General features: G+C 41.4%; 2 protein-coding genes across 2 annotated transcripts in view; one reads left to right on the forward strand and one right to left on the reverse strand.

Annotated features, from left to right (window-relative positions):
* Positions 1-15,818: 15,818 nt before the first annotated feature.
* On the forward strand, positions 15,819-55,263 carry LOC139452437 (exocyst complex component 4-like). The gene is made up of 30 exons (XM_071233911.1): positions 15,819-15,867; positions 16,148-16,188; positions 16,566-16,654; positions 17,387-17,449; positions 18,633-18,771; positions 19,473-19,561; positions 20,385-20,461; positions 21,099-21,231; positions 22,884-23,032; positions 23,679-23,749; positions 24,254-24,383; positions 26,268-26,291; positions 33,131-33,202; positions 34,651-34,788; positions 35,167-35,247; positions 36,471-36,555; positions 36,950-37,019; positions 37,932-38,023; positions 40,796-40,858; positions 43,898-43,971; positions 45,057-45,195; positions 46,699-46,780; positions 47,098-47,308; positions 48,404-48,493; positions 49,054-49,085; positions 50,339-50,453; positions 50,995-51,113; positions 51,799-51,894; positions 52,061-52,172; positions 53,034-55,263. Exons 1-30 carry the CDS (start codon positions 15,835-15,837, stop codon positions 53,208-53,210), a joined length of 2,886 nt encoding a protein of 961 aa, XP_071090012.1. The 5' UTR covers positions 15,819-15,834; the 3' UTR covers positions 53,211-55,263.
* A 10,076-nt stretch (positions 55,264-65,339) lies between these two features.
* The window catches only part of LOC139452627 (uncharacterized), a 21,613-nt gene continuing 14,863 nt past the window's right edge, over positions 65,340-72,089 (reverse strand). The window contains exons 2-4 of the mRNA XM_071234164.1: positions 70,426-70,637; positions 67,888-69,394; positions 65,340-66,687 (exon numbers count right to left, since the gene is read on the reverse strand). Of these exons, the coding sequence (XP_071090265.1) occupies positions 66,434-66,687; positions 67,888-69,394; positions 70,426-70,637 (1,973 nt within the window). The 3' untranslated portion in view covers positions 65,340-66,433. The remainder of the gene's footprint in view (positions 66,688-67,887; positions 69,395-70,425; positions 70,638-72,089) is intronic.

Below are 72,089 nucleotides of genomic sequence, written 5' to 3' on the forward strand. Positions count from 1 at the left end.
AACCTTGGGGCAATCGTTTGAATTGATAAAGGCCTTGATGGGTGACGAAAGCAGTTTTATGCTTTGAATCTTCATGTAATGGCACTTGGAAGAAGCCATTAGCAAGGTCTAAAGTTGAGAAGATCTTAGCTTGTGCATTGGCGATGTTATCAACAACATCATCAAAAACAGGAAGAGGCCAAGACATTGGTAAAGTGAGAGAATTCAACTTTCTGTAGTCACAAACAAATCCATATGAGCCATCACGTTTCTTGACTAGGATAATGGGAGCTGAATACATAGAAGTATACTCCTCGATCAAATCATACTTCAGAAAATCATCTATAAGTTCTTCAGTGACTTTTTGGAGATAAGGAGATTGGCGATACGGTCTACACTTAACGGGTGGGTGGTTGCCAGTGTCAATGATATGTTGGTGCATGTCAGTCTTTCCTAAATCTGCAAGACTCATTGAAAACATGTCTCTATTTTGTCCCAAAAATCTAAGTAGTCTGTGTTGTTGGTCTGGAGTCAGTTGTGTATTTGTCAAATCAAATCCTAATTCTTATGTAATTTTAACATAGTCCCTGGTGTCATTGTCTCTCTTCTCATTGTCGGTGTTAACGGTACTTATGAATGGTTGGTCAGAGTTGATTTAAAAAACAGAGTCTTTGTCAATGTAACTAAATTTGCCTACAACTGTACCCTTGTCAAGAACCTTTTCTTCTTGGGAGGGATTCATAAGCCTAAATGTAGCAGTTTTGCTTTTCACTTTGGAAAGAGTTCTACCACCTGCTACTTCAGAATAAGCAGTGAGGAAAGCAATGGGTTCAATGAGGATGAGGGAATCCTATTTGACCTCTGACAGTCTAACCTTGAAATGAATTTCACTCTGAGGGGGGATGTAAATCTGATCTATTGTTTTTGCTAATCCACTAATCTCTTGCACTGAATTGGCTACGAAATTGATATATTGCCTATCTGAGGTGCTGTTGTTAAGTATCAAGGAATGACAGCTATAATCTAAGACTGCATCATTGTCATCAAGGAAGTTCTCACCTAGTATCACTGCCTCTGGAAGTGTAGGCAGAATATGGAATCTTTGAGAAAATTCCTGATCCTCAATGACAAAATCTAACACAACTGAACCTAACACTTTATGCAATTCGCCGCCAACACCTTTAACCTGTGGAAAGGGTGAGTTTCCAAGAGTAAGGTTTTCAAAAGCTTTGCTAAGAAAAGCAGACAAAATGCAACAAATGGATGCCCCTGTATCTACTAAACAATTTGTTGTTTTTGTATCAAATTGTGCCTGAATTACACTTTTGGCAAGGGGTATAACTATAACTATAAGACACTGTTGGAATTTCACTTTCAAAGTTACTCCATATTTGCCATGACACCTATTAGTATGTACCGTACTAAATTAAAGAAAGACAAGTAATCAACAATGTAATGCTGTACTTACAATATTTGAAGACTTTTTCTTCCTTGGTTGGTGTCTTTGGAGGAGTTGGTTGTCTTTAATCCAGTGTTGAGGTCAGAGGTGGATGCAGCTTGCTTGTTATTCCATCAGATGATCATGGTTGAACATGTCCTCCAATGGGTTCTTGTAGCTGGTCGTAGTTAGTTCCTGGGCTCCGTGGTTCCGAAAACGATGATTCTCCGCCAAATTATCATGGAACTGTTCTGGGTGAACAAAACCGTCCAAATGGCGTGCTGGATTTATGGGGGAATTAGTCAGCAAAGAGCCGGAAACACAGGAGACTAATCACAATTTTATTTACAAGAACAATTAACAATGAGCAATTTACAATTAGCCGTCGTCGTTCAGTGTCATTGCATTATGTGTTAGAGAATTAGCGACCCAACTACTTCATTCTCTTGTGATCTAATGGCACACTCTCCGGGGTAGAATAGGTCTTCAGCAACCCATGCTTGCTGTGAAAGGTGACTGTGCTTGTCGTAAGAGTGACTGACGGGATCGAGTGATCAGGCTCGCTGTGTGGATCGATGATCATGATGTCAATCACTGGATTGTCTGGTCCAGACTCGATTATTTACAGACCATCATCTGAGTGCAGCAAACAAACTAATGGCACACTCATACCATGTATTGACTTGATGTTTGTTATCTCCTATATGTTCACTACCATTGTGATAGCTAATGTTCAATGCTTTATTTTGATACTTACATCATCAGTATGGACATGGTAGTTTGTTCTTCGTGTTTTCCTGGTGTTTAGAAACACACGTTGGTTAAGCGCCTCAGACTATTGTATTCCCCAGCAGTCCAGGAGAGACTGACCTCTACATTAGTGGGTTAAATCGGACTCCAATCACCATCACCACATAGCAACCAAACTCCGCTTAAGAAAATGCATCTTCCATGTTGTGTTACGGTCTACTCCAAAACCAAGGGGCTTGTGGGATAGCCTGGTGGTTAAAGTGTTGGCTTGTCACACCGAAGATGAAGGTTCAAATCCCCTCATGGGTACAATGTGTGAAGCCCATTTCTGGTGTCCCCCGCTAAAAATTGCTGAAAATTGCTAAAAAGCAGCGTAAAATACAACTCACTTACTACTTCTAAACTGACATGAGAAGTTTATTTAAATATATATAAAGCGTACATAGATCAAGTGTTAATGTTTTGGAATTTTAGTATAGTTTGGGGATTCAAAGCCACACTGATAAAAGTTTAGTGTTTATAGCTGTGAGGGTACACATAGATTTCTGCCATGTTTCAAATTCAGTCTGCATTTGTCATATTAATTTTGAAAATCTATTTCGGCCTGTCACGAGAATGGATACATACAGATGTGGTTGAGCCATGCTGCTCTGGATGTATTCATTTGATACCTTCTAAACAAGCCTAGGGTTCTTCAAAGTAGGAGTATAGACAGTATTTTGTTAATTTAAGAATTTATTCAATAACTTCCATTAAATGCCGATCAATTCACATGTGTGTGTAACCCTCTTTGAAGTTTTGTTGGGTAGTGGACGGACGAATAACAATGAAATGTAGGCACCAACATGACAGCTGTTCAAGTGAGATATAGAGTAGAAACAATACATATTATACATAAAAATGTATTCCTATAGTGTTAATGATTCCTTTATATCATCAGTTGTACTTACTGCATGTGGAGAGGTAACACCAGGTTGACGTGGTCCCCAACGGTGAAGCAGGAAGTTCTCTTTCTCTGCTGGACTGTTGACGGTGAGACCAATGGCCTGTTAACTGTGTGGCGACTGGTTACTGAGACTTGTGTTGTGTTAATAAATCGGACTACTTTGATAACCGAGTCTGACATGTTTAGGCTGATGTTCTCGGTTACTTGTGTTTGGAGAACGTCTCTTGTCAGGAATTAATTGAATGATTTTGAAACAAGAACTTCTCACTCGTTGAAATAAGTGTGTCAGATCTCACTGGTATGTCTGAAGAAATATATCACATTCGGTTGAATGGTCAACTTATGGTCAAAATATTTCAGTTACTTTTCTTGATACTCAGAGTTAAAGATGGATTTTCCTAATCACGTGTGGTGCTGTGGTAGGATGTTGGCAGTATCAGGCAACCACTGAGATGGATGTTGAACAGAACTAAGTGACAAGGTGAGTTTCGGACTGCACTTATTTGATGGTTGAAAGGTATGAGACTCATTTGTAGACAGACTCTTCCAAACAACTTGAGAACTACAAGACCTATCTGTCTTTTCCTTTAGAGAACACTCCTTCAGTCAATTCAATTCTAGTTATTTGTTCAACCGCCTCCATGGTCGAGTGGATAGAGCGTCTCCCTGGAGAGCGGATGGTTGGGGTTTCGAACCCCAGCTGTGTCATACCAAATGATGTTAAAAGATTGTATTTGTTGTTACCCTGCCTGCAACTCGTCATTAAGGGGCTAAAACAAGAACTGGTGGGCTCGAAGTCAGTATACTGTGTCTGAAAGTGGGGTATTCATGTTAAAAACCTGTGGCATGGTATGTCAGTGCCTAGCACTTCAAAATCAGCATTAGTCCAGACTTGTACAAGCAGGCACACACACGTGCATGCATGTCGCTACATAAGTGCAAAAGTCTTGAACGCGACATTAAACCCCATTTCACCACACCTAATTAATTGTTCCTGTGTACATGCAATGCCATTTGGTCACAATCTGTATGTTTACAGGTACCCTTGCTGGGATGCACACTGCACCTGTCTCCGCGCTTGTCAGGGTGAGTGTCTGCCCACTCAGCCAGGGCAGCAGCAGACACGATGAAGATTACAGACCTCTAGGAAGCTGCTATGGTGCACGGCACCATCATATATCTGTAGGCAAGTAATTATATCAACATTGTAATATAGCAAATTAACCATTGGGGCAAGGATATTGGTACAAACATTTACATTAATTCTCACTGAGCCAGTCAGCATGGATAAGCAATTATGATGTTTTGTAATTCCATTATCCCAATGTTTTTATTATTTGTGAAGCGTCCCATAGCAATGCCACGTCATATCAAAGTATTGTTTGCATATAATTAATGACGTCATCCATTGTTTATGACAAGTAGGGTCTCCTGTATGTAATTCGTCATTTTTCACAGAAAATATTGAAAAACATGTATTCAATCCTGCTCCACTAATCTGTTAAATGTTTTGGTGAAGATAATAAAGACATGACTATATACATGTACGTTTAACCAGCCCATCTCTGGATTAATATAGAACAAATGTATCTTTCTCTCCAACAGGCATTTCCTCCGAATATCCATGGACAAGTTTTGGACTCCGATTCTTTCATCCACGATGGACTGAAGTGTCCCAATAGCCATGCTGCTCCCACCTCTGTGTGATTGTCACACAGAAGACTACAACATGACAATCAGTATAATTATAGTCAGCATGTTGTAGTTAACTGTATTACTTAATATCAATGTCGTCATTGTCCTTCATAACTAAGTCTCAAATTCAAATCCCTCTTCCTTGATCAGTTGTAATGTTCTTGCAAATTCAGCTCCTGTATGTTTGCTACCTTAGCCATATATTGAAAATGTTTTTGTAACTATGATTTTCAAACATTAGGGGAATTTATATGTACATTCAGATATTTCTCATGTATTTATGATCATTGTTGCCTCCCCAATAATTGTACACAGCTTGTTGTAATCTTTAATGATACCGCTGAACAGCTTGTGTTAAGTGCTTTATTTTGATACTTTCATCATCAGTATAAATATGGTAGTTTCTGATTCGTGTTTTCCCCAGGTTTTGAAACACGCTTTGGTTAAGTTTTTGGTTTTGGTTTGTTGTTTAATGCCGCACTCAGCAATATTCCAGCTATATGACGGTGGACTGTAAAATAATCAAGTCTGGACCAGACAATCCAGTGATTGACATCATGAGCATCGATCCACACAATTGGGATCGATGACATGTATCAACCAAGTCATCGAGTCTGACCACCCGATCCCGTTTGTCGCCTTTTACGACAAGCATAGTCGCTTTTTACAGCAAGTATGGGTTGCTGAAGACCTATTCTACCCCGGAATCTTCACGGGTCCATTGGTTAAGTGCCTCAGACTATTGTATTCCCCGCGGCTGGCAGTCCAGGAGAGACTGACCTCTACATGAGTGGGTTAAATGGGCCTCCAATTACCATCACCACATAGCAACCCAACTCTGCTTTGGAAAATGCATCTCCCATGTTGTGTTACGGTATACTCCAAGACCGAGGTGCCTGTGGGATAGCCTGGACGTTAAAGCATTCGCTTGTCACGCCGAAGACGCTGGTTCGATTTCCCACATCGGTACAATGTGTGAAGCCCATTTCTGGTGTCCCCCGCCGTGATATTGCTGAAAATTGCTAAAAAGCGGCGTAAAATACAACTCACTTACTACTTCTCAACTATTTTTATAAAGCGTACATAGATCAAGTGTTAATGTTTTGGAATTTTAGTATAATTTGGGAATTCAAAACCACAATGATAAAAGTTTGGTGTTTCTAGCTGTGAGGGTACACATAGATGTCTGCCATGTTTCAAATTCAGTCTGCATTTGTCATATTAAATTTGAAAATCTATTTCGGCCTGTCACGAGAATGGATATATACAGATGTGGTTGAGCCATGCTGCTCTGGATGTATTCATTTGATACTTCTAAAACAAGCCTAGCATTCTTCAAAGTATGAGTATAGACAGTTTAAATCGTTCGACATATCTGGGTCACATTTTGCCTCTGTCATTGCAAATTCCAGTGACAGTAATGACAATACCAATGTATTTCATATCGATAGCCATACATTCACACATGCATTAAGTAGTCAATAAGTATAACAGTTTTTACCTTGAGGTTACCCCAATTGCGTGGATCGATGCTCATGATATCAATCACTGGATTGTCTGGTCTAGACTCGATTATTTACAGACCGCCATCATTTAGCTGGAATATTGGTGTGTGCGGCGTTTAACAACAAACAAACCAACCAACCTGGGTTTCCTAGGTTGGGTTCCATTCCACATGTCCCTGCCTCTGTGGTTTAGTGGACAGAGTGTCTCTCTCCGCAGAGCGGATGGTCGGGGTTCGATCCCTGGTTGCGACACACCAAAAGACCAAAAAGGGGCTAAAACAAGGACTGGTCGGCTCGGAGTCAGTATACTGTGTCTGAGTGGGATATTCATGTTAAACTGCAGCATGGTATCTCAGTGAGCTAGCACTATAAATGGGCATCAGTCCGAACTAGTACAAGCAGCCACACAAACACACACACGTACATGCACGTCGCTATATAAGTGTAATAATCTTGGTCACGACGTTAAACACCATTTCACTTCACCATTTGTTACCGGGATATTAAATCTACCCTTGTCAAGGCCTAGTGACTGCACCGCTCCCTCGGCTATATTTCAGACACCGCTCAGAAACATTCATTGCATACTGTGTTAGAGAATTAGTGACCCAACTATTTCATTCTCTTGTGATCTAATGGCACAGGGTAGAATAGGTCTTCAGCAACCTATGTTTGCCGTAAAAGGTGACTATGCTTGTCGTAAGAGCGGCTAATGGGATCGGTTGATCAGGCTTGCTGTTTGGATCGATGATCATGATGTCAATCGCTGGATTGTCTGGTCCAGACTCGATTATTTACAGACCATCGTCATTTTGCTGGAATATTGCTGATTGCAACAAACAAACAAACTAGTGGCACACTCATACCGTGTATTGACTTGATGTTTGTGTGAAGATCCGGGGTAGAATAGGTCTTCAGCAACCCATGCTTGCTGTAAAAGGCGACTATGCTTGTCGTAAGAGGCGACTAACGGGATCGAGTGGTCAGGCTCGCTGACTTGGTTGAGGCATGTCATCGATCCCAGTTGCATGGATCGATGCTTATGATATCAATCACTGGATTGTCTGATCCAGACTCGATTATTTACAGACCACCGTCATATAGCTGTAACATTGCTGAGTATGGCGTAAAACAACAAATCAACCAACCAACCAACTTGATGTTTGTTATCTCCTATATGTTTGTTACCTTATTCATATTTTGCAAATGTTTTTGTAACTATGATTTTCAAACATTAGGGGAATTTATATGTACACTCCCTGTGAAGATCTGGGGCAGAATAGGTCTTCAGAAACCCATACTTGCTGTAAAAGGCGACTATGCTTGTTGTAAGAGGCGACTAACGGGATCGGGTGGTCAGGCTTGCTGACTTGGTTGATGCATGTCATCGATCCCTATTGTGTGTATCGATATCGATGTTCATGATATCAATCACTGGATTGTCTGGTCCAGACTCGATAATTTACATACCACCGTCATATAGCTGGAATATTGCTGAGTGTGGCGTATAACAACAAACAAACTACACGTATATGTACATTCAGATATTTCTCATGTATTTATGATCGTTTTTGCCTCCCCAATAATTGTACTTAGCTTCTTGTAATCTTTGATGATACCGTTGGATAGCTTATGTTCATTGTTTTATTTTTATGATTTCATCATCAGTATGGATATAGTAGTTTGTTATTTGTGTTTTCCCCATGTTTAGACACACACGTTGGTTAAGCGACTCAGACTTTTGTATTCCCCAGCAGTCCATGAGAGACTGACCTCTCTGAGGTCTGCGCCCTGTATCTATAAACATTTTCAAGATCCTGTATGTTTATCCCCCAGGATTCGTTAGGCCGTTTTATGGGTCGGTTTGCTACGGGATCTCGTACGAGGACTGACTCGGTTGTATTGAGCTAAACTTAGTACATGTAACTAGGGTTTCCAATACTCAAGTTTTTCTAGTAATCCATGGATAACCAACCTTCCCGAGATTGTCTAGCTTTTCGGGAATTTGAGTATTTCCTTGCTCGGTCAAAGTGACTGAATCTTTAGTCTATTAGCCTAGTTTGATATTATGATGTTCTCCACTATTTTATTGTCAAAGTGTCTTATTTTAGGGGATGTTTATTTCCCTGTATTTAACCTGGCAGAGGTTATTCACTCATCAAAGTGTTGAGTTAATTAACTCAGGTGTTAACTGGTTGCAGCCGACTTAAATGGCTGTCTATGCATCTGGTTGGGATCTTTTTAGAACAGAACAGCACTTTGTTTCCCTCGGCATATGAGGTACAAACAGTATTTTACACTTCGGTGGACAGAGGTTAACTGGAACTTTTTACAATTTTTATTGTATGCTAACAAATTTACATTGTTTCTTTTGGACAGATATCTTATGGCAGTTAAATAATTGTTGGAGTTGTAAGATATTTGGTCGTTTCGAATAGTGTTTTGGGATGTACTTGTCCCTTTGTTCATCGGGATATTTACATTTGAAGATATACTGGAATTCATCTCCAATGTCAACACAATCACACAACTTGCATAAATGTTTAGTCAACAGAGTGTTTTTCCATCTTCCGGTTTCTATTGGCAGACAAGATGTCTGACAGAATAGCAATTTGAAATCATATGACTCTAAAACTCTCTCAGATACATACTGGACATCTTGGAAAGTGGATATTTCAAATTCAAGTAAATGCTCCTAATATCATATTTTTAAAATCGCCTATAAACTTGAAACATATTTAATAAACATCCCTCCCCAAATATATAATTCAACCAGGAGGATGATATGATGATATAAATGTTGTCTTTTATCAAAACTATTTTGGATGAATCGTGTATTTCCTAAGAGTTGTTTTAGCTGTTCTCATTTTATTACTGTAATACAGTTGCTTGGCTCAGCCGCTTGTGCATTTGCTCTGATTTAATTAATCAGATCTTTGTCAGTGCAGATTTTGCTCATTTGATCATTTTTATTGTCGTCTATTGGTAGAATTAGTTGTTAGTACCTTTGAACCTATTACTGTATTTTCATTATTACTTTTTCTTGTTTAATGACACCCCTGATCATTGGAGCACTTGAGAATAAATAGTTGTTTAAACAATTACTTGGTGCTTTCCCTCATAACGTTTGTAAATTTATTTTGAATAAAGTTTTATAACAATAAGCTTTATCATGTTGTCAACTTGTCACCTGGCTTGTAGGAACCACGTTGGTGCTGACTGGTTTCACCAGTGATGAACCTGTACCTGCATCACTTCGGGTGTTCCTCCCACATGAAGTTGATACCCCGTGATTTAACTGAAATGTTCAAAACGGAGTCAACTTCCTCTGTGGGGTCCTTGACTGCAATGGAGAGTGGTTTTCACTTTTGAAAACAAATGTACAGCTCAATACACCAAACTGCTTTCCTTCATACAGCAAAATAGTGTTGTTACTTATGCCACGTACAGTGATGTAGGCAGTAGTGAAGAGTAACCTCCCTGTGGTGAGTGCTGGGTTACGCTAATAGCTCTTCCCCAGTGTGGAATCGGGGAGAATGTGTCCACAGCACCCCATTGCTGGTCGTAAAAGGCGACCGAATTGGGCAACCTATTTGCCGTGGGTTGCGCCCCTGTGTCGGTGGAGGAGGGGATTCTGGTGGTTGAGGGCACTGGAACCAGGAACCGGTGTTCCATTTGCCCAACACACCACTTCGACCCTAACTTCACCAAGACGGGTGGTAGAATGGGCCCGATTCTATCAATCGGCTGGTCACGCCAAGCCCTGTGCATAAAATTGTGATTGCACACATGTGATTTTTATAAATGTATTATTTACACTTGGCCATGTATAACATGTTTACATTCTCATATTATTTATGTAACTATTTGCCTATAGTGCAGCGGCATAGATAGCCAATTATGCGTTTTGTGATACAAGCACCAAATTTGGCACACAGTTACTTTAATATGTTGCAAACATTTTTGGATATGGAGCCACTTGAAATTCCATATGCGTGAGACGCCATTTTGAAATTCAAAATGGCGGTCATCAAAAATCTATAATTGTCTATATTTCTGGATCTATGTCAACTATAAGCTTCTTCTTGGTGCCTAATTCTACATTTTGGGGGTCAAGGAATCCAAAAGTGTCAGTTACAAGTGCCTACAACTGCCGCCCTATTGAATTTCAAAATGGCGGCACTGAAAAAATGTCTAGAAACACGTTACCACATCTCCTAGTCTTAGCAGTACAAAAGAAAATGATGTTTACAATACTATCTAACATTACTCAAAAGTGAAGATTATTGAGTGATCATGGATGTGTAGCATGCACACATGTTCAACAGTAACTGATACTGATTAAGTGTTACATTCGCCCTCACAGGCGCACAGTTCGGTGCATTTGAGGGCTGACTTCTTGCATATGCATTTCCCACTGCATCCCTTCTTGCATCCACATGATATCAGTTCATAGCATGACTTTGCAACTTCTGGTAGTGTTGTCTTCAGCAACCCTCTTAAAAGGCGACTATACATATGTTATGCCTCATGCACTGTGCACCGCATTATTCAAGTAGACTGTTGATAATAAGTTGTTCTAAGTGCGATAGAAAGGTCGCAGACTTTAAAGGTAAATAAATAGTTGACTGACCCCGGTGTGTTGTGTGACTGTTATAAAGTCACAATACCAGGAGCGCACGAGTCATCTACTTGTCTAAGACGCCTCAATTCGCTGAGAACATACCTATGATCCTTTCCTGAGTTGGAATCCCAAGTCGCCCTGATTATATTTCTAGGTTTGTCATTAACATGGATAACGTCCAAGACCTACTTCGTTTCAGGCCTTATATGACATGAAACTGCTAAGAACACCTTTATGTATTTGCAACACTAAAACATGAGTTTTGAGTAAAGGAAAATATTCTCGCCCATGGGCGAAATATTTCAATATCTCTATAATAGTTGAATTAAGTTAAAATGAGTTAAATTTTGTGTCATGATACTTGAAAGAAATACATTTATGTATGTGCGAAACAAAAACATGAGTTTTGAGTAAAGGAAGATATACTCGCCCATGGGCCAAACCCTTTTCTCGCTCATGGGAGAAATATTTCAATGTCTCTATAAAATCGTTGAATTAAGTTAAAATGAGTTAAATTTTGTGTCATGATACATGAAAGAAATACATTTATGTATTTGCGAAACAAAAACATGAGTTTTGAGTAAAGGAAAATATTCTCGTCCATGGGATTGCCCATGGGCCAAACCCTTTTCTCACCCATGGGCGAAATATTTCAATATCGCTATAAAATCGTTGAAGTAAGTTAAAATGAGTTAAATTTTGTGTCATGCTACTTGAAAAAAATACATTTATGTATTTGCGAAACAATATAGTTTTGAGTAAAGGAAGATATTCTCGCACATGGGCTTGCCCATGGGCCAATCTTTCCCATAGTGTAAATATTGAGTTTTTGAACATTTCTTTTTTCATTTTTTCTTCCTTAGTATGTTCCCATGAAAACAGCATGTTTTTTTTTGTTAATACCTTTGACCGAGTCTACGCAGACAAACGATAATAACCAAATACATGTACTGTATAACCAAATATAAAACACCAACGCCAGAGAATATCAGTCTGAACATCTGCCGAAACACATCAAAGGCAAAAAAGTGGTGAATAGTAAATGAATAAATGAATGAGGGAACAGACTGATTGATTTTATCCAAGGATGGAATCAGATTGTACCTTCAACCGCTACTGATTTGGAATGTGATCAGGATACTTCTGTTTTCCGCTCACACTTGTGACGTCACAATGATTTTACGGTCGTATCCATGTAGCATTGTGACATAGCTGTAACTTCAAAATGTTTGAGGTCCGGTTTTTTCAACGATCAACCCTTTCTGACCCAGTTGGAATATGCAATTAATGACTTAGGGTTACCTGCTTCATCTCTATCGCAATAAAAGGAACAAAACAATTGAAGAGACAAATCCCTAACCCTACAATGTGAATGATTGTACCTTACAAAGATGACACCAGGTGTTCATTAAAATTCTATACAGTCGTGCATACAACATTGTCTTTCACACACATACAGTTGGAACTTCACATACACACACCTGGCATCATGGAAGACCACAAATGTGTATTCCACACAATGCTAAATATGTAAAATGGGAACACACTTAATTGCTGCTTTCAGTATTATTTGTCAACAAACTGCTTTCAGTATTATTTGTCAACATGCTGCTTTCAGTATTATTTGTCAACAAACTGCTTTCAGTATTATTTGTCAACCTACTGCGTTCAGTAATATTTGTCAACAAACTGCTTTCAGTATGACTTGTCAACATACTGCTTTCAGTATTATTTGTCAACAAACTGCTTACAGTATTATTTGTCAACCTACTGCGTTCAGTATTATTCGCAACAAACTGCTTTCAGTATTATTTGTCAACATACTGCTTTCAGTATTATTTGTCAACAAACTGCTTTCAGTATTATTAGTCAACAAGCTGCTTTCAGTATTATTTGTCAACATACTGCTTTCAGTATTATTTGTCATCAAAATGCTTTCAGTATTATTTGTCAACATACTGCTTTCAGTATTATTTGTCAACATACTGCTTTCAGTATTATTTGTCATCAAAATGCTTTCAGTATTATTTGTCAACATACTGCTTTCAGTATTATTTGTCAACATACTGCTTTCAGTATTATTTGTCAACAAACTGCTTTCAGTATTATTTGTCAACATACTGCTTTCAGTATTATTTGTCAACAAAATGCTTTCAGTATTATTTGTCAACAAACTGCTTTCAGTATTATTTGTCAACAAAATGCTTTCAGTATTATTTGTCAACATACTGCTTTCAGTATTATTTGTCAACATACTGCTTTCAGTATTAATTGTCAGCATACTGCTTTCAGTATTATTTGTCAACAAACTGCTTTCAGTATTATTTGTCAACAAACTTGTCAATCATTATTTGAAATAAGAATACGTCACCGGAGTAGTATAATACTAACACATATGTGTTTGGCATGATGAAGGATGACACGGGCCCAACCACTGTACGCAAGGAGCCAACACACGAGCCACAAGATAGTGTTTACGGTTTAAATGCATATTTTATATCTTCCTGTTACATATACGTGTTCTTGATATGAATGATGTGCCCATGATTATTATGATCATGATTATTACACAGTCGGATACCCTTGAGTAAGATTAAAATGATGTCACATAACCTGTCAGTAACTGGTTATAATCATCACTTCATGCCAATGGCGTCTCGGTGTGACCTTATGCAAAACCCATTGAATTGGCAGTCTTTAACGCATTATCACATAAAACAGCATCATATTACACAACACAAGCCTAAAACCTTATACGAGCATCATAGCAGCATTCAACTGATGCGCTGGACAGCAATTGAATGAGCGAGTTAGGTTTTTAATATTATATTATAATCGACCATTACAGCACGTGGAGGAATAAATGTAGTCACGCTACATTAGTGTATGTGTGAGAGAGAGAGGGTATGTGTATATATATACTGTATATATCCGCTATACACATTAACTGCCCTCCAATCGTTTAATCTTAATCTCTATACGATGCATGTGTCGCTAAAAAAATGCTACATGTTCTTTCGATATCAACTGTTTCCTTACTCAATGACTTCTGTCGCTGTCGACATCCCCTGCAGAATGTGTCCTATATGTGCTTACTCTGTATGGTATTACTGCAAGGGAAGCACATTCTCAACGGTTTTTTTTATGTCTTTCTCCCGTTATGCAATACGGTGCCAGTTGGATGCTAAAACAAATACTCCCTCCTCTCTCGTCGAGTCCAGTGTTTTAATTACTGGAACTGTAAATCGAGCTTTATATTCCCACAGATGACACCACACAGCTTAATGCACATTATGATGAAGCATTTCAAGATCATGGTCTCATATTCCTTTATTGAAACGTCTTCTGTTTGGTTTGTCTGTACCAGATCACTCAGGTTAATTAATGGCGCCGGTGCTTTTGTCTTTCCGGTTCCCTCCCTTTCTCATATATGCTTTTAATGGCTGAAACACAATCGTTAGGCGATATGCCATCCAACTGGGCTATTTTCACCAAAGCGTTATTTCCGAAATGTTCCGTAAAGACATTTCCCTTTTGGCAGGTGAGAAATTCGGATTTTAGAGTGGTTGAGTGTGAGTTTCATGCCACTCCAAATTTGTCAACTGTAGAAAACAGTCATCCATCTTGAATTCTAGCTATTACTCGCCCCACCCGGGTACCCACTGAAGGTCTCAAGCGTTGGGAACAAAATGTCTGATTCGGAATTGTTTTACCGCAGCACTGGCAAAAACCTTTAAGATACATGTATCAAACGATCAGATCATGCGTACACTGAAGTTGACTGAAACTTCGTCTTAACTCAAACATATACAAGTCAAAGGAATATCTGCATTGTTTTTGTCATTAAACAATATATCACGTGACTAACCACGGGTCCGGGTAGTCCAATGGGTATACCCGAGTTCTATACTCAAGACCCACCCGACCCGAGTTACCCGTCCCAGCCCTATTCACCATGGTTCATTCGCAGAAGGGCTCCAGATTTTTTTTTATACTAATCCCCTTCTGGTGTCATGCAGGTGTCTTGGTTAATCCGGATGAATAGGGGGTCGGCTTCAATTAGTTTGGGTCATCAGGTCGACGTCCTGCGAGGATCCCGTTCACCATACGTGGATCCAAGGGCAGGGGGTACACTAATCATATGTTAACGTAATAAAAAAAAGACCATATACAACTGAATCATTTGGTGACATCTAACATTTATGCATGCTACTACTTTTTAGCAAACACACGCAAATTGTTTCCCGAATGAAATTTACATTCAGCTAACATATATAAGTGCATCCCGCAAACCAACAACCCCCCCCCCCCCACACACACACACACACACTTCAACCCCCACCCCCCACCCCACCCCTTTATCAAAAAGGATGTGTAACCCCCTGTCTAAAAAATGCTGTGTAAGGTCTACGCGCTTGTTCATGTTATTTCTTTAAAACAATTCTTATCAAAATTGGGTGTTGGGTGGCTTTATCCATGGGTGTGTACGTGTTGGGGTGTGGTAATGCATGCATCATAATAAGTTAACTCAAAAGAATTATTTGCTTATTTGATGTCTTATATTGTAATAACACTTTCAGTTTTTAATAAATAATTTTCTTCTGGGTTTGAAATGGGTAATTTATACCGGCTGCATGATCCAACGCTATATATATTTAAACACATGTGTATCCATACGCTATAGCTTATAATGACATCGCCATTGCTATGGAAATATTTTGTGTAGTTATGTGAATCTTAAATTAAAACTACTAGTCGTACAAGTGGGTTATTTGAAAGTACGTTGTACCCTTATTATGAATAATACTATTATTAGTTGTACAGTTGTGAGAGCAAGTAGTACTTTATAGCAGCCCGTCTGTTATTAGCCATTAGGGAAATATTACACGGAAGCAAGATGGCGGATGACAGGACGCCTCCTTCTAATAAGGTTGGACCGTCTTTCTCTTATTGGTGTTTTGAATTTAATTCACAAATGATACAAAGTCGAGTTTGATGATTTCGCCAGAAATTGCAATTAGGAATAATTGTATGTGTATTACATAGTGTAAAGCATATGCAAACATTCAATATTTGCTTATCACGAAGTAACACGCACCTGCAAGCTGAAAAACGTCGAAAATGATGAATGTATTGAATACTTGTATTTCACAAATGTGTCATAACATCAGGATATCTTAAAGCTGGTCAAATGGATGTTTATATTTCAGTCTGGCTTTTTGATGTCCATTGTCAGGACTTTATCATCAAGGTATGTAAAATTATTATCCAGATCTACTGGAGACATTCCCCGATATCATTTGATTTATGCATGTTATATGACGAGTATGATATAGTGCATCATATATTTTTTATAAGTAACATTTGTAGGTTTCATCCCTGACACTTAATAAAGTAGTGTTTAGTTCAGTGCAAGTTTTATGTCATGTAGAATATATATACGTTACATGAACATGATGAAATAAATTTGAAATTTATGCATTTATTAAAGCCACACTTTCCTTACAGATGGAAATAGGTATACACTGTTTTATTCCAGATCTGTATCGTGTATTACTCATGGAATCATATTAAAGTCAATTGGATGTTGAGTGGAGACATTTAGTTTCCTTCATGTTATGTTTACAGTGCGGACTTCGAACAAAGAGAGAAGGAGAAAACGCGAATTGAGAAAGCCTATCGAGAAAGTGACAAGAGACTTTCTGAACATGTGACAAGTAAGATTTAACAAATATAACAGATAGTCTTTTATGAGATCTTAATCTGAATGATATGTATTAGTTAGTTCTGTTTATGCACATATTATCATATGATTAAATGTGGATGTAGATTCTTTTTTACACATTATCTTTGGTTATATTCTTATTCCGTTGTCTAATGAGTCATTCCCCTACAGCATAAGGGCCATGATGGAAGTATGATGATAGTTAACATGCTGGGATAGGAATCTCTACCTAATAGATGTGTTATGCATTGGAAATCATCTCGACATCCTCATCAATCATATCATCCCCGACCCGTGAAGATCCTGGGCAGAAATGGCCTTCAGCAATCCATACTTGCCGTTAAAGGCGACTTACAGGATTGGGTGGTCAGGCTTGCTTACTTGGTTGCTGCATGTCATCGTATCCCGATTGCGGGGATTGATGCACATGACACCAATCACTGGATTGTCTGGTCCAGACTCGATTATTTACAGACCGCCGTCATATAGCTGGAATATTGCTGAGTCCGGCGTTAAACAACAAACAAACCATATCATCCCCACACAGCGGTTCAGCTGTTTGTATCATTAACATGATTAATATGTTTTGTTTGGGCAAATTAAATATTCATCTGTTAGATCATATCCAAAGATATACAAAACATGTCTTATGCATGTCGTCTTGTCGTAAACATGTTAACAAGATATAATTTGCTGGTTACATCATTACACATTTTGTTTTCAGATCATTATGATGACATCATCAAGGTCATGACAGCTTTCAGTGCTATGACCAAAAGCATCAATGGTACGTTTATGTATAAACAATTTAGCTGCTTGTTAATGTTATCAACCACTAGATCACCAGTCTTGATTAATTTTAGGCTATGTGATACATGATATGTCTGAATGCTATTAATACTTTATGTCGTAAGTATTCCGTCCATTTAGTCCCTAGTATTTGTGTTATTTTCAATCCAGTGATTGATAATGTGAACAATGTGCCATTGTACCGTTGCCGTTGGTATGGTTTTACACCGCTTTTAGCAATATTCCAGCAGTATCACGGCTGGGGACACCAGAAATGGGCTTCACACATTCTACCCATTTCGGGAATCAAACCTGGATCTTCGGCGTGACGAGTGAATGCTTTAACCACTAGGCTACTCGGCCACCCCGCATTGGTTACTGGGGACCAGTTCTAACCCAGTCCCCATAGGGTTGACTATGTGTGAAGTGAAATCAGGTGATTAGGCTCTGTGATTTGGCCAACTGCGTGTCATCGCGACCAGATGGCATGGATCGTTGTTCATGCTTTCAATCACTGGTTTTCACAAAGAAACAATCACTAGTATCCTAGTTACAGACATGATTATTTACAGTCTGCCTTGGTAAATCTGGAATATTGCTGATGGGGACATAAAACACCTCACTCACATTATACACTCAACAAAATAAACAGTCTCACATGTAATAATTTCAATTGCCCAATCTGCCCATCACAACTTTCAATTTTCTGCTCCTGATTAGTGCTTATTGGCTATGGAAGCATTACCGTATTCTACGTAATATGTGCCCAGGGCGCTCTCAAAATTAGAAATAGGGGGCTTAATTAGAATATTATTTTGGTGAAAAAACAGAGTTGAAAGATAAATTTCGTGGTTTATGCTGACAGCCTGAAATGTTTATATACAACAGATATATGTTTCCAGAATTTAATTGCCAATAATAAAGGGTGCATATAACATACAAGTGCGTATTATATGCAAATAGGGTTCGGAAGGGGTGCTAATTGGGATTGTTTACTAGCCAATATATCAGCAAATCTCGCCGTGGGCGCTTATTATGTCGAAAACGGTAATCGAAAGATGAATGGAAAGTGATATTCTTAAAATTCATTAATGGAAACAATGACAGTGGAAAAGTTCATACCCAGAATTACCCAGTAATGCTCAAGCTACAGTGACATGACACCTAATTCAACTTTCCAGAATCTCGAGAGAAGATCCATAAGATTAAAGATGACCTCAACTCCTGTAAAACTCTGCTCCACTTCAAGCGGGATGAGTTGCGGAAACTGTGGCGAGATGGTGTCGAACACAAAGCTGTACTTGCCATGCTGGACCAGATGTAAGTATATGTGTTGTGTAACCATGGTAACAATACACTTTGTTAAAAATATTCAGGGTATGAACTGTGATGGCCAATTGGTCCCAAGATCCTGCTGTTTGCAGCCTTCGAAAATTCACGCTAGTCTGCTAGCCAAAGACAACTAAATTGTGCTAAGGACAAATAAAAATACAATAATGGCAGTCCTCATTGACATGAAGAAATTTCTTGAATTTAGTTTGTATATTTGAATTGCAAATTGAAGCAGATGACAGCCATCTCATCAACCAATCTCATTAAAATCGGATCTTTTGCTCAATATGATACCGCTCTGCATGAAGATCTGACAAATCCTCCACATGAAGTGGAAGGGGATATAGGATTGGGTGCTGTCCATCCATCAGGTTTTGTTTCCGAAGAAGAACTCAAAAACCATGTGAGACATCTTAACCAAACTTAGCACATAGAGAGGTCTATTGGTGAACTGGTGCCTTTTGATAGTTTGGGTTTAAATTTTTTTTTTTTTTTAAGTTTCCATGGCAACAACATTGACTTAGACTGAAAATGCCATTAGTGCTCATTCTGGTTGAAAAACATACAATATTTCTTGCCTTGCAAACAACTGGCCATGTCATATTTGGCAGAGGATATGAGTATTTCATGCTTGTTAATTAAAGTATTACGGAACAAATGCTGACAGAAATATTTACTTGATATTTTAGTGAACAGATGAAGGAGGTTCCAGATAAGATGGACAACTACCTGTCGGGGAAGCATTACCTGCATGCCACGGACCTCATTGTTCAGTCAGGTAGAAACAGTTTTCTATCATTGGAGTTGATTGTTAATAACAAACAGGTGACTAAGGCCCCACAGTTGTTTTGCAGAATGTTCAAGATTCATACTAATTATGATCATTGGTTTGCCAGAACAATTCCTGGGTTTCAACAAGGTGGTAAACTCCTGTGTAACTTTGGGCTTTCGGTGCCCCAGCTGTCTGTCGTGCCGCAATTCACTGTATGGAGTTATGTCCCTTGGGCATGCAAGAAACCTATGATAGTGGGTTTGAATTTCAGTTCACCCCGATTATGTTTCTGGGTTTGTCTGCACCATACCTGTGTTCGTGGGTTTCACCGAAGTGATGAACGTCTGTGACATGTGATATACCCGGAAATGACTGAAATTCTGTTTGAAGAGGCATAAAACCCAACCCACTCATAATATAATTTAATAGCATATATATATATATAATCATGGTAATAGTTATGTCATATCACAATTAAATATTTTATTCACATTTACATCATGTGCATAGGCCTATTTTATTCATTTGTTTTATTTTGGGATTGTCGATCTGTAAAAAGGTTTCTCCTTCTGATAAGGTGTTTACAGTGGTCATAATTTGTTATGATGAACATTGCTCTTGACCTGTTATCTTAAAGTTAACAATTACTTAAGTGTTGTTTTTTTCATTGCATCATAGAAAGACAATCACCCAAGTATATGACATTTTTTATTTGTCTTTTTTTGGTTTAGTCAGTTATCAACCTCCAGAAATAAAAAGCGATCAAGAAGCATGTAGTTATTAAAATAACCCCGCTTGAGTATTTTCACTGTATTGCTTTGTTTGTCAGTGGCCAAGTTGGACACCAGCCTGTCAACAGTGGAGGCATTACGGGACTTGAGATCTGAGCTGACGGCCAGGAAGGAGGTGAGACACTATAGAGCTCCAGGTACATGTGTCCTTGTGTAAAATATGAGTAGGAGTTATGTGGAGTCCTGGCAATGTGACACTGTCCCCATATCTCTCATTTTATACAGTAAGTCCATATTTGTGAATACTTTATAGCTACGCAATAAATTTCACGATAGAACATCGTTCTATCCTGACATCCTTTCTTGAGATTTGTACACATAAATTGGACGACGTTATTTTTGATAGGGAAGTGTCGAGTGAGTAGTTCATTATATATGTAGCTGGGCAATGTAGATAAATGCATTCCTCGAACGTTAGTATCCAAACGGGGAAGAGATATGACAATTGGTATTGGGAGAAAGGTGACAGATGATCAACGTGAAATTTTTTAGAATATCTGGGAAATACCAAACTTAACACCCATGTTCATACAATGTACTTTTTTGAAAATATTGGATGGCGCATTTTTCTAAATCATGCATATTTTCATTTTGTTGGTAAAGTTTAAATAAGTGACAAGTCGTATTGAAATTATGAAATTATCAGTTGATTCCTGTGATCTAAAGACCCCAAAACTTGTTCTTGAAGACACCATTTCTTCATAAATGTTGATTTGAAAACACTACATCTTCATGGCATGTGTTTTGTTCAGCGCCTACACGAGGTGTTGATAGAGGAACTGAACAGGCAGATATACGAGAAGTCCGCTGTTGCTAGAAGCCTGGGACGGCGTGGTTCCTGGAGGCGAGGACAGAGAGATTTACCGTTCCTCAAGTCGTGTTCACGTATGTAGTAGAACTCTGTCACAGTCAATGTTCTGTAATCAAAGGCAAGGTTATAAGGATTTGTTATCTGAAAACTAATAATACATGTAAGGACAATGTGGATTAATTGTTTCACAGATTGATTACCCTCCTAACTAGTAGTGAAAGTCAAAATACTGTGTCACAACTCAATTTCTTTTTCAATTTGAAACTACTGTACAACTCAGACTGCGACATTTTACATAATTTGTACTTGAAAACTGTTGGCTTGAAATTTGGATATTGTTCAGGCCATTAGAGATGATAGTGAGTGAGTGATACGTTTTTCGCCGCTTAAATCAATATTCCAGCAAGATGGTGGACTCCAGCAATGAGCTTCATGCATTGTACCCACGTGGAGATTCAAACATGGACCTTCAGCATGTTGAGCCAAAGCTTTAACCATTAGACTACCCGACTGCCCCCATAAGAGATGTTACAGTTTTAGTATAGTTAATTTTTAGAATTATTTGAAAGCCAGATAATTTTGACTCCAATTGGAAACAGTACACTTCAAAGAAATTGAGAGTAGAATTAGATTATGAGGTTCTAAAACTGGACTATTGGTCACTGTTTGTCTGAATCTGGACTATTGGTCACTGTTTGTCTAAAACTGGACTATCGGTCACTGTTTGTCTGAAAGTGGACTGTTGGTCACTGTTTTGTCTGAAACTGGACTATTGGTCACTGTTTGTCTAAAACTGGACTATTGGTCACTGTTTGTCTAAAATTGACATATTGGTCACTGTTTGTCTAAAACTAGACTATTCATCGCTGTTTGTCTAAAACTGACCTATTGGTCACTGTTTGTCTAAAACTGGACTATTGGTCACTGTTTGTCTGAAACTGGACTATTGGTCACTGTTTGTCTAAAACTGGACTATCGGTCACTGTTTGTCTGAAAGTGGACTGTTGGTCACTGTTTTGTCTGAAACTGGACTATTGGTCACTGTTGGTCTAAAACTGGACTGTTGGTCACTGTTCGTCTGAAACTGGACTATTGGTCACTGTTGGTCTAAAACTGGACTGTTGGTCACTGTTCGTCTGAAACTGGACTATTGGTCACTGTTTGTCTGAAACTGGACTATTGGTCACTGTTTGTCTGAAAATGGACTATTGGTCACTGTTTGTCTAAAACTGGACTATCGGTCACTGTTTGTCTAAAACTGGACTATTGGTCACTGTTTGTCTGAAATTGACATATTGGTCACTGTTTGTCTAAAACTGGACTATCGGTCACTGTTTGTCTAAAACTGGACTATCGGTCACTGTTTATCTAAAACTGACCTATTGGTCACTGTTTGTATGAAACTGGACTATTCGTCACTGTTTGTCTGAAACTGGACTACTCGTCACTGTTTGTCTAAAACTGACCTATTCGTCACTGTTTGTCTAAAACTGACCTATTGGTCACTGTTTGTCTAAAGCTGGACTATCGTCACTGTTTGTCTAAAACTGACCTATTGGTCACTGTTTGTCTAAAACTAGACTATTGGTCACTGTTTGTCTGAAACTGGACTATTCGTCACTGTTTGTCTAAAACTGGAATGTTGGTAACTGTGTGTGTGAGACTAAAACTAAATCCAATCAATTTATTGAAAGACCACACCTGTACTTGAACTGTTAATGTTCAGGAGATGGGGACTTTGTATCGGAAGATGGCCGTCTCCTGCATGAAGTGAAGGAGGATCTCAGCTCCAGCCCTGAGGAAAACCTGCCAAGGTTCATCTCCATCCTCATAGAGTCTCTGGCAGTTCTCAAGAAACTCCCAGAAGCTGTGGAGGTAAGGACATATACTGAGATATCTGTCTTTGACAGGAGACCAATCTGCTGATGTCTGCAGCGTATTCAACTGCCTTACATAGGTATACATAGATGGCCTAATCAGTCATCAAATATGATTTTTTTTATCCCTTCCTGCATATAATGTGGGGTGATATAATCATCATCTGCTCCATCTGTCAGTACTTATTCGTTTCCGGAGCCTAACTTGAAAAACTATGAAAGATGTTTCATCCACACTTGGTACATGTATTAACCAAGGGCTGAAGTGGTGCCTTTGGCATCAGTTCTTCTGATGATTCTTGTTTTTTGTCTCTTTTGTCCTTGCAGACAGTCCATGCCAGAATGTCTTTGAAATAAAAGGCTAAACAACAAACAAATTAATTAACAAAGTGTAACTCTTTCAGCAGACGATGGGGGTACTATGTCTAGAGTTGTGTCCCTTGAATGCCATGTTCCAATGGCTGGAGGTTCGAATCCAATGTTATCAATAGTGATGAATACCATTTCCAAGACTGTTGTCATTTACAGCATGTACAGAAAGACGTCTTTTGTTATGAATTGCTGAAAAAGAAACACATAACAGTTTCTTTAAATACTTCCATGCTGTCAAAAAGTGAGGAGATTCCATGTTTCCATGGTTTCAGGGCATCAAGATGAGGATTCAACCGGGGTTGCTGACCCTGGTGGCGAAGGCCTCACAGCAGGTGCTGGAGAGGTAGGTGCAACATGCTCATCGGGGGGTCCAGAGGGGGTCCAGGAGGTCCGGACAATTCCCCCCACCCCACCACCCCATTCCTTTTGAAAATCAACTGTGAAGTTTTTGAGACAGATTAAACATGAAAATATTTTCAAGTAGATAATATCAGTACCAGCTGTAAACAGGATCCCTGAAATGCAGTTTACTTCACGGACCTGCAAGAGAAGCATGCATGATCTCGCAAGAGACAGTAAATCCATAGTTAGATTACCAGTCATGATGATATTATCTATTTGCAAACAGATATTCATGTATCTTCTGCATGATCTCCAAACAGGCTTCTGAAACACAAAAATGGATTGTTTTTTGTCAACAATCCACTTTTGTTGACTTTTTCCTTATCTTTGATGTTTAGAGATCAATTTAAGTAGGAAAAAACAAGTTTATTGTGACCATTGACCCAACATGCTTAGAGAATATTTTTAATTCAAGTAATTACAAACTGAGGCCATGTTTGTTCAGTGGCGGGGACAGCCTGGCAAGTCAGAATCAGCCGCGGTACCTTCTGGACCTGTTGGAGACCATCTTCCAGCAGTTCCGCAGCGTGGCCCAGATGCACGAACTCGTCCTCAAGAATGTCCACCATAGTATGGTGAGTTTTCTCCCCTCTCAGACCTTCACCTTGCTCATATCACAGCTCAATCACAAACTCTTGTAGACATTTGTAAAGTCCAATATGGAAATTATGTGGTTAATATGACACATGCTTTTATTGGTGTTACATTCAGTTGACTCTTTTCTGGCAATATTCTGCAGTATCCTGGCAATATCCTGGCAATATTCTGGCAATATTCAAAGTCAGATACTGTCCCCATGCATTCCATGACATTGAAGAATGCTTGATTCTGATTGGTTCAAATGAGGTATCAGTTTCCATTTGATACCTGTAAATTAAACCTGTTCACACCAAAAACATGCATATGAATCCATTGATAGCCTCCATTTCGATCTGTTAAAATTGCTAAAGTGGTTGGTTCCAAATTAGAACAAGAGGTATCAAATCCACATTGAGACCACCTTAAATTTCATAACACAGTTGCTTTATCACCTAGTTATCAAATCAGACTCATTAAAGGGAGTCAAATCCCCCCGAATAGTCCCCATTATGTGAGTCATATGTAAACGTAATGTTCATTCATACATATCACAAACTTCATATTGTGAAGATAATCATTTGAAACCCCACTTTCATCTGTATTTGATGTTATTTGACCTAAATGCCTTCCATCGAAAGTTTTCATCTTAATATGTTTGAATCTCTATTTATGATTTACCCCGTCTGTTTTGCTTATTAAATCATCCGAGTTTGTGTCGTTTGGGTCTGTGAGATGTTTATATCCTTAACACTAAGTTTGTGCTGGAGTGGATGCAATGGTTCTGCACAGCATGGAATAAAAGACAGTATGATTGTTTTATTCCACTCTAAACGCATTGCCAGTTTTTGTAGGTACCACTGTCAAGGTATGCTGACATGACATTTTGAGACACAGGTTACCTTGGAAACACATGACAATTTACTGCATGTTTTTCACATTCACATTCACATATTTTAATTGTTTGCTGTTACATAAAGCATGATATTAATGAAATCAAATTGGTTGATCTTGTTGAGCAATATGTCACAAAATATGCTTTCTAGGAATTCACTTGCAATGTTGAAAAAGTCTTGGAAAAACACATTTTGTTTTGAATGTAGGTAAGTGGTAAGACTTGGTTTGTAGATTTGTTTTTTTATAACTGTAGTGTCAAGTGGCATAACTGAAAGTTAAATAGCTATAATATACTACTCAAAAGAAGTTAAAGAACACCTTCTTTCATATTGCTATTGTTAATGTGTCATGTGTCGTCAACTATGGTAATGTAAAAGAATCGGGTGTTCCTTGACTTCTTTTGAGTAGTATATATTTCTTTCCATGATCTCTTAAATATGTTAAAAGTCTGCTCGGTAGGAGGAGAAACATTTAATTAAAGAAACTTTGTTTATTTGGATGACAAGTCCCTTTTCAAATGACATCTACGATTTCACATTTGTTGGTTAACAGACTCAAAATACTCAATGTGAATATTTTTTTAATTTATTTTTTTAATTTTATATTCAATACATATATACTATTCAAAAGAAGTTGAGGACCACCCTATTCTTTCATATTACTATACTTAATATGTCATGCCATGATAGGTTCGATTCCCGACATGGGTACAATATGTGAAGCCCATTTCTGGTGTCCCCCGCCGTGATATTGCTGGAATATTGCTAAAAGCGGTGTAAAATCATACTCACTCACTTACTAATATGTCATGCCATGATAAATTAACTACAGTAATATGAAAGAATCGGGTGGTCCTTAACTTCATTTGAACAGTACATAACAAGTTTTTTAGGTTTTGGTTGGCATGTCTGTAAAATATGGTAAAAGAAGCCAAATGACTGAGTGAATGTTGATTAAATGTGGGGAATGTCAACTTTTGTTTCAAGCAATCTGGAGAATCTCAGTCGGAGGTACTATGAGCATCCAGTAGTTTTATGTGTAGTTCACATGGATGTAGTTGTCTTGATGCCTGTCTTCAGTCATCGTCATAGTTTCACAGGTTTGTATACACTCGCTACCTGCATCACCAATAGATACATACAGCCGCAATCCAGTGTAGTCTTGATTGCATTGAGCAAAGGCCAGGGTCAAGTGGGAGGGTAGCAGAGATTGATCAGGCCATTAAGGTCTCTGCTTGCCCACACAAACAGCAATGTTTCTCACTTGACAACATGGGAAACATGTGAGACAGCCTTGTGGCTGTCTGCTCTACACATTGCATTAATACCAGGCAATAGTATGCTGTGCAGAGTTCCGTCCCTTTGGCCTGAGAACCTACGATCGTGGGTTTAAATCTTTGCCTGACGATGTTTCTAGGTTTGTCAGCACCATAACCGTGCTTGCGGGTTTCACCAAAGTGGTAAATGTCTGAGACTTGCATTACTATGGGCTCTTCTCCAACTTTAAGCTGACATGCTGTGATGTAACTGGAATACTGATCAAAGCGGTGTTAAGCCCAACTCTGTCCTCCAATACCTTGAATAGACACACGCCACTCCTACACCGCACAGCGTTCATATGTATTCATGGATGAGATTCCTCAACCCCCGTGAATACTTAACAGTGGGCACGAGTGGCCCAGTTGTCTAAGGTGCCGAAATTTGCTGTGCAGAGATGCTACCCTTGGGCACGCCAGAAACCTATGATCGTGGGGTCGAATACCATTTCGGCCCGATTATGTTTCTAGGTTTGTCTGCACCATACCCGTGCTCATGGGTTTCACCAAAGTGAATAACGTCTGAGATCTGCATCACTTTGGGCTTTCCTCCCACATTAAGGTGACTCGCCGCAGCGTTAAACCAAACTCACTCACTCACATTAGTTACCATAGCAACCTACTGCACACAGCATTCATATGTATTCATAGGTGGCATTCCTCAACGACCGTGAGCACATATGCTGTGATAGGCCTTTGATTGGTTGTCAACATAGCGACTAGCGGCTGTATGTATTCACGGGTGATGGAGGTCCGTAGTGTGTACAAGCTGTGAAACATTGACGATGGCTTCTGTTGTGTCTGTCCGCCATGTTTCCACACTGCATGGTTTGACCTCTCTGTCTGTTGTACATTTTGATAATGTTCTTCCTTGGCTCTGTTGACATTTATCATTGTTTATTTCTCATGTTTTTATTTGTATTGTAGTCAAGGTAACCGTTGATTTTGCATGTTGAATGTGTTCTGTTGATACGTCAATAGATATGCCCTGTTACCATGGTTACCATGGTCTTGTTTTAATGGCATTTAGTACTAGTGAAGCTCGTTAGTTTGGCTTCATGCAGCTTGGAGTAGTACTGGAGCAGTGTGAATATAGGGTCCATACTTTTTGTTTCTTTTAATGTCCCAAATATTCCATGCATTTAGTCCCTAGTATTTGATTTCTTTGTCGTTAAATGCCACAATCCGCATTATTCCAGCTATATGACAGTGGTCTGTAAATAATAGAGTCTGGACCAGACAATCCAGTGATTGCCATCTCATGAGCATCGATCTACGCAATCATCCATGTCAGCGAGCCTGACCACCCCATCCAGTTAGTTGCCTCTTAAGTTCAGTATAGATTGCTGAATACCAATTCTAACCCGAATCTTTACAGGAGTCATTCTTTAGAGGAATGTTGTGTTGTAAAGCAAACTGAGCCAAGATGAGTGATCATCCAACAATCTGTAAGGTTTACTGAAAATTGTGCTGCATGACAAGACCATTTTATTACAGGGGAGAGCTTGTGTTGAGTTTAAAGAGCTTTTTCATTTTAGGGAGAAATCTCTCCTTTAATCTCTGGTGTTGATAATCCTGAGTGATTGAATGCAGTGTTACATGACAGTCAGAATAGTCCAGCTTTGTCAATGATGCCTGTAATTGAATCTGGTGGGAAGAAACCAGTGGTTGACAGCATGAGCACGATGAGCTTATGTTGGGGAGATGACACACACTTAACCAGGTCACACTTAGTAACCCCCGGATCTTTATTAATCAACTCTAATGAAAAGAAAGAGGTACCGAGGACCTAGGTATTGACCTAACTGGGATGGTGATTTCTTCATTTGAAAAAGACCGCATGTGCAGTGATGGACCTGTTTCTCTCTTTTGCGATGAGGCTATGGTTTTTATAATAAACCTTTACTTCTATCAGTATATTTTACTTATATCTTGTGCTGGATACTGTCTGGGTACTGGTGGGGCATGAGACACTTTGTATTATCATCCAAAACTGGTCTCCATGGGAGATATCACTTGCCTTGTAGTAAACTTTAATTGGCTCGTGTTGATATATACTACTCAAAAGAATTTAAGGGCCACTTGATTCTTTCATGTTACTATTAGTCACTCTGTCAACACCAGAGATCATCAAGTGATGCTTAACTTTTGTGAAGTATTTTTTATGTTAAGAGACACGTGGATGAGATTCAGCAGTAGCAGAAGAGTTCATTTTATACAGGTCTTAGATGAACACTGCATCAGCTTGGGGTAACAGTAAGATGCTGTAGTATCTTCACTATTTCTAGGATACCTGACGGGGTGTATGTGAGGTGATATTTGAATGTTGCTTAGCACAGTATTATGTCTACATGAGAGTGACCTTTAAGTATTTGAGACTCGGTCAGACAAGTGAATATTTGGTGTAACATGGAGAGCAGATTACATGTAACTCTGGCCAGCCGATTCCCATTTGAGTTGGTTCTCATGCCCACCTTTGGGTAGTGGATTTTGTCCCAGGGTCCCCACATGGTGACAAACATTTGGTAGTGGGGATTACTTCTACCCCAGAATCTCCATGGGTAGACAAGCATGGATGTAGGTGACCTTTTCTGCAAAGGAACCCCACAGAGAAACAAGATTGGTGGGTAGGGGACTTATACTGCCCAGGAATCCCCACAGGGAGACAACCTTGGGGTGTAAAGGACATATTCTGCCCAGGAATCCCTACAGGGAGACAACCTTTGGGTGTAGAGGACTTATTCTGCCCAGGAATCCCTACAGGGAGACAACCTTGGGGTGTAGGGGACTTATTTTGCCCAGGAATCCCCACAGGGAGACAACCTTGGGGTGTAAAGGACATATTCTGCCCAGGAATCCCTACAGGGAGACAACCTTTGGGTGTAGAGGACTTATTCTGCCCAGGAATCCCTACAGGGAGACAACCTTGGGGTGTAGGGGACTTATTCTGCCCAGGAATCCCCACAGGGAGACAAACTTGGGGTGTAGGGGTACTTATTGTGCCCAGGAATCCCCACAGGGAGACAACCTTTGGGTGTAGGGGACTTATTTTGCCCAGGAATCCCCACAGGGAGACAAGCTTGGGGTGTAGAGGACTTATTCTGCCCAGGAATCCCCACAGGGAGACAAACTTGGGGTGTAGGGGACTTATTCTGCCCAGGAATCCCAACAGGGAGACAACCTTGGGGTGTAGGGGACTTATTCTGCCCAGGAATCCCCACAGGGAGACAAACTTGGGGTGTAGGGGTACTTATTGTGCCCAGGAATCCCCACAGGGAGACAACCTTTGGGTGTAGGGGACTTATTTTGCCCAGGAATCCCCACAGGGAGACAAACTTGGGGTGTAGGGGACTTATTCTGCACAGGAATCCCCACAGGGAGACAAGTTTGGTGGGTAGAGGACTTATTCTGCCCAGGAATCCCCACAGGGAGACAAGTTTGGTGGGTAGAGGACTTATTCTGCCCAGGAATCCCCACAGGGAGACAAACTTGGTGGGTAGAGGACTTATTCTGCCCAGGAATCCCTACAGGGAGACAAGCATGGGGTGTAGAAGACTTATTCTGCCCAGGAATCCCCACACGGAGACAAGCTTGGGGTGTAGAGGACTTATTCTGCCCAGGAATCCCCACAGGGAGACAAACTTGGTGGGTAGAGGACTTATTCTGCCCAGGAATCCCTACAGGGAGACAAGCATGGGGTGTAGAAGACTTATTCTGCCCAGGAATCCCCAACAGGGAGACAAACTTGGTGGGTAGAGGACTTATTCTGCCCAGGAATCCCTACAGGGAGACAACCTTGGGGTGTAGGGGACTTATTCTGCCCAGGAATCCCAACAAGGAGACAAGCTTGGTGGGTAGGGTACTTATACGGCCCAGGAATCCCCACAGGGAGACAAGCTTGGGGTGTAGGGGACTTATTTTGCCCAGGAATCCCCACAGGGAGACAAACTTGGTGGGTAGGGTACTTATACGGCCCAGGAATCCCCACAGGGAGACAAGCTTGGGGTGTAGGGGACTTATTTTGCCCAGGAATCTCCACAGGGAGACAAACTTGGTGGGTAGGGTACTTATACGGCCCAGGAATCCCCACAGGGAGACAACCTTGGGGTGTAGAGGACATATTCTTCCCAGGAATCCCCACAGGGAGACAAGCTTGGGGTGTAGAAGACTTATTTTGCCCAGGAATCCCCAAAGGGAGACAAACTTGGTGGGTAGGGTAATTATTTTGCCCAGGAATCCCCACACGGAGACAAGCTTGGGGTGGAGGGGACTTATTTTGCCCAGGAATCCCCACAGGGAGACAAGCTTGGGGTGTAGAGGACATATTCTGCCCAGAAATCCCCACAGGGAGACAAGCTTGGGGTGCAGAAGACTTATTTTGGCAGGAATCCCCACAGGGAAACAAACTTTGTGGGTAGGGTACTTATTTTGCCCAGGAATCCCCACAGGGAGACAAGCTTGGGGTGTAGGGGACTTATTTTGCCCAGGAATTCCCACAGGGGGACAAGCTTGGGGTGTAGAGGACTTATTCTGCCCAGGAATCCCCAGAGGGAGACAAGCTTGGTGGGTAGAAGACTTATTCTGCTCAGGAATCCCCACAGGGAGACAACCTTGGGGTGTAGGGGACTTATTCTGCACAGGAATCCCCACAGGGAGACAACCTTGGGGTGTAGGGGACTTATTCTGCCCAGGAATCCCCACAGGGAGACAACCTTGGGGTGTAGAGGACTTATTCTGCCCAGGAATCCCTACAGGGAGACAACCTTGGGGTGTAGAAGACTTATTCTGCCCAGGAATCCCTACAGGGAGACAAACTTGGGGTGTAGAGGACTTATTCTGACCAGGAATCCCCAAAGGGAGACAACCTTGGGGTGTAGAAGACTTATTCTGACCAGGAATCCCTACAGGGAGACAAACTTGGGGTGTAGAGGACTTATTTTGCCCAGGAATCCCCACAGGGAGACAAACTTGGGGTGTAGAAGACTTATTCTGACCAGGAATCCCCAAAGGGAGACAACCTTGGGGTGTAGAAGACTTATTCTGACCAGGAATCCCCACACGGAGACAAGCTTGGGGTGTAGGGGACTTATTCTGCCCAGGAATCCCCACAGGGAGACAAACTTGGTGGGTAGGGTACTTATACGGCCCAGGAATCCCAATTTTGGGGTGTAGGGGACTTATTTTGCCCACGAATTCCCACAGGGAGACAACCTTGGGGTGTAGAGGACATATTCTGCCCAGGAATCCCCACAGGGAGACAAGCTTGGGGTGTAGAAGACTTATTCTGCCCAGGAATCCCCACAGGAAGACAAACTTGGGGTGTAGGGGTACTTATTGTGCCCAGGAATCCCCACAGGGAGACAAGCATGGGGTAGTGGGGACCTATTCTGCCCAGGAATCCCCACACGGAGACAAGCTTGGGGTAGTGGGGACCTATTCTGCCCAGGAATCCCCACAGGGAGACAAGCTTGGGGTAGTGGGGACCTATTCTGCCCAGGAATCCCCACAGGGAAACAAGCTTGGGGTAGTGGGGACCTATTCTGCCCAGGAATCCCCACAGGGAGACAAGCTTGGGGTAGTGGGGACCTATTCTGCCCAGGAATCCCCACAGGGAGACAAGCTTGGGGTAGTGGGGACCTATTCTGCCTGCTTTTACGGAGCTGGGCTGGGTGTAGTATTTGAGGGTGTGGTCACACACTGGCCCTCCCTCAAGACTTTTTCTCAAGTTTGAAGTAAATGTCCATTTATACCAGTTGCCATCTCTTCTTGTGAACCCTGCATAATGACATATATCTACATTTACCAATCTGTATACTGAACCTAGCCTATAACGCCTGCTACAGATCCAGTGATATAAGTTATCGTAATGAAACCTTCAAACTGTGTACATGTCATGCAGATGCTCTGTTGTTTATTCCTATTCTCTTGGTTTATTGATAAATGAGGCCTCATAAAAATAGTGCTGTGGTTCCGATTAATTTCAAAAGAGGGTATTTCTTTCTTTCCTTCTAACTTTACAGTAGTTCTCGAACACATAAAACAGGAGTGTTTTATGATGGTGTATATTTTCATCCTTATCCTCCTGTCATGAAGAGTGACTCCCACTGAAAGCAAGTTTGGGTTGGCATTTATTTTTGGGTAGTTGGATAATCGGAACCGCATCACTTTTGGGGCCTAATACTAATATCTCAACACTGTCATATTTAGTACCCTGCTCTTGGAATGGAAATTCTGAAAGTGAATAACAGTTTCAAGTTGATTGTATTGTATGCAGTAATGGTGAGGAACATAGGCATGCATCCCTAATGATGTGCTACATTTGTCAAGTGTTTAAACTGAAAGATCTTAATCTGTTGGAACAAACATACTACTGCGTAACATCAGTGTTTAGGAAAATAGTTTTATGGTACATTTCTGTGAACGTTAAAGACTAGAAAATTTTGCTTTCATTCTCTGTGAACAACAGCTGGAGTGAGATTTTAGCTGCTTGATAATTTGAATGTTTTAAGACACCATGAGTGCTTTCTGTTCCAGGCGTCGGGGATGCCGATGAGATCTGACCTGATGTACGACATGAAGGATGTTTGGTCAGAAATACAAGCTGTGGTAGGTGTACTTTAGGCTATGGTGATATGTTCTTGATTCCCAGGCTTTGATTCAAAAGCAATGACCATCCAGTTCAGAGCAATTTCAATTCTAAGAGACAAAATAGAGACTTTTTCGAAAGTCCGAGTCTGAGGACCACTTGTAAGTTTTCAACCCAGTCTATGTCTGTATTACTAAAAATTAACACTATAATTGCCACAAACCATCTCTGTGATGTCACTCACACGACTGACAGACTTGGAACCTCCTGATTCTGCTGACCATAGTTTCGAATCCTAGAGTAAACTGATTATGGTTCTATGTTTGTCAGCTTATCAGCACAATACCTTGTAGGTTTCACCCAAGTGTAAAAGATTAACTGGAATACTTGAATTGGCTTTAATCCCAGGTCACCACTCTAGTCTGGGTTTCAGTTCCCTGAGTCCTGTATCACCTTGGGCTTCCCTATTTAAGAATTTTAAACCTGTCATGGTGTGAGTGAGATACATATACTTTTCAAAAAATGTTAAGGAACACCTGATTTTTTTCATATGACTAAAGTTAATCTGTCCTGGCTGGAGGGGATTACAACACAGCCTTTCAAATGTGGGTGTTCTTTAACTTGTTTTGAGTAGAACCCCCGGTATATATACTTGAAATATATTGGGGGGCGTTCGGGTAGCCTAGTGGTAAAAGCGTTTGCTGGTCACGCCGAAGACCCGGGTTCGATTCATGACATGGGTACAATGTGCAGAGCTCCAGATAAGCTGTGTATCTGCATAAAATATGCATCAGAAATGCAGAAATATGCAGTAAAATAAAATCCAAGCGTATCAAATACGCAACGAACATTACAGATACGCTACAAAAATAAAACTTTCTTGTGGAAGTATCTTGGTATTTTTGAGTCTTATAAAGCTCTTGAACCCACACGACACCAGTTTGCAGGGACTTGATGAATAGTGTTTTTAGATATTTAACTTAAATATCCACATGAGTAAAAACTAGTGGGTAACAGAAATTTGAATACCCAGATAGAATTACTGATACCCAATGATTTTAAAATGCATGGGTAAAATACCCACATCAAAAGCTTATCTGGAGCTCTGAATGTGTGAAGCCAGTTTCTGGTGTCCCCCGCCGTGATATTGCTGGAATATTGCTAAAAGCGGTGGAAAACCATACTCACTCACTCACTCACTAAAATATATTAGATAATAGTCTTCACATTAAACAAACTGAGTTGACTATAGATGGCTAGTGCCTGTTTGGATCCCACATGTTGGCCAGAAGCTGGACTGACTGCTGTTTTCAACTGACTGTTGACACCTTTGATGGAAGCACTCCCTTTTTAGGTGGCGAAACTCTTTTCTTTTTTATATGACAATGAGTATGAAATTCAATATTCTCGGTGTGGTTTTGTAAGTATGCAGGGTGGATTGGTGTATATGACAGCTGTTGTGATTCAGCTGCAAGTGTTGCTGAGCCAGTATCTGGACGTGCGGAACTCGCTGTCAAACAGACAACAGGCCCCGAGCGGCTTCGATGAGCCCAGCATGGACATCAGCCAGTACTTCAGCAAGAAGAGACAAGCCAAGCCCAAGAAGGTTAGTTTTGTCTCCTGGGCAGTTTGTATTTTTATAAATTTCTTTTTTGTTTTCTGGTCTTTGTTTTGTTGACTTAAGTGTTAACACTCTACAGTAGTGTGGCTATTTCATTGATATAAGGGGTAGCCTAGCGGTTAAAGCGGTCATTCATCATTCCGAAGACCCGGGTTCGATTCCCCACATGGGTACAATGTGCTAATTTCTGGTGTGCCTCGTCGTGATATTGCGGGAATATTGCTAAAAGGGCAAAAACTATACTCACTCACTCACTCTCATAGACTTTCCTTGTGTCAAGCTGCCAGGAGATGTTGTAATTGTTCGTTCATATTATGAATGTCCTTACTGTCTTTGAACTGTGAAAATTAAACTGGGTTTCAGATAAGCTTGTTCCGGTTTGATGCATCACTCCATGCCCTCAGTACCAACAGTTACATCGAGGACAGTCGGCAGTTTGATGCAGTGAGTACCAGCTGGACATTGATATAGAGCATCCTTAGACACATCACCTGTAACACACCTGAAAGATCACCTGTAACAGCACCTGTAACTATAACCTGTAACACACCAGTAACACTCACCTGTTACATCACCTGTAACAATCACCTGTAACAGCACTTGTAACGTCACCTGCAACACACCTGTAACAATCCCCTGTGACCAGTGAAGATCCGGGTTAGAATAGGTCTTCAGCAACCCATGCTTGTCGCTAGAGGCGACCAATCAGATCAGGTGGTCAGACTCACTGACTTGGTTGATGCATGTCATCGATCCCAATTGCTTGGATCGATGCTCATGATGTCAGTCACTGGTCCGTGCGTCATTATTTACTGACCGCCGTCATATAGCTGGAATATTGCTAAGTGCAGCGTTAAACAACAAACAAACACCTGTAACACACCTGTAACATCACTTGTAACACATCTGTAACATCATCTGCAACAATCACCTTTAACACCTGTAACATCACCTGTAACAATCATGTAACATCTGAAACACACCTGTGACAATCACCTGTAACAATCACCTTTAACACCTGTAACATCATCTGTAACAATCAGCTTTAACAATCACCTGTAACAATACCATGTCCGGTTACTTTGACAGGTGTGTTACAGGTAATTAACAGTGAACATAGAGCACACACACACACACATGCACATGCACATGCACATGCACATGCAATGTCGAGGGACATTAAGATTATTAGTTGAATGTGTTTAGATATAATTTTTGTTCCTAATACACAGGTAATCTGTACATATACGAGAGAGGAAATACATGCGCGTAAAAATCTTTGGCATTTTTCACTTCCTGTATAAGAAGGCATGGAACTTATTAAAAGTAGTTCCTGCGAGGTGACCTCATTTGCATATTTATCCGATCATTGTACCAAGTTTTTTGGGTTTGGTTTATCATAATTATGTGAAAATAAAACTGTGAGAGCAAGTAATGTGTTGAAGTGATCAACAGATGTGATCATCAGTGAGGCTCTGTAAAGCCTTAATGTGTAATAAATCAATGAGAAATTTCCTGACTATGAAGTGATTTGCTTCCTCTTTCTCATATATGATGACACAATACCTGCCCTTATGAGTGTATTTAGGCAATGAAGATTGTAAGCTTTTTGTTCCATCATGGAAGTTGCATGTGATTTTGACTTCTGGTTATCTCTCCTTATCCAGGCTGGTTACCTTGGTGACCAGGGTCTGCTAGCTGGACTGAGCAAGCATCAGCTTGTGTGTAAACCTGCAGCCAATAATGTGACAGGTGAGTTGAACTACCTACCTGTGTGTGGCAGCCATTGTGACATACAAGGGAGGCTACTCTTGGATACAAAACTCCCTTAGCAGTATTAACAGAGTAACCTCCCTTGTCAATACTACACCATGATCAACTTAGAAATGTATTGTCAATTTGGATTCTTTGTGCACAAGAAATTCAGCCTTGCAACATCTGATACATCCTGACAAAGAAATAAGTATTATGTCACTTTAATCATAAAATATCAGGGGGCATGGGTGGTTGTCTAAAATCCTGTAGACATTGGTTTGACTCCCAGATTGGTCTTGATGATGGTTCTGGGTTTGTCAGACCCATACCTAATTGTTGGTTTCACCAGAGCCCATGGGGACTATACTAACTCTGTGATCCTCTGTTCCAGCCATCTACAAGCCTCTTCGCAGCTTTATCCAAGAGATCGAGAAGGCAATGGAGATGGAGAGCCCATCAAGGTAGGTAACCATGGCAACCTGTGATACCGTATTCGACGTAATAAGCGCCCTGCTCTAATAAGTGCCCACGGCGATAATTGCTAACATATTTGCTAGTGAACAATCCGAAATTAGCACCCCTTCCAATTGATCAATGTACACAAGACTTATAATACGCACTCGTGTGTTATATGCACCCTTAATTATGGGCAATTAAATTCTGGAAAAATATATCTGTTGTACATAAACATTTCAGGCTGTCAGCATAAACCACAAAATTTATCTTTCAACTCTGTTTTTTCGACCAAAGTAATATTCTAATAAGAGCCCCTTATTACTAATTTTGAGAGAGCCCTGGGTGCTTATTACGTTGAATACAGTATATGGGATTCCAATTCTGACTCCAGACAGATATTGTCCTTCAGGTATGACTTCATGTACAGGCATGTCGTTATATCAGTGCAATAGTCTTGAATGCAACATTATTATATCCACTGCCATGGAGTGGAAGGGGGATATAGGATAGTGTGCTGTCTGTCCGTCCTTCTGTCCATCCATCCGTCCCTCCATCTGTCATGTTTCGTTTCCTAGGCAGAACTGAAAAAACATGATATATATCTTAACCAAACTCATCACATAGATAGGTCTAGTGGTGAACTGGTGCCTTTTGATGATTTGAGATTTTTGAAAAACTGATTTTTCAAGTTTAAATGGCAACAACTTTGACTTAGACTGAAAATGGCCCTAGTGCTCCTCTCTGAGGAGTTCTTGAAAACCATACAATATATCTTGCCTTGCACACAACCGGACATGTCATATTTGTGGGGGATAATGCGTTACTCATGCTTGTTAAACCTTGTATCACCACTTCATTCTTTAACATTGTTGTTTGCAATCCAACATGGAGTGAGTGTGTGCCTGGTCATGTTGCAGCCTGCAGGAGTTTGTGACAGACTTTGTACAGAATGCCTTCCTCGGCCAGGTCCATCTAAAGGTGTCCCAGAGCATCGATGCTGCCACAAGAGGTACGTCTGTGGTTTAAAACAATCAACAAATGATACCATATGGTGATATGTTATATGAATACACATTCTGAAAGAAAGTCACAGAAGTCTGGATATGTGTGGGGAATTTCATTGTACTTTTGGTGAGAACCATGTGAGGTGGGACGCTAACTGTGTAGGATATATTTTCAGCAAGGAGATTTATTAGTTTGGTGGCCAGTGGCCCATGGTCTTGGGTCAGATCACAGTGCCAAGATGTTGTCTTTTTAGTAAGGTCAGGCTTTTGGGGGGATTTTCCCATTTCAATTTTTATGAGTTTGTGGATTCTTGAACCAAGTTTGAATATTTGAAAATATCTGGCCTAAGGGCCACCAGCATCCTCCAATGTCAGTGTCTCAGTGGTTCTAAGGTGTTGCACAGAGTGGTGTCCCTTGGCTGCCAGGATCCGCTGCTCATGGGCCTAAATTCTAGATGCGCCCTGATTATGATCAGTGATCTGTCAAAACTATTTGCGACCTGCAGTACTTTAAACTTTTCTCCAACATAAAGCTGGGATGCCATGATATAACTGAAAGACTGTTTAAGGCAGTGGTTACTTCAGCTTATTCTTTCCCTAGCTTTACAGTTTCCATTTCTGTCCATCATCATCTTACAACATTAACCTATCTTGCATATCTATGCTTCTGTCTGTGTGGATATCACCCTGCTGGATGTCAGTTTGAAGTTTGACAAGACCTTGTTGACATGACTCGTTTTCTTTCAATATTGTCCCATTGTTAAAGTTTGGAGGGGGGGAATGCTTTTTTAATTCTTCATCAATAATCATCGAAATAGGTCTTCCATGAATGACCCGATGCAAGTCAGGGGTGTGGAAATATCAAAATGCTGAACTTGCCCTGGTCAAGTAGACAGTGAAAAATCACGCTCCAGAGACACAGTCTATGTGTTCATATTATTGACCCAAAATTGTGTTTTTATCGCAAAATCAATCTTTCACTGCCTGCAATCTTTGAGTAACGAATTGATCAATTTCTAGTCCGTAATGAAAAGAATAAATACGTTTTGAGCAGCCAGTGTGTCCTGCCATGACTTATTACAAGATGTTGTGCAATTGGCTACATGGAATTGAATCTACCAATCAGACAGCTTGTCTTTGGTGTGATCGAAACAGGAAGTAAATGGTACTGCTGTCAGTTGGATTGGTCATACTCATGATATTTACACTCTTCAAAGCTATATTTAGTACAAATATGTAATATACATGATAAATATTGACATTTTTAAGTTGTCCCTGATATTTTTGTTTGTCCAGCGATCTCACGTAACGAGTCAGGCAAGTCAGGCATTGATTTCCCACACCCCTGTAAATCCAGCCATTATTGCAGAAAATGGTTATCAGGGTTCCCATTGGTCAGGTGCTTTAGAGGTCAGGGGTGAGGGCAGAGAATTGTAGATTTTCATTGTAGATTTGAGATGATTAAATCACATCAGATCCCAAGCAACCTGTGCTTGTTTTGAGAAACTCGTGACTTGGTTGACTGCTTGTCATCATCCCCTGACAGTGTAAATATTTGCCCATCAGTGATTTCAATCAAACTTATGAAGACAGCCAAATGGCCTGTCCCTCGTCCTCCTGTAATAATTGACCGACTCTGTGGTGTAGTGGATAGACCGCCTCCCCAGAGAGCAGAAGGCCGTTGTTTTAATTCCCGGCCATGTTAAATGAAAAGACGTTAAAAAATGGCACTTCTTGTTACCCTATCTGGTGCTCCTCATTAAGAGGTTAGGGGCGTCGGGTAGCCTAGTGGTTAAAGCGTTTCCTTGTCACGCCGAAGACCCGGTTCGATTCCCGACATGGGTACATGGTGTGATTACTGGTGTCCCCCGTCGTGTTATTGCTGGAATATTGCTAAAAGAGGCGTAAAACCATACTCACTCACTCATTAAGAGGTTAAAACAAGGACTGGTCGGCTCGGATTCAGTATACTGTGTCAGAGTGGGATATCCATGTTAAACTGTGTCATAGTATCTCTGTGGAATAGTACAAGGACAGACACACACACACTTGCATACATAATGTAACTGCAATAATCTTGAACGAGACAACGTTAAACCCCATTTCACCTCACCTCACCCTTAAATTATTCAGATATGGTGGGTCAAAACCGGTCCCTATCCTACCTCACCCTTTAGCATGTTAAGTGGTACCCTGTGGGAACCCTGGTAATTCAACAGAGTTAGATGTACAAGCAAGTCTGGAACTAAATACCAGGGCCCCCGTTCCACTAAGTGATCTTTGCTCTACAACAACTGTTGTATATCAGTGTTAATGTGACCCTGAAGATAAGGGTCAGAATTGATCTTCAGCAACATATGCTTGTCGTAAGAGGCGAATAACAGGATCGGTGGTCAGACTCGGTTGATGCATGTCATCGTATCCCAATTGCGTTGATCGATGCTTAAGATGTCAATCACTGGATTGTCTAGTATACCACTTTTTGGTGTACATGGTCGTGTTTCAATAGTAGATTGATGCTTAAGATGTCAGTCACTGGATTGTCTAGTCCAGTCTCAATTATTTAAAGACCAGTGTCTTATAGCTGGAATATTGCTGAGTGGGGCATTAAACAACAAACAAACAAAGCGTTGTATGAGAGTTACGATTGTTGGAGCACTTAGTAAGATCACTTCGTTGAACGGAGACCCAGGAGAAACATTGTATTGTCTTTGGAATACTTGTAATGTATGTATAATGTCATGACTAAGCTATCAGCATCATCATCATCATCGAAGGTCTGATCGTGTTGCCGACTTTCTCATTACACTCAGTCATTGAGGAGGAGGATGGTCACAAGTGTAAGTGATGGTTGTCATGGAAACCACACCAGTTGGTTACTGTAGTAACCAGTAACTGGCACATCACCTCTACCACAGCCCTGTTCGTGTCATGTCTTGTATCGACGGCCTGTATTGTGATGTCATTAGCTTGCCCTTCATGTCTCTTCATTTCTCGACTTATTGTGTCTCATTTTCTGTCAGTTACCTTGTAATGGATGTGATATGTTTTTCAATTTCCTTGTTTTATGATGACATCTGTTTTTCAGGAGCCTGAAAAATATATATTGGAAGTTTTTAGATTGCTATTGTCATGATTACTGTGTATGAATTATACATGTTATATCGCCTTTGTTTTTTGGCTTTGCTTACACACATATCTAAATAATTTTTTTGTTTTGAGTTGGGTAACTGAGGGTTTTCTGGGGCAGAATAGGTTCTCAGTGTCACATGCATGACTTTAGACCTGACCTGTGACGATTTGGGTTAGAATTGGTCTTCAGCAACCATGCTTGTCATAAGAGGTGACTATACTTGTCATAAGAGGCGGGTTCTGATGGACAGACACGCTGACTTCGTTGGTACATGTTATCATATCCCAACCGCATAGATCGATGCTCATGACGTCAATCACTGGATTGTCTGGTCCAGACTCAACTATTTACAGACCACCATCATATAGCTGGAATATTTCTGAGTGCAGCATTAAACAACAAACAAAGAAACTTAAAAGTTGACTAAAACAGCAATTTATTGCTGTTGATTTATTACCAACCTGATTATACCACAATGGTCTTGGATCACATTATACACCATTTGTATTTTTTTATCGGAAATTGCATTTATATGATGCTGTGATATTGATGGAATAACTTATTGCAATGAATGTTCAAAATGTTCAAAATGTGCCCCTAGGCTTAATATTACTATGAGAATGATAGCGTGTCATTATATGCCGACATTTTTCACAATATAAATCAATGGTTGACCTCGTCCTGTCTCAATTATTTACAGACCACTGTCACACAGCCAGACAACCAAACAAACAGACTGACAACTTCAGAAATTGACCAGAAATTTTGACATTTGTGGGGGTGTTTTTTCTAAGTGACATTAATGTACATGTATTCAGTATTGTAGTCATAGAAGTGTTTCCCCCAAAGCTACCCACTTGATGTCACTTCATTGTAATGATTGTAGAAGAATTCACAATCCTTATTTTCATTCTAGACATTTCTGTCGGTGCATGTTTTATTTGTCACCTTCTGAGTTTTATTCAAAATATTTGTACATTGTATCCAATAAAATTAGGACTGCATTACCTTCAAATGCCTGGCTTCACTCTCGGCTTGCTGATAATGGCACCTCCTTTGAAAGCTTGACAAATCCATGAGATATCTATGAATGCAGTCTTTCATTCTGATTCTTGATGCTGTATTACCTAAATATTATCTGTGCAACATGACATTCTTGCACCTTTTTGTTCATGACCATGTTCTATGCACAATGATGTATTGTAATAGTGTAGGGCGGTCGGGTAGCCTAGTGGTTTAAGCGTTCGCTCATCACGCCGAAGACCTGGGTTCGATTCCCGACATGGGTACAATGTGTGAAGCCCATTTCTGGTGTCCCCCGCCGTGATATTGCTGGAATATTGCCAAAAGCGGCGAAAAACCATACTCACTCACTCACTGTAATGGTGTAATGTGTATTACAGTAGCCCTTTGGGAGCTAGGGTTAACACTGATCCCCAGCAACCCTATTGTAAGAGGTGACCAATGGATCGGGTGGTCAGGCTCGGTGACTTGGTTGATAGCGTGATGGCTTGGATCGTTGCTCGCAATATCATTACTGGATTGTCTGGTCCAGGCTCGCTTATTTATAGGCTGCCGCCATATAGTTGGACTATTGCCGAGTGCTGCGTTAAACAAAGAAACTATAGTAACCATTGTAACATGAATTTGTAGCCTAGTGGTTAAAGCATTGCTTGTTATGCTGAAGGCCCGGGTTCCATTCCTCACATGGGTGCAATGTATGAAGCTCAATTCTGGTGTCCCCCGCCATGATATTGCTGGAATATTGCTAAAAGCGGTGTAAAGCCATACTCACTCAAAGCACCATCATCATACATCTTAGTCATGCATATTCATGATAGTGTTGTGGATATGGTTCTGGATTGGTTATAATGAACCAAAGGTTTTAAATGTAGTAATTGTACATCAATTGTATTTGTCACTATGGGTATGTTTACACTGAAGGGAAAATATTGGTGCATATGTACAAGACCCGTAAAGATCGGGGTTAGAATAGGTCTTCAGCAACTCATGCTTGCCTTAAAAGGAAACTATGCTTGTCGAAGAGGCGACTAACGGGATCAAGTGGTCAGACTCGCTGACTTGGTTGATGCATGTCATCATATGCCCAATTGCTAGGATCAATGTTCATGATGTCAATCACTGGGTTATCTGGTCCAGACTTGATTATTTACAGACCAACATCATATAGCTGGAATATTGCTGAGTTTGGCATTAAATAACAAACAAACAAACAAACAAAAGCATATGTACAAAGATGTCCGATTGTCTCAGAATGCGCTGCAATTGGCAATGCAGAGTTGAGTCCCTTAGGCATGCAAGAAACTTGAATCAGTGTTTCCAATCCAGGTTTGGCCTGATTCTGTCATTAGGTTTGTCAACACCATTAACCTGTCCACGAGGGTTTCACCAAAGTGCTAAACATCTAAGACTTCCAGGCTATCCTCCCACATTAAGTTTCCACAATGTGGTGTAACTAAAAGCCTGTTCAAAGTGCACATGCATTGGTTTGTCTAGTCCTAATCCGATTACATTAAAAAAAATGGCATGACAGTAATTGGTGTTAATGGTGTATTCCCTCAGTACTAATAACTATATGACATTGGTGCTATCTCGTGTTCATGGTATATAAGGTTCAATGCATGTGTTCACTCAATAGAAACACGATGGCCATATTTGGCATGATGACACCTGTGTCATGTGATACAAATGTGTCAAGCGTATAGAATGGATATTTCACTTCCAGGTTTTGATGCTTTGCGGAATGTCATTGATGATAAGATTCGACGGGAACTTGGTGTGCCTCGCCCACTTCTACAGGTAATATGCTCTTAACAAATAACAAAAATCAAATTCCAGATTTTAAAAAAAGCAAGGTGACCAAGTTATTTTCCTGTTTTAACCGTATTTTTATGTACATAGTCATGTGTCAAGCAGCGAATGAAAGTTTACAACCAGAGACACTTAAATAACAGTGAGTTATTCAAACAATGAAAGCGTTAAAAGTACATTGAAAGATACATGATCCATGGGCATGAATGGCGTGAATGTATCCAACATGGCAGCAACACAGGAAACATGGTCAAGGTAACTCTTAATTAAGGAGAAAAATCTAAAATGCGGATTGTTAGAAATGGTAGAATTCAGAACTTTGCAACATTTTAAATGACCAGCAGGCGGATGAGAACATTTCTATATTTTCTTCATTGTTTGGTTTTTGTAATTACTGCTACCTCTGTGTTGATTTTGATAATGAATCTCAAATTGGTCAAATGACCATGTTGAGATGTAAGCATAGTAAGATTACAACCAGATGACTTATCATACCAACTCTGTATGTCTGTAATGTTAACTGTTAATGTAATGCATTCGTCATACAGTCACAAAGATATGTGTAATATGCTTCAACCTTGAGAAATAAATTTGTTTGAATTTGTCATTTACAAGCTGACATGTGTAAACAACATCTGTACTTTCTCTATACTCTAGACTAAAAATGACAAATAATCATGTATCACAGAGACTTGTTTTCGGTGAAGTTTGTTTGTGTGACAAACTGCCAGTGGTCTTAGTAGCTCACAATGTGAACAAGGTCAGTATTGACATGACAAGCACATGATGTCTTTAGAAACAGTGACATCATGATCTCCGTGCAGGCCGGACGATTTTATGGGTTTTTACAAGATGGCAACTGGCCAGTTTGATATCTGAGTTATATTATGAGTAATGAAACTATTTTTTACAATTAATTTGTACTCGCATGTCATACTCATATCTCAGTACTGTGGGTACCCGACATGGGTACAATGTGTGAAGCCCATTTCTGGTGTCCCCCCCCCGTGATATTGCTGGAATATTGCTAAAGGCGGTGTAAAACCATACTCACTCACTCCTTTCTACTCCAGAGCACCGTGACAGTGGACCGCAACATCCAGGACCTGCAGGAGCTGATGCATGATCTGCCGGACTATGCAGACCAGTTCCTCAACATGATCTGCAACGTCCTCCGCGACTACCGCGATAAGTGCCACTCCGCGTACCGAGGTAAACTTAACTACTCACTACTTGAAGACGAGGCTGGAGTGAGTCAGTGATGCACTGCTACACTGCTCTGTAAGACACTACCATACCAATATACAGTACACTCCATTCTGTATTGTATACATTATGACACATATCGTGTCACAATATGTTTAGTTACATGATCTACAGACTCATAGTCAGGTACAATTTGGTTTTGTATTTCATTTTTGAAATAACATGAGCATTTGACTTCAAAACTTTTGAAAAGTTTATGACAAATCTAATTAATTTTGTATTGGTATTGTTCATATATCATGTGTATGGTAAAGAGAATGTTGACAGACAATAAAAGGTACAATAAAGAAGATGAAAGCGTGAACATGGACACTTCATAACATCCTGTGCCACTGATAGATGCTACTGTACATAACTGGGTATAACTTTAAGCCTCTCTCCCAAGGAACTGGTGTGTTAAGACCTGTAGAAGGCTGACATGTCATATAACACAGCCTATATTTGGCAAATTTTGTTGATGGTATGGTATAACTGATGGTATTGCATAACTGATGGTATGGTATAACTGATGGTATTGCATAAATGATGGTATGGTATGACTGATGGTATTGCATAAGTAATAGTATGGTATAACTGATGGTATTGCATAACTGATGGTTTGGTATTACTGATGGTATGGTACAACTGATGGTATTAATGATGGTATGGTACAACTGATGGTATTGTATAACAAATGGTGTGGTATAACTGATGGTATGGTACAATGGATGGTATAGTGTATGATGGTATTAATGATGATATTGTATGACAGATGGTGTGGTATGATGGATGGTGTTGTATAACGGATGGTGTGGTATAATGGTTGTGTGGTATAATGGATGGTGTGGTATAATGGATGGTATGGTATAATGGATGGTGTGGTATAATGGATGGTATGGTATAATGGATGGTGTGGTATAATGGATGGTATGGTATAATGGATGGTATGGTATAATGGATGGTGTGGTATAATGGATGGTATGGTATAATTGATGGTATGGTATAATGGATGGTGTTGTATAACGGATGGTGTGGTATAATGGATGGTGTGGTATAATGGATGGTATGGTATAACGGATGGTGTGGTATAATGGAAGGTATGGTATAATGGATGGTGTTGTGTAACGGATGGTGTGGTATAATGGATGGTGTGGTATAATGGATGGTGTGGTATAATGGATGGTATGGTATAATGGATGGTGTGGTATAATGGATGGTATGGTATAATGGATGGTGTGGTATAATGGATGGTATGGTATAATGGATGGTGTGGTATAATGGATGGTATGGTATAATGGATGGTGTGGTTTAATGGATGGTATGGTATAATGGATGGTGTGGTATAATGGATGGTGTGGTATAATGGATGGTATGGTATAATGAAGGTATGGTATAATGGATGGTATGGTATAATGGATGGTGTGGTATAATGGATGGTATGGTATAATGGATGGTATGGTATCCCTGCAGATATTGTCCAGCATGGATCTGATGAGAAGCGAGTGATCAGTGCCCAGTGGGCAAAGGATGAAGACATCAGCCGCTTCCTCAGGTGAGACTTTATGGTATCTCCTGACTCTCACTGTGATGTTGCTACCATTTGCTATTTTCCATGGTTGTCTTATAAAATATAGCCTCATTGATCAATACAGCATTTCTGCAGAAACTCACCCTGTGGGGATTCCGGGGCACTTAAGGTCCTCCATATCTATAATTGTCTCAGGTTTTGTCCACCACTGGTTTTCAGATCCAGACAATATTATGTAAAGATTATTGTGATATAACTGTAATATTGCTGAGTGGCTTTATAAGTGTTAACTTACTGGCATTTTGACGTGATGCATCTGAGACTGACTGCCTCCACACCAGGTCTCTGCCAAGCTGGAGGACTCTTCAGCCTGGGGAGGGGCAGGAGCTGGACCGGACAATGTGCTCGGAGGAGGAGATGCGCGCTCTCAACTCAAAGGAGGCGGTCATCTTGATACGGAACCTGTCCTCAGATGAGACCTTGATTCCTCAGCAGGAGATCATTACTGATGTCACACAGATGAGGACTGTGGCCAATGTACATGAGAGTCTGGTGAGTTGGTGTCTGGGAGGAGATATGCTAGTGTTGTTCCCCAGCAGGAGATCATTACTGATGTCACTCAGATGAGGACTGTGGCCAATGTACATGAGAGTCTGGTGAGTTGGTGTCTGGGAGGAGATATGCTAGTGTTGTTCCCCATCATATCATTACTGATGCCACTGACCAGTGGTAGAAACTAATATTTTTTATCCACTAGTCCTTATAATGATAACATAGAGCCAATCTCAATAAAATCAGATCGCTAAACAAAGTTCTGAGGACACAATGACCTTTCATCCAACCAATCAAAGTGTCGCTTATCAGATCATGAAAGTGACATTTGGAATGTGTTTTCTAATCATGCAACCTCGAAAATATTAACACAGTGTATTCCGACCAACAGTTACGGCCAATACAACTGATTCCGTCAAAATTATCGCTTATCTCTCGCTTCCGTGGGATAAACATTTGAACAGAGGAGGTGTTGGACAGTACGTGTGATTCACTGCCGTACAATCTCAACCATATATTAGACATTCCGGAATGGTCCTTTGTTCAGTTTTCAAAATATTAATCGAGAACTTTGGCAACGTATTTTTCAATCGTAGTCTGAAACGGAAGTTGCCTGGTTGAAATGAGTGCTGTAAAGCTCAAGAAAGCTGCTTTCTATTTGGCTGATGTTTACTGACTTCTTGTTAGTCATTTCAGTGTTCAGTCAAAGTTCGTGAAATGTTGTTCTGACGTGACCTGAAATGGGATGTCCTCAGATCTTTGTTAAGCGGCAGCGAGAACTTAGATCTGATTTTAATGAGATTGACATAGAGCAAAACCGTTATAAAGGGCAAATGTCTAATGGTCATTAGGACACCTTAACCATGTTAACTATTGGGCAGTTAGGCAAGGACTTTAAGACTAGTGCTAATTTCAGCACTCAGCAGATCTGGACAAAGTCTGGAGAGTTGGAATGCTGGTCATTGATTATATCTCACTGAGGACACATACTGCATCAAGTTTTGTCAAGGCCCCATAGTCTGTTCATAAGTATCCCCATTTCATAGACAGAGTGGACATGTTGCCATCTTGTGATCAGTCCTCTCTCTTTATCAGGAATGGTTCGCTGGTCGTCTTCAGCAGTTCACAGACAGTTTGTCTGGTAGGTCCACCAGCAACCTCGGACCTCCCTCCACTAATCCAGCTGTAAGTAAAACTAGAGCACTTTTTTATATGTTAACTCTAATTAATGTTGTGTTTATGTTGATCAATATAATAGTGTGAATACTGATATCTCAATATAGACCTGCTTCAATATGGATTTAGCACTATTTTCTTTTTGTATAAAGTCAGCAGAAGCACTCACACCATTACAGATATTTTTAATGTATAGACAGATGTGTTTATGTATTTCTATGGTGTAGAGACAGAGAAACAGTCCATAAAAAACAGGAATAGGAACTATGTTCAATGAATTTTTTATTCTACCCACATGAAATCTGGGTTAGGATTGGTCTTTAGCAACTCATGCTTGTCATAAAAAGCTTGCTGACTTGGTTGCGATTGACACTATGAGCATCATTCTTCGCAGTTGGGAAACAATGACATTGGGATACGATGACATGCATCAACCAGGTCAGTGAGTCTGACCACACGATCACATAGTCGTGAGGCTGATTATTGGTAGGTGTGATATAGGTAGACTACTGTTTCTTGCCTGTAAGAAATCATTATTTAATCATAGTGTTCTCTCTTTACTTTTTCAGGACATTCCACCAGTATCAGAGAAAACATTAGCGTGAGTACTGCACTAATGAAATATGCAAATTCGTAAATTACTTTTCTTATTTTATTTTCAATTATCATGTTGAAATAATATACAAAATGGCCGCCCATGTGCTCTTCCTCAAGTTGCCTCAGGACATTGAAGTTGTAGGTACATGCTGCAGCTCAAGTGAGTAGATTGTTTGGATCACTTGATCAGTTCCAGATAAGCTGCCTATTTGTATAAAATACACACAAAAGTCACCGCAACCCAATTGATAATGAGCTTCTTTCGTACGAATATGCATGGAAAACTATAAAAACAGTAGTTTAACAACACACTGTTTGCTGTACAAGGTGACTGGGTTGACTTCATGTCATCATAGACTGATGGGTGTGTCAAGGGCAGCATGTACAGAGGGTTAACACATGAAAACATCTGAACAGACCCAGTGGAGCCCCTCAGTACCTTTGCTTGTCCTAGTAGGGACCCGTGAAGATTCCGGGGTAGAATAGGTCTTCAGCAACCCATGCTTGTCCTAAAATGCTAATAACGGGATCGGGTGATCAGGCTCACTGACTTGGTTGATACATGTCATCGATCCCAATTGCTTGGATCGATGCTCATGATAACATTCACTGGATTTTCTGGTCCAGACTCGATTATTTTCAGACCGCCGTCATATAGCTGGAATGTTGCTGAGTGCGGCGTTAAACAACAAACCAACCAATCCTAGTAGGTGATTGAATGGATCAGGCATCCGGTAGGTGTCCTAGTGTCATTGTACACTGACGGCATGGGGTGTTGCTCATGATATCAACCCCTTCCTTGTCCGGCCCAGACTCAAATACTGACTATGACTGGAATGTAGCTGACGATGGCTAAAGATGTATTCACACTCCCATGTCACTCCATCATCAAGTAGTGGGCATCAAGATGTATTCAAACAGTCTCACTCTCTCTAGTTAAAACACACTCAGCAATATTCCAGCTTTGTGACAACAGCCTGTAAATAATCAAATCTGGACCAGACAATCCAGTGACTGATAGTGTCAGCCATGATCCAAGGTGTCTGGGTATGATTCCATACAACCAACCAAGCCACTGAGCCTGACCTTCCGATCCATGTAGTCGCCTCTTACAAGTTGCTGGGGATGAATGATAACACAAAATCCACCACGGGACTCAGAATGAGAAGTACACTTAGCACCATAGTTGTGATGTGTATATGTCTGTATGGCTTGTAGTTATTGGGTTTGATGTGTTTATGCATATGTATTTTGTAGAGCCATGAACACACTTGTCCAGGATTTCCGCGACCTGGCCGAGATATGTATGTTGCTGTTGCACCTGGAGGTCAGAGTTCACTGCTTCTACTACCTGCTGCCGGTAGCTAAACAGGTAAAAACTTGGCTAGCGCTTACAAAAGTAAAAGACTTGATTCTAGGAAATGACTTTTGAAAATATAGTGCGGACAGGCGGTGTCTTTTTTGTCTTTTTTTTTAATTGTTCAAACTAGTATGTAAACAAATAACATTTGTGTAACCAAACAAACAATTGTGTACAATGAGCCAGGGAAAGGGCCTCTCGACAAATGTATTCCTTGATGAGTAAAATATTGGAATTCAGTATTATTATATGGACTTTTTGAGGATTTTTTTTTTTAAATACAACGAATCGTACAGCAAACTTTATGATGATGCAAGCGGTGCCTGAAAACCAAGACTATTATTGTTATTAGCCTAGTTTGTGGTGCTTTGCAGGTTATACACTGGAAGTAACAGTTACCCTGATTGTCTTTCGAGTTCCTGAAAGGAGATGCATTTTGTTAAGATTTAAAGGAACAAGACATCTTGATATCATCAACCAATTAATGTACAGTAGACATTTAAAATACAGAATCAGAGTCATGATAATGCATTTGTATTTTTTCCCCTTTCAGTCGAACTATGCAGGGCCGATTGATGACCTTGACCCTGATTCGAATGTCCTGAAGCTGAACAAGGACCTGACCAGCATGGAGGAGGTCCTAGCACACAGTCTGCAGCCCAAGAAGTTCAAGTCAGTTCACCAAACTACCCGTGAAGATCCGGGTTATAATAGGTCTTCAGCAACCCATGCTTGCCATGAAAGGCGACTGTGCTTGTCGTAAGAAGCGATTAATGGAATCGTGTGGGCAGGCTCGCTGACTTGGTTGATGCATGTCATTGTATCCCAATTGCGTGGATCGATGCTCATGATGTCAATCACAGGATTGTCTGGTCCAGACTCGATTATTCACAGACCGCCGTCATATAGGTGGAAATAAACATAGTGCAGCATTAAACAACAAACAAAAAACAGTACATCAAACACTGAATGCCCCCTAGTGTCAGTTGTTCTTTTGAAAGGGGAGATAACTTTATATTCCCCTCTGTTTGCAGACCCGTGAAGATTCCTGGGTAGAATAGGTCTTCAGCAACCCATACTTGCCGTAAAAGGCGACTATGCTTGTCGTAAAAGGCAACTAACGGGATTGGGTGGTCAGGCTCGCTGACTTGGTTGATACATGTCATCGATCCCAATTGCGTGGAACGATGCTCATGATGTAAATCACTGGATTGTCTGGTCCAGACTCGATTATTTTACAGACCGCCGTCATATAGCTGGAATATTGCTTAGTGTGGCGTTAAACAACAAATGAACACTGTTTGCATATAAGTCATATAAAGGAGAGGGGAGATAACTGAATGTATATTCCCGACAGGTACATCTTTGAGAGTCTGGGCTACCTTGTATCCTCCATCCTCATCAACAGTGTCCATTTCCTGAAGAAAATCAACGAGAATGGTATCAAGAAAATGTGAGTGTTGGTGTGATAGAACTGCAATACTGCTGACAGTGACAGAAAACATTAACTCACTCATTTAATCCTTGTTCAGTCAATTATCCTGTAGGAATTACTCATGACTAATAACTAAATTTTGTGAAGTGAGAATGTCGTCACTAGCTCTGTGCTCTGGCTTCAGGTGCCGTAACATCCTGGCCATCCAGCAGAATCTGACCAACATCACGTTGACCCGGGAGTCAGACCTGGACCGGGCCCGGCTGTTCTATGAGCTGCTCTACCTCACCCCAGACGTAAGTAGAAATGCACCATGACTACTACTACTACTACTACTACTACTACTACTACTACTACTACTACTACTACTACTACTACTACTACTACTACGATGACGAATACTTCTGCTACCCAGTACTAGTACTTCTACTTCTTCTATGATGAAGCGGATGTTTCTTGTTAATATATCATCAAATGAAACTATAGGCTTGTAGACAAAGCTCTCACAGAGCGGTATGTGTGTGAGTGAAAGAGCTGATTTTGTATAAGATTGGGTACACATAATATACATTATGTCTTGCAGAGGAAACATGAGAAACATTTTCAAGGTATTCACGCATGATTCGATAATGAATGTCATAATCTCACTCACAAGATCAATTTTTAAAATCAAAGTTAATATGAATTAAAATTAATAATTTCACTATTAGGCAGAGTTGCATCCCTTTAACAGTCTGTGCCCAAAATGTTTTCATCAAGGAGCCCAAACCCTTGAAGGTCCGGGTTAGAATTGGTCTTCAGCAACCCAAGCTTGTCGTAAGAGACGACTAATGGGATCAGGTGATCAATCTTTGACTTTGTTGATGCATGTGACCATATCGCAATTGCGCAGATCGATCCTCTGATAATACATGAGGAAAAAATGTCTCTAGGTCTATTCTTTGTATCCAGGACATTTTGACCTCAAGCAGGGTGTTGGGGTAGCCTTGTGGTTAAAGCGTTGGCTTGTCACACTGAAGAACCCGGGTTCAATGCCCCACATGGGTGCAACGTGTGAAGCCCATTGTCCAGTGGCCCCCACCATGATATTGCTGGACTATTGCTAAAAGCGGCATAAAAGTAGGTTTGTCACAAATGTTTTGTTCTTCTGTGTCCAGGACATCTTGAACTCTGTGGCAGAGAAAGGGCCGCAGTTCACGGGCACAGAGTACACCCAGCTCATCCAGCTGTACCACCGTAGCCACCCTGGCATCAAGATGGCGGTGCAGGACGGACACATGCAGAGGCTGCTGCAGATCATTGAGAAGGGACAGAACGAGACTATCAGCACCTGAACGAGACTATCAGCACCTGAATGAGACCATCAGACCCTGAACAAAACCATCAGACCCTTAACGAAACCATCAGCACCAGAACAAGACCATCAGCCCCTGAACCACACGGTCCTGGGCACTACATCAACAATGTTGCACATTGTTACATCAGTGTTTCTGAACAATCATTGTACACTTCATGAAGAAAGTTGCACATCTCTAGTGTTTAACTGCAACTGAAACACCCAGTTCTTGTGAAGTGTTGCAGATATCAACTGTGTAAAAGCAGTTGAACAATCACTCTCACCCAATGTGTACAATGTTGCAGCTATTTCACCACCAGAACAATCAAGTTGATGTACAATGTTGCAAATACAGTGTTCATCAAAATGATTAAAAATAAGATTTATCAGGCTTAGCACATATGCTTGACACAACTTTCAGTAAATGGGGAGAGAATTCAGTCCTGAAGGCTACAATGAACAATCCCTCCGTAGCTTGCTCTAATCATTCAGTGTTATGAAGGTACATTACTTGAATACTTGTATGTTAGGGTGAATGTGGGCATTTCTTCATCTTGCCTGAGTTTTATCTGACAAATGGCATCCGTTGGTCACAATCCTCTGAGATACCTGCCCCCCTATGTGGTGCTTGACAAAATCATTAATGTATTGACTTGTTTTGAATGAAAGTATGGAAGGAATTCAATGAAAAGTTGTTTCTTTGTTTGTTGTTCCCACACTTCCTAATATTCCAGCTATTTGTAAGTCATCGAGTCTGGACCAGAAAGTCCTGTGATTGATATTGTGAGACTGGGTGGATTATTGTGTACATCATCAATCCATGGTAGTCTGTCTGTCGGTTGTTTTACATCAAACTCATCAATATTCCAGCTCTACAATGGTAGTTTGTAAAGAATCAAGTCTGAACCAGACAATCCAGTGATTGACATCATGAGCAATGGTCCATAGCATTAGGGTATGATGACACATCATCAAGCAAGTCAGTGAGACTGACCACCTGATCCATTTGGTCGACTTATATGACATTGGTTGCTGGGGAACCTATTCTATCCCGGAATCCCCAAGCAACAAAACAATGCAATACTAAACGAGCCTCTCTGCATGCTTGAGATTATCAGTGATACTGTAGATACATGCATGTATGCTATGACGTAATAATATCTGGCTTGTTTGGGTGTTATTCATGATCACCACTTGTCCGGAAAGAGCTGTGGCTAAATTTTGAAGATGACCCGTGGTGTCTACCACTGCTATCCCTACTGTTCAGCTAAATTTAATATTTCCAGTATTCAAATATTCAAGGCATTTAGAATAAAGATGTATCCACATATGTTTTATATACTTATATTTTTTAAGAACAAAGACAACCTTGACCAGTTATTTTGGTGTTAAAATGTCAATTGGAGACAGATTTGTCATGTTTGAATTCCTAGCGATAGTATAGACAGAGATATCTCTATCTCTAGAAGGGAGAAGTGCAATATATGTGTAGCATCTTGAATCATTTTCCATAATTGTGTTAATGAAGTTTGAAATATGTATATTTTCTGTCTAGTCAGACCATTTTTTTCAAGAGAATCTGAGTTAAAATGAGTAATTAACAGTGCTTCACATCCGCTTGTGATCAGTGCTTAGATAGGCAGTTCTTTAAGTAGCACTGATTGTGACGAGCGTTTAATGTACCACTGTATGTTACAATGTGTGACCACGGCTTTCAGAAACACTGTCACCAGTGCTTTTAGTACCACTGATTGTACACAGTGCACCACCAACAGTTCCTATAGCTGTAAGCACTGCTTTGATTTACATTGCCTTAACTAGCAGTCATGTCCTTTGATGCGAAGTGCTAATGCAGCATTGCTGCTACAGGTTGTAGTGTGCATGATAACATAATCATGCTTTCTTTGGTCACAAGGGTCATGCATGTTGTGATGAATGTTATTGATGTGAAACTATTATATTAAGAATTTTGTAAATAAATGTATATTTTGTTGTACATATGTAATAGCTATGTATGATGCTTTCTACACAAACTGATACTGCCACATTAAACATGATATCAGGAACCATCTGTGTTGAAGTATTAAGGTATATACGTGTGTGCCAGGGCCTTCCTGTAAGAAGATTCAAGCATCTTGACAAGAGAGCTCCTGAACAGACTCAGAGGGGATTCTCCGCTAGAAAAGATCCACAGTAACTTGGCATGTCCAAGGGGGCGGTCTGGTAGCCTAGTGGTTAAAGCGTTCACTCGTCGCGCCGAAGACCCGGGTTCGATTCCCGACATGCGTACAATGTGTGAAGCCCATTTCTGGTGTCCCCCGCCGTGATATTGCTGGAATATTGCTAAAAGCGGTGTAAAACCATACTCACTCACTCACTGGCATGTCCAAGGTGATTAAATGGACCAGACTTGGTGACTTGGTTGATTGGTATCATGGTGTCATCTACATCGACGGCATGGGATGTTGATCCTGTCAATCCAGACACTATAATTTAGGCCTCCATATAGGTGGAATATTGCTGACTATGGCCTTTAACAAACACAACATCCGGGCTCTACACTTCCACAATGAAGGTTCCTCAAACCATGTTTCAGGAAGTAACAGCTACCACTGTCCTTAATATAACATTAACTATCGAGAGTTACCACAAACCCTCAGTGGGGCACGGGTGGGCCAGTCGTCTAAGGCGCCTCGATTTGCTGTGCAGAGTTGCGTCCCTTGAGCATGCCAGAAACCTATTATTGTGTGTTCGAATCCCGGTTCGCCCCGATTATGTTTCTAGGTTTGTCAGCACCATACCCGTTGGTTTCACCAAAGTGGTAAACGTCTGACACCATCATTTCGGTCTTTCCTCCCACATTAAGCTGACACCCGGTGATATAACTGGAATACTGGTGTTAAGCCCAACTCACTCACTCACCTACCGTTAGCATAAGAGATGAAACTGGCCCTGGTGGAAGAATATACCACCAGTACACATATTTTTGTGATGGCCGACTTGAAGGAGGATGAGTTGTTGCAATCTATAGCTGGTGTGCCCTGGCTCTGCCGTTGGGCCTTTGCTCATGCTTTCAACCACTGGTTTACAATGTCTCATGGCTGACGTGATATTGCTGAAGGTTCCAAACATATTCCATACACATCATGGATCAAACCTGCATTTTAGCCATTAGACCAACAAATATACTTTTCTAGCTGGAAAACGCTTATTTAAAACCATATTGTGTAAGCGGACAAGAGGAAGAGACCTCAACTGCCTCCTACCCTCTTGTACAGACATACACATGACTGGGTTATCCCAGTTTCCATGACAACATCTAAACAGTATGGACTTGTAACCTGTTCCTATCCCATGTTGTAGTGGATAGAGCGAAGTGGATAGGCAAAGGAGTTAACTTGAAACGTGACTTTCAGAGTCAATCAACTCCCTTGCCTCGGGAAGATGGTCATTCGGATTTGTAGGGTGAATTCAGACGTGTTTTTGAAATTTGTGAATTTTGTTACTTGGTATTCGGGATTCGGGAGCAAATGATACTCCGAGTGAAAAATTAGATGGTATTCGGGATTCAGAGGGGAGCAAATGATACTCAGAGTGTAAAATTAGATGGTATTCGGGATTCAGAGGGGAGCAAATGATACTCAGAGTGTAAAATTAGATGGTATTCGGGATTCAGAGGGGAGCAAATGATACTCAGAGTGTAAAATTAGATGGTATTCGGGATTCAGAGGGGAGCAAATGATAGAGTGTAAAATTAGATGCTATTCGGGATTTAGAGGGGAGCAAATGATACTCAGAGTGTAAAATTAGATGGTATTCGGGATTCAGAGGGGAGTAAATGATACTCAGAGTGTAAAATTAGATAGTATTCGGGATTCAGAGGGGAGCAAATGATACTCAGAGTGTAAAATTAGATGGTATTCGGGATTCAGAGGGGAGCAAATGATAGAGTGTAAAATTAGATGCTATTCGGGATTTAGAGGGGAGCAAATGATACTCAGAGTGTAAAATTAGATGGTATTCGGGATTCAGAGGGGAGCAAATGATACTCAGAGTGTAAAATTAGACGGTATTCGGGATTCAGAGGGGAGCAAATGATACTCAGAATGTAAAATTAGATGGTATTCGGGATTCAGAGGGGAGCAAATGATACTCAGAGTGTAAAATTAGATGGTATTCGGGATTCAGAGGGGAGTAAATGATACTCAGAGTGAAAAATTAGATGGTATTCGGGATTCATGGGAGACAGGGTTGGCAAACTGCGACTTTCAGCAACAAACAAATTTTACATCAGTATATTGTTCTCTCCCTGGTGGTCACAAACATGTTGTGGTCCTGCTCGGTGATACGCTAATCTTTCAATCGCCGGGCGTCTTCAGATTACCCCAAACTATCTGGAACTAGGTACCACAGTTAATGATAAATTAGCATGATAACAGGACCCATGGCGTAAAGACAACACACAAACTATTCATCCAATACTCGGATATCTGCGAATTTCAACATGTGGTGTTTCCGTGAGGTTCAAATAACGAATTACGCGTAACAGAAATAATTGCCCCATTGTCTAAACCTGTGAAGAACTTATATTACGTATCCTGCTCGTGCACAGCCGGTCGTTACAACACGTGGCCTCGACTTTCAAGTCGTTTCTTTCCAGCTGGAGATTATGCTGGCACGCAATAGGCTGTTACGAAAGGTCACTTTCTGCCCTTTTGTTGTGAGACCCACAGGCAAATATCGAGCTATCTTCTAGGACTGCTTACAGCAAGAGAAACGCGAAAGTGGGCGGGTACTGGACTCGTCGTTCTCTAAAGCAGCTATTGGGGGAAATGTTTTACACTAAACGCCCCTGGCGTCCATTAAATGTTACATGTACGGCTACCTCTGCAACAACACGTTGTCTACACAGTCAGCGACGACACACACAACGGCAGATCTAAAGGGTCGAGAATTTTTAACATTTAAGCTTTACCTACTGTGTCACATGCTCAACCTTGTAACAGTTGAAAAGCACTATTTCCTTCCTCAAATATTTACATACTTTAAGTGGATTCGTAAAGTTTCTATTCTGGGTGCATTGTGAATGTCTCGAGAACAATTCGTGTCGTGTGAGAATTGTTGCTAGTTGTGGTATGGGTTTGATTGTTTTCCAATGAAGTTTGCAGATTTTAGTCACCCAGTGTGATGTTAGACTTAGGCTGGCGGCAACATAAGCTACATGGCACCTGTCACGGTGCAGAAAGAATGGTGTGAAACCGTCACCGGGACTAGATCTATCCCGGATTAACGTGGACAATGCAACATTATCAATTGTCGATAACTAAAGACAAACCCATATCACACTGTGACGCCAATAACAATGTAATGGTTCACAAGAATTCGTACCTGTCAAAAACAGACATCACGTTTCTGTATCTGTGTACACTACGCTGTCTGTACCTTGTCCTTTAATAGGTCATGTACCATGTCGCACACATGGCGCTGAACCATGTCCTACAGCAGACACGGTACCATGCATCCTCCAACAAACCCTGTACCATGCCCTATAACAGGTCATGTACCATGTCGCACACATGGCGCTGAACCATGTCCTACAACAGACACGGTACCATGCATCCTCCAACAAACCCTGTACCATGTCCTATAACAGTCTGTACCATACCCTGCAACAGACACAGTACCATGCGTCCTCCAACAAACCCTGTACCATGTCCTATAACAGTCTGTACCATACCCTGCAACAGACACAGTACCATGCGTCCTCCAACAAACCCTGTACCATGTCCTATAACAGTCTGTACCATACCCTGCAACAGACACAGTACCATGCGTCCTCCAACAAACCCTGTACCATGTCCTATAACAGTCTGTACCATACCCTGCAACAGACACAGTACCATGCGTCCTCCAACAAACCCTGTACCATGTCCTATAACAGTCTGTACCATACCCTGCAACAGACACAGTACCATGCGTCCTCCAACAAACCCTGTACCATGTCCTACAACAGTCTGTACCATACCCTGCAACAGACACAGTACCATGCGTCCTCCAACAAACCCTGTACCATGTCCTACAACAGTCTGTACCATACCCTGCAACAGACACAGTACCATGCGTCCTCCAACAAACCCTGTATCATGTCCTACAACAGCCTCTGTACCATGTCCTACAACAGTCCCTGTACCATGTCCTATAACAGTCTGTACCATACCCTGCAACAGACACAGTACCATGCGTCCTCCAACAAACCCTGTACCATGTCCTATAACAGTCTGTACCATACCCTGCAACAGACACAGTACCATGCGTCCTCCAACAAACCCTGTATCATGTCCTACAACAGCCTCTGTACCATGTCCTACAACAGTCCCTGTACCATGTCCTATAACAGCCCATGTACCATGTCCTACAACGAGTTCCTTACTTTGTTGTTTGGAAGTTCTATACCATGTCCTGCAACTTGAAGTGTAAGATATCCTCAAAGCGGACACTGGCTCGTATCCATCACTTCACGACACATGACTAAAACAGCACACCATACTGTGAAGACTTGTGTTCCTCGGGTGCCAGATCCTCCGCTGGCTGGTTCGAATCCAAGATTCACTCTGCAGCACACCTGCTTTCGCACACGTGATAACTGTCTAAGACCTGCGTCTCTTAGTGTTGTCCTCCCACAAGTTTACACGTAATGATATAACTGAACTACCTAATAAAGGGACGTGAAACCCATCTCACGTTATTGCAATAACACACCAGTCATATAAGCGGTAACAAGAAGTCTTTTATTCAAGTATGAAAATTGTACAAAAATTATGCAAAAGATTGATTCACCCAATATGTACAAAAACAAGTATTTGCCCTATGCTCTATATATACATAGTATATAATCTACAGCTATCGCTCGGTGGCTCAAAGGTCTCTGTCATTGTAGTTCCATGTCCAGATGGATACGTATACGGTTAAATGCTTCAAGATAACTCGCTCAATACTTCCCTGTAGCAACTGACCAAAGCACGAATATATCCCCGAGGACGATGCCGTTGGACCGACCAAATCATATGTACCTTATGTCCTGCTATTTTGTTTGTAATTAAGGCGTTTTTTAAAATCAGGGCAGCGTTTTTTGTGAAGATGACTACCTCGTTTGGTTTTATTTTCTTGAGAGGGGTCAACAAAAACAAGCTATGGCATAACCTCTCCAAATGAATCCAGATATACAGAGTATTTTGCCAACCTTGTGAATTGCTGTTTTTCTGAATACGAGGACAGCATCGCTTGAACCACCGAGTCTGTCAAGGTTAAAATACACATAGCATCGGTAACATGTATAGTTAAAACTATGTACAACGCGAACTAATATTCATCCAAGATATCGACGATGATGTATCTTTTGATGTATTACATGACCTAGATGAAGAGTAATGTCATTTTAGAAAGTACACAAGCTTTGTGTCTTTACTTCAGTCTCTTGAGTTCCAATATCTCGGAAAAAGAAATCTTGGTTCGTTTTTTCTGACTTTCATTTGTGCTTCAAATATCTGATTGCCGCATAGCGGCGTGATACGTGTTTCAAACACATCCGGAATCAAAACAACCGGAAGTGAACTTCGCCCTCTTCCGATAAAAATGTAGATGACTTGTCTTATGTTGATTTCTGGTGTCCCCCGCCGTGATATTGCTGGAATATTGCTAAAAGCGGTGTAAAACCATACTCACTCACTCACTGGCATGTCCAAGGTGATTAAATGGACCAGACTTGGTGACTTGGTTGATTGGTATCATGGTGTCATCTACATCGACGGCATGGGATGTTGATCCTGTCAATCCAGACACTATAATTTAGGCCTCCATATAGGTGGAATATTGCTGACTATGGCCTTTAACAAACACAACATCCGGGCTCTACACTTCCACAATGAAGGTTCCTCAAACCATGTTTCAGGAAGTAACAGCTACCACTGTCCTTAATATAACATTAACTATCGAGAGTTACCACAAACCCTCAGTGGGGCACGGGTGGGCCAGTCGTCTAAGGCGCCTCGATTTGCTGTGCAGAGTTGCGTCCCTTGAGCATGCCAGAAACCTATTATTGTGTGTTCGAATCCCGGTTCGCCCCGATTATGTTTCTAGGTTTGTCAGCACCATACCCGTTGGTTTCACCAAAGTGGTAAACGTCTGACACCATCATTTCGGTCTTTCCTCCCACATTAAGCTGACACCCGGTGATATAACTGGAATACTGGTGTTAAGCCCAACTCACTCACTCACCTACCGTTAGCATAAGAGATGAAACTGGCCCTGGTGGAAGAATATACCACCAGTACACATATTTTTGTGATGGCCGACTTGAAGGAGGATGAGTTGTTGCAATCTATAGCTGGTGTGCCCTGGCTCTGCCGTTGGGCCTTTGCTCATGCTTTCAACCACTGGTTTACAATGTCTCATGGCTGACGTGATATTGCTGAAGGTTCCAAACATATTCCATACACATCATGGATCAAACCTGCATTTTAGCCATTAGACCAACAAATATACTTTTCTAGCTGGAAAACGCTTATTTAAAACCATATTGTGTAAGCGGACAAGAGGAAGAGACCTCAACTGCCTCCTACCCTCTTGTACAGACATACACATGACTGGGTTATCCCAGTTTCCATGACAACATCTAAACAGTATGGACTTGTAACCTGTTCCTATCCCATGTTGTAGTGGATAGAGCGAAGTGGATAGGCAAAGGAGTTAACTTGAAACGTGACTTTCAGAGTCAATCAACTCCCTTGCCTCGGGAAGATGGTCATTCGGATTTGTAGGGTGAATTCAGACGTGTTTTTGAAATTTGTGAATTTTGTTACTTGGTATTCGGGATTCGGGAGCAAATGATACTCCGAGTGAAAAATTAGATGGTATTCGGGATTCAGAGGGGAGCAAATGATACTCAGAGTGTAAAATTAGATGGTATTCGGGATTCAGAGGGGAGCAAATGATACTCAGAGTGTAAAATTAGATGGTATTCGGGATTCAGAGGGGAGCAAATGATACTCAGAGTGTAAAATTAGATGGTATTCGGGATTCAGAGGGGAGCAAATGATAGAGTGTAAAATTAGATGCTATTCGGGATTTAGAGGGGAGCAAATGATACTCAGAGTGTAAAATTAGATGGTATTCGGGATTCAGAGGGGAGTAAATGATACTCAGAGTGTAAAATTAGATAGTATTCGGGATTCAGAGGGGAGCAAATGATACTCAGAGTGTAAAATTAGATGCTATTCGGGATTCAGAGGGGAGCAAATGATAGAGTGTAAAATTAGATGCTATTCGGGATTTAGAGGGGAGCAAATGATACTCAGAGTGTAAAATTAGATGGTATTCGGGATTCAGAGGGGAGCAAATGATACTCAGAGTGTAAAATTAGACGGTATTCGGGATTCAGAGGGGAGCAAATGATACTCAGAATGTAAAATTAGATGGTATTCGGGATTCAGAGGGGAGCAAATGATACTCAGAGTGTAAAATTAGATGGTATTCGGGATTCAGAGGGGAGTAAATGATACTCAGAGTGAAAGATTAGATGGTATTCGGGATTCATGGGAGACAGGGTTGGCAAACTGCGACTTTCAGCAACAAACAAATTTTACATCAGTATATTGTTCTCTCCCTGGTGGTCACAAACATGTTGTGGTCCTGCTCGGTGATACGCTAATCTTTCAATCGCCGGGCGTCTTCAGATTACCCCAAACTATCTGGAACTAGGTACCACAGTTAATGATAAATTAGCATGATAACAGGACCCATGGCGTAAAGACAACACACAAACTATTCATCCAATACTCGGATATCTGCGAATTTCAACATGTGGTGTTTCCGTGAGGTTCAAATAACGAATTACGCGTAACAGAAATAATTGCCCCATTGTCTAAACCTGTGAAGAACTTATATTACGTATCCTGCTCGTGCACAGCCGGTCGTTACAACACGTGGCCTCGACTTTCAAGTCGTTTCTTTCCAGCTGGAGATTATGCTGGCACGCAATAGGCTGTTACGAAAGGTCACTTTCTGCCCTTTTGTTGTGAGACCCACAGGCAAATATCGAGCTATCTTCTAGGACTGCTTACAGCAAGAGAAACGCGAAAGTGGGCGGGTACTGGACTCGTCGTTCTCTAAAGCAGCTATTGGGGGAAATGTTTTACACTAAACGCCCCTGGCGTCCATTAAATGTTACATGTACGGCTACCTCTGCAACAACACGTTGTCTACACAGTCAGCGACGACACACACAACGGCAGATCTAAAGGGTCGAGAATTTTTAACATTTAAGCTTTACCTACTGTGTCACATGCTCAACCTTGTAACAGTTGAAAAGCACTATTTCCTTCCTCAAATATTTACATACTTTAAGTGGATTCGTAAAGTTTCTATTCTGGGTGCATTGTGAATGTCTCGAGAACAATTCGTGTCGTGTGAGAATTGTTGCTAGTTGTGGTATGGGTTTGATTGTTTTCCAATGAAGTTTGCAGATTTTAGTCACCCAGTGTGATGTTAGACTTAGGCTGGCGGCAACATAAGCTACATGGCACCTGTCACGGTGCAGAAAGAATGGTGTGAAACCGTCACCGGGACTAGATCTATCCCGGATTAACGTGGACAATGCAACATTATCAATTGTCGATAACTAAAGACAAACCCATATCACACTGTGACGCCAATAACAATGTAATGGTTCACAAGAATTCGTACCTGTCAAAAACAGACATCACGTTTCTGTATCTGTGTACACTACGCTGTCTGTACCTTGTCCTTTAATAGGTCATGTACCATGTCGCACACATGGCGCTGAACCATGTCCTACAGCAGACACGGTACCATGCATCCTCCAACAAACCCTGTACCATGCCCTATAACAGGTCATGTACCATGTCGCACACATGGCGCTGAACCATGTCCTACAACAGACACGGTACCATGCATCCTCCAACAAACCCTGTACCATGTCCTATAACAGTCTGTACCATACCCTGCAACAGACACAGTACCATGCGTCCTCCAACAAACCCTGTACCATGTCCTATAACAGTCTGTACCATACCCTGCAACAGACACAGTACCATGCGTCCTCCAACAAACCCTGTACCATGTCCTATAACAGTCTGTACCATACCCTGCAACAGACACAGTACCATGCGTCCTCCAACAAACCCTGTACCATGTCCTATAACAGTCTGTACCATACCCTGCAACAGACACAGTACCATGCGTCCTCCAACAAACCCTGTACCATGTCCTATAACAGTCTGTACCATACCCTGCAACAGACACAGTACCATGCGTCCTCCAACAAACCCTGTACCATGTCCTACAACAGTCTGTACCATACCCTGCAACAGACACAGTACCATGCGTCCTCCAACAAACCCTGTACCATGTCCTACAACAGTCTGTACCATACCCTGCAACAGACACAGTACCATGCGTCCTCCAACAAACCCTGTATCATGTCCTACAACAGCCTCTGTACCATGTCCTACAACAGTCCCTGTACCATGTCCTATAACAGTCTGTACCATACCCTGCAACAGACACAGTACCATGCGTCCTCCAACAAACCCTGTACCATGTCCTATAACAGTCTGTACCATACCCTGCAACAGACACAGTACCATGCGTCCTCCAACAAACCCTGTATCATGTCCTACAACAGCCTCTGTACCATGTCCTACAACAGTCCCTGTACCATGTCCTATAACAGCCCATGTACCATGTCCTACAACGAGTTCCTTACTTTGTTGTTTGGAAGTTCTATACCATGTCCTGCAACTTGAAGTGTAAGATATCCTCAAAGCGGACACTGGCTCGTATCCATCACTTCACGACACATGACTAAAACAGCACACCATACTGTGAAGACTTGTGTTCCTCGGGTGCCAGATCCTCCGCTGGCTGGTTCGAATCCAAGATTCACTCTGCAGCACACCTGCTTTCGCACACGTGATAACTGTCTAAGACCTGCGTCTCTTAGTGTTGTCCTCCCACAAGTTTACACGTAATGATATAACTGAACTACCTAATAAAGGGACGTGAAACCCATCTCACGTTATTGCAATAACACACCAGTCATATAAGCGGTAACAAGAAGTCTTTTATTCAAGTATGAAAATTGTACAAAAATTATGCAAAAGATTGATTCACCCAATATGTACAAAAACAAGTATTTGCCCTATGCTCTATATATACATAGTATATAATCTACAGCTATCGCTCGGTGGCTCAAAGGTCTCTGTCATTGTAGTTCCATGTCCAGATGGATACGTATACGGTTAAATGCTTCAAGATAACTCGCTCAATACTTCCCTGTAGCAACTGACCAAAGCACGAATATATCCCCGAGGACGATGCCGTTGGACCGACCAAATCATATGTACCTTATGTCCTGCTATTTTGTTTGTAATTAAGGCGTTTTTTAAAATCAGGGCAGCGTTTTTTGTGAAGATGACTACCTCGTTTGGTTTTATTTTCTTGAGAGGGGTCAACAAAAACAAGCTATGGCATAACCTCTCCAAATGAATCCAGATATACAGAGTATTTTGCCAACCTTGTGAATTGCTGTTTTTCTGAATACGAGGACAGCATCGCTTGAACCACCGAGTCTGTCAAGGTTAAAATACACATAGCATCGGTAACATGTATAGTTAAAACTATGTACAACGCGAACTAATATTCATCCAAGATATCGACGATGATGTATCTTTTGATGTATTACATGACCTAGATGAAGAGTAATGTCATTTTAGAAAGTACACAAGCTTTGTGTCTTTACTTCAGTCTCTTGAGTTCCAATATCTCGGAAAAAGAAATCTTGGTTCGTTTTTTCTGACTTTCATTTGTGCTTCAAATATCTGATTGCCGCATAGCGGCGTGATACGTGTTTCAAACACATCCGGAATCAAAACAACCGGAAGTGAACTTCGCCCTCTTCCGATAAAAATGTAGATGACTTGTCTTATGTTGATGTGAAACAGAATGCATCTATTCTACATGCGGATGTCGCTCTGGCACCGCATCGGCTTCCTCGCTCCTTCATTTGTCTCAGTGTTCCGTGTGAACTCTGACACATTCGTTACGTCAACAACGGTGAACACGACGTCGCGCATACCAAAAATGGAAACCACGGTTTCCATGGTAATCATAACCAGCTCTCGTTCAGATCTCGTTTACGTGTCTTCAGCCATGATGGTGTCTCCTCCTTCTCCGTCGTCGACGTCCGCCCCTGTTCCTGTTGAACATGCTGTTGAAATAGTTCCATTTACACGTGCGCATGCTTCCACATATTTTTTCAACGGAAAGCCTTGGGCAGTTCATGCCGCCATTACGAGCGTGCTGTGTGACCTGACGTGTCCTTTTATTGACGCCGAACCCACACGTTAAGCTGCACGCGCTCCAAGGTGACCAATCAGTGACCAAACAGTCTAGTTGTTCTGAAAGATGAAAATACAGGATTATACCATTGACTTAGTAACGTATAACGCCACTTAAAGCACACATCAAGCATATTTCGGGAGCACATCGCCATAGGTTTTACGGTACCAATATTTGCAATCGAACACAGATCTTCGGCATAACGAGAGCACACATTATATCAAAAGGATACTCCCCTCGCCTCACAGGACTATTATGTGAGGTGAGGTGAAATAGGGTTTAACGTCACGTCCAAGATTATTGCACTTATATAGCGACGTGCAAGCACGTGTGTGTGTGTGTGTGGCTGCTTGTACTAGACCGGACTGATGCCGATTTAAAGTGCTAGCTCACTGAGATACCATGACGCAGTTTAACATGAATACCCCACTCAGACACAGTATACTGACTCCGAGCCGACCAGTCCTTGTTTTCGCCCCTTAATGCCCAGCGCCAGACAGGGTAACAACAAGTATCATCTTTTAACCTCTTTTTGTATGACGCGGCCGGGGATCGAACTACGGACCTTCCGCTCTCCAGGCGGACGCTCTACCACTAGAGCACGGAGGCGGTCAGGAATATTATGATGACTTCTCAATAATCTGTCGATATGGTACCGTCTTTTTCACCGCTTACGGATATAAATCACCTCACTCATTGTTGGCTTAGATTGTTTGTTGTTTAACGCCGCACTCAGTCATATTTCAGCTATATGATTGCGGCCTGTAAACTATCGAGTCTGGACCAGACAATCCAGTGATTGAAATCATGAACATCGATCCACGCAATTGGGATACGATGACATGCATCAAGCAAGTCAGCGAGCCTGATCACCTGATCCCGTTAGTCGCCTCTTACGAAAGTGATCAGTGCTTTAAGCGTGTTGGATTTCCAAAATGATACCATTAAGACCTTTCAAATACCAACCAGGCAGGAGGTTTCAAGTGTACGAGCATAAAGCTCCCATTCTGTTTGGAGCTGTTATTGTTAGAGACACGAATATGAAGGCACTGGCGGTTTACGTTGAATTCAGCGACCTCTTATGAAAGCGTCGTCAGATCTTGATGCAGAGAGGTATTGTGTCGGAGTAAAAGGTCTAATATTGATTAGATTGTTGGATTGATCATGATACACCCATCTACGTTACATGCATATTTATATATATATTACGAAATGTTTCACTAACCCTAGGACCTATTGACCAGGATAGACCAACTCACCATCTGTTTTCCTGCCTCTCAGTGGAGATTTCACGTGGAAGATGCCCAGTGTTTCTAAAGCCTCTTTCTGGTCTGTCTCTTTCTCGACGTTGTCACCACGACTTTCACTCCACGTGTCTTTCTCGACGTCATTATCAGCACCGCCTCGGACATAGGTAGGAGCGTTGTTGTCAACGTCGCTGTCCACTGGTGGTGTCTGAGTGTGGGGCCTTTCAGTTTGACCGCTCCGGACAATGTCTTCGACGTGCTGGTTGACCTGGTGACCTTGAGTGGCGCCCGTCTTAACGCCTCCAGACGAGTATGCAGCGGCGTAGTCCGGGACAACGTCCTCGTCTTTTTCAACGTCTTTTTCAACGTCTTCTTCCACTTGACTATCGATAGTGTGATCAAACATAATAGGCTTCCCTGTCGACCTTGTGTCCACGCTTTGATCAACATTGTCGTGTCCGTAGTGCTGCTCTCGATCTACACTTTGCTGTACTTGACTTCCGGTATTGTACTTCTGTGTGATCTCATGGCTTTCCTCACTACGGTCTGAAATCTGACTACTTGATTCTTTTGCTTCTTCGCTGTCTACACTGTTCATGTTCAGATTGCCCTGCTCAATACTCACATCTTCACCTTCGTCTGACTCCTTCGACATCGGGAACGTCGGCTGCAGCATCAGTCTAGCCTTGGCAGCTTCTTCAGAATCGTTGTCCTCGCCCATTGTGTTTTTTACGGTCTCAAGCCCATGCTCCCGTGTTAATGAATTAACATTATCAACTGGGCGGTACATCTGTGTAGTCGATGTAGTTGGAGCTGGTGTTGTAGGATTTTCAGACGTCGTTGAGACATCGGCATACGGATCCCTCCCGGCGGGAAATGACTCCACAGCTTTCTCTTCAGTACGTTCAATCTTAGTTCCGACGTGAGGTCCCTCTTCCTCTTCCTCAATCTCTTCCGAGCTCTGGTCAGCCAGGACTTGTCCTCCCCTTTTCACCATTCTCTGAAGGAAGAAGGTACGTCTTGGTGACGTCTTCAATCTGTTCTGGATATCATTCTCTAGTTTCTCCCTTAGTGCCTGGTCGATCTTGGTGTTGATCGCGATCTCTTCCGCGCCTGCCTCCTGCGGGGCCCACGATTTGTGTGACAGTTCATGGGGCTGCTTCTCAACGACCATGTTAGGCATGGAGTTGAATTTAACATCCGTGACCCGTCCCTGTTGCTGATATTCCACAACCCTCTCCAGAATGGCATGAGCTATCCGGGGCAGCTTATTTCTGTCGGGGTAGAAGAAGGAGCTGGCCGGGTGGTCGGGGTAGCTGGGTGTAATCTCAAATATCTTCTGTGGCGGGTGAGAGGGCCAGTTGGGGGACGTGTAGGTGAGACCTTTGTCAGTTCCGGCGTCCATTGGGCGGAGGTGGGCGTACACCTTCCTTCTCCAGCGGCCATTGCGGCACAGCTCCAGTCCATCGACGCCAACAAACCAGTCAGGACTCGGGATGATCTTCACCAGGAAGGAAACCTGCAACATGCATAGAACGTGAGTCAAAGGGTGTTACTCTCCGCCCGGAGATCGGAAGGTCCGGGGTACGATACCAGGCCGCGTCATATCAAAAGACGTTTAAATATGGTACTTGTCGTTACCCTGTCCGGCGCTCGGCATTAAGGGGCTAAAACAAGGACTGATCGGCTCGGAGTCAGTATATTGTGTCTGAGTGGGGTATTCATGTTAAAACTGCGGCATAGTATCTCAGTGGGCTAGCACTATAAATCGGCATCAGTCCGGACTAGTACAAGAAGCCATACACACACACACGTGCATGCACGTCACTATATAAGTGCAATAATTTTGGACGCGACGTTAAACTCCATTTCACCTTACCTGTTACTCTCCCTAAACGGTTCTTACGGTTATACTGTATGTCAAAGGTCATTATTAAGGGCGGTGGGGCAGCCTTGTTGTTTAAACGTTCGCCCATCACGTCGAAGACCCGGGTTTCGATTCCCCACATGGGTACAATGTGTGAAACCCATCTCTGGTGTCCTCCGCCGTGATTTTGCAGGGATATTGCTAAAAGCAGCGTAAAACCAAACTCACTCACTCACTCCAATGCTATTTTCCCCTACCACGTCATACCCACCTGCCTGCCTGGATGGCACATCGCTATACAATTGCAGGGGCGGTCGGGTAGCCTAGTGGTTAAAGCGTTCGCTCGTCACGCCGAAGACCCGGGTTCGAATCCCGACATGGGTACAATGTGTGAAGCCCATTTCTGGTGTCCCCCGCCGTGATATTGCTGGAATATTGCTAAAAGCCGCGTAAAACCAATCTCACTCACTCACTCCCTATACAATTGCAATAATCAAGACGAACCACGCACCGTATTGTGCATCAACTGGCACAAAGACATCACAGAGCTTCGACTTGTGTCACAGAATGTCTAATGTCTATGTTAAAGTATGAGCGTTAAGATGGTCGTAGTGCAAAGATCGCTTTGTGCAGATGGGCCCTAATCCATCTGATATAATTACTCCTCGCGATGTTATACATACCTTTGAATGTTTTCCATCAGCGAAGATTCTTGCCGACGTCCGACCCACCCCTCCTCGGATTGGTGCAGCGGTGAATATATCAAACGTGTCATTGTATCCTTGCGCATGCCTGTCCAGTAATATTGTGCTTCTTTCTTCAACAAATTTCTTAACAGCATGAGAGGCCAGCTCACCCACAGACCACATCTTATGCGTCCGCCCATGAGTTAAACCTGAAAAAAATAGTCCAGGGATCAGCATAATTTTGTAAAGAAACAACAATTTTCTTTCCGCATACTGCTACAGATAGCGGATAGAGGAGTAAGCAGAAGTCTCCAGTAGCTGCTTGCCGTAAAAAGCACGGGGGGCGCTAGAAATAGGCTCACATTTTATCTCTGTGGGGACTAGAACCTGAGCATTCGGCATGACGAGTGAGTGAGTGAGTCAGTTGGTTTAACGCCGCTTTTAACAGTATTACAGTTATATCACGGCGTGTCAGCTTCATGTGGGAGGAAAGCCCGAAGTGATGCAGGTCTCAGACGTTCACCACTTCGGTGAAACCCACGAACACGTGTATGGTGCTGACAAACCTAGAAACATAATCGGGGCGAACAGGGATTCGAACCCACACTCATAGGTTTCTGGCGTGCCCAAGAGACGCAACTCTGCACAGCGAATCGCAGCGCCTTAGACGATTGGGCCACCCGTGCCCCCTTCGGCATGACGAGCGACCACTTCAACCACCAGGCTACCCCCAACGCCCCGTGTAGCTGAATTGCATCAATTCTACATGTATGTCTGTCGTGCAGATGTTGTCCTATATTCTTCCCCTTATTTAGCAGAATGTATAGACTATGATTTACAGCGAACTTCACGTCACCGTTTGCATGCTCAGCAACCGCCTGTTTACACACTGAGAAATGTACACAGTTGAATATCCCTCATGTGATTCGTTCCAGGTTTGGTTGTTAAGACTGGAAATAACAATGTCCTCAAAGTTTTCCAGTGTCGGGTCATGACACAAATGAGACTACTTCTGCTAGAAGTGTATTTACGAAAAGTGCTTAGAGTTGAATCAAGGGGACTCGACTTGGGCGATAAGGCGGAAACTCGGAGTTAATTATTGGTCCGAATTTATCGTTCATTCAGTGAATTATTTGCTCAAACGGGTGCACGGGTGGCCCAGTAATCTAAATCTCAGCAATTCTCTCTTCTTAATTCTCACCTTTGGCCATGTCCAGATTAGTCCTGATTATAATCATTGGTTTGTCAAACAAGTTTTAAAAATCTATGACTTGCGTCATCTCGGGTTTTCCTCACAAACTATGATAAACTAAGTACTCTACAAAGCGGCGGTCACCTCAACTTGACCCATGGGCGAATTTGGGAATTTAGCTTACAATCAGCGGATCCTGGCACACCCCAGGGCCCTAACTCTGCAGTGAACTTCGGTGCCTTTGACTTTTGGGCTACTTGTCTAGTAGTAGACCCTCAAGCTGTGACCTGAGTTGTGATATATCGATATATTGCTGTGGTTGCTGTTATCGTTTTGCTGTTACTTCTTTGTTGAGGTTTTGCTGTTGGTATTGTCGTGATGTTGCTGTTGCTGTGTTTGTTTGTTGTTTAACGCCGCACTCAGCAATATTCCAGCTCTATGGCGACGGTCTGTAAATAAACGAGTCTGA

The sequence above is a fragment of the Haliotis cracherodii genome, unplaced genomic scaffold, assembly GCF_022045235.1.
Source record: "Haliotis cracherodii isolate W230 unplaced genomic scaffold, xgHalCrac1.p SCAF_9, whole genome shotgun sequence".
Classification (NCBI taxonomy): domain Eukaryota; kingdom Metazoa; phylum Mollusca; class Gastropoda; order Lepetellida; family Haliotidae; genus Haliotis; species Haliotis cracherodii.

Bases quoted from the DNA above. Each gene is read 5' to 3' on its own strand.
- LOC139452437 (XM_071233911.1), top strand. From the start codon at position 15,835: ATGGCGGATGACAGGACGCCTCCTTCTAATAAG. The intron at 43,972-45,056 runs GTAATATGCTCT...TTTCTACTCCAG, and splicing joins TGCCTCGCCCACTTCTACAG to AGCACCGTGACAGTGGACCG. The intron at 45,196-46,698 runs GTAAACTTAACT...GTATCCCTGCAG, and splicing joins GTGCCACTCCGCGTACCGAG to ATATTGTCCAGCATGGATCT.